Source organism: Agelaius tricolor, unplaced genomic scaffold (genome assembly GCF_023055355.1).
Source record: "Agelaius tricolor isolate 1412-34295 unplaced genomic scaffold, bAgeTri1.0.p SCAF_8, whole genome shotgun sequence".
Classification (NCBI taxonomy): domain Eukaryota; kingdom Metazoa; phylum Chordata; class Aves; order Passeriformes; family Icteridae; genus Agelaius; species Agelaius tricolor.
This window is the reverse complement of record NW_027269268.1, coordinates 36,966,625-37,038,331: the sequence shown is the minus strand read 5'-3', so window position 1 is coordinate 37,038,331 and position 71,707 is coordinate 36,966,625. Positions and strand designations below refer to the sequence as shown.

The following is a 71,707-nucleotide window of genomic DNA, read 5'->3' as shown; positions in this document are numbered from 1 at the left end:
TCAGCCTTGTTTATGCTGGAATCTCATGACAGAGAACAGTGTTGTTGCCAAAAAAAATGGCCTTTGCCTCTGGTCATTCACAATTCTCTGGACTGTCCCATGTTTTGCTCTTTTTTCTTTTCTGTGGAAACTTCTGCCCTTGCCTTCATTCCATTTCTTGAGAAATATACAAAATCAGAGGATGTGATCAGGTCATCCTGTTCACAGCCCTGCACCTACATGGAAGGAGAGGGCATCAGTACATCTGTATGACTTCTACACTTTTCTAATTGACATTGGCTAATAGATCCCAAAATTACAGGGGGCTGAGTGGGTGGGATGAGCTTGAGAGACAGACAGATGAAGGTTCAGACAGATCACTGTTATAAATTTAGACTCTTTAGAATATGAGATTTACAGTGTCATCTGCTGCCAGAACCTGCTCCTGTAGCTGCTAGGTCAAAGTTGAGATGGTTTAAGTGAAACCTTCAGTGTAAATGCAGGCTTTGAAAGAGTTTTTTCCAGAGGAAGACCTCTGCTGTGTTTGAGATACAGGAATATCAGCAGGAACCATGGTCTGCCTGAAGCCATAAAGATGACATACTTTGGTGGTCCTTTGCCTATAAGAACTAGGGGGGTTTGACTTAAAAAGAAAAGACTTGCATAAAATTACAGGAAGAGGAGAGAGTAAACATAGTGCATATTTAGAGCAAAGGACAGCACTGATCTGTTGTTGTTTTCATAACTGTTTTTTTCCTCTTGTTAGTCTTGTGTTTAATTCTTCCCATACTCTAAAGAGAAATGGAAGAGATTCACTAGTTTTCCCTTCACATTAGTGTTCTCTCCAATGTCCTTCCCACCAAGGCAAACCCTGGGGCATTTGAAGAAATTTGATATTTGAAATTAAAGACTATACTTTGTGTAAAAGGTAAACAGGAGATAGAGATGTTTGAAAACTATTTCTGTCTTACCCTAATTTAGAAGGGCCAGCTTCAACTTCCCCAGCCTCTGAAGCAAGCTGCAGTCTCCAGCCAGAATGTCTCTCCCTGTATCTTCACCTTGGTTTTCCCATTTGATCTTATTCAGGTTTCAACTTATCTTGAGGGAACATGTGAATCTTCTAGGTCCAATTTTGCAGTAATAATGTTTTAAAAATTTTCATAGGAGAGCAAGGTGTATTGTACCCCAGCCTAGTCTAGTATATAATGCTGTCTTTCACAGAATTAACAACACAGAAACAATTGGTTTTGCTGGATTTGTTTATATTCCCTCTTTTTTTGAGGTTATTTAGAAATGAGATAAGGAAATGTTTCTCTTTCACCTTTTAAGATCTTTACTCTTTGGAAACCAGGGGAATAATGTTGGGCAATGGTTTATTGTTCTTTTGTTGGTTTTATACACGTATGTTCTATTACACATATGCATGCACAGTTCTTTCTACTTGCTGAAAAAACTATAGAAACTAACAGGAAATTTTGTATTTGAAAAGATTATTTATTAATCAAAATTATATACATTTGCAAAGACATTTTTTGGCAGGGGATGCCGGCAAACCTACAGAATTAACAGCTCTACGGATGGGCAACATCCAGCTCTGAAACGAGGAGTGAAAGAAGACATGGTCCAGTCAACTCGGAGAAAGTCTTTAATGGGAAACTGTCATGGGACCAATTTGCTCCAAGATAGAACTTGAACTAATGCCACCTAATGGAGAGTGGGAATCACTGCGGCAGAGGAAAAGTGGAAGTTTAGGGTCGGTTCAGGGGAGCTGGGTAGTTCCCCCCTGGGCTCTCTTTGGAAGGTATGGTGAAAGCAAAAGGTGAAAGTTGAAAAAAAAGTGGAGAACAAAAGTTTTCCCTAAGAAAAGGAGTATTTTGATTCATTGGTGATTTTACTGTTCAGGCTGCCAGACTGTATAAAAGAGGGAGCAGGAATGACCATCAAATCAAAGAGGGGATGGGGATTTGAAAACTTCATTGTTATTGTAGCTAGAAGAGAAAATGGCACAACATGAATCCATTCTAGGGGCAATGATTGTAAATGAGAAAGGGAATGGCACAAAGGTAACCCTTTCCAGTCCTAACAAGGTACACTTGTGTGGTCCTAACACCCTTTGGCTCCCTATTTTGTGCAATTCGCTGGTTTCTTTGCTGGAATGACTGCATGCTCGTAGCCCTGGAGCAGTGAATTAGCAAATACATTTTCATCTTTGGAAAACAGAAGTTTCCATTGTAATTACATTAATGCTAATCAAGAAATATATTTTAACTGTTCTACAGCATCATGAAAGTGGTTACAGTGACTAAAGCAACACTTTTGGTATCAGCCTACTCCATCCACTTAGAGCACTTCAGAAATGGGATGTTTTTGCTAAGATGAATGTATTCTCAGCAAAAAAGGTCAAGGGACAAGCATTTCAAACCCTGAGCCTGGCTCAGATATGTGCAAACACAACAGGAGTTACAAACAAACCTTGAAGTGTCCATGCAAACATAAGTTTGCACAAGCAAAGCAGGCTGTGCACGTGAATGGGAGTTTGCTCACATACACTAACTAGCTGGAGCAGAAAGCAGCAGGAAAGTTTTGCTTTCATCATTTTAGAAAGTGAAGCAGGATGGTGATATTTGCCTGGGCCACTTCATGCTGTTGGCCATTTCCCACCCTCTTGGGAAAGTGCTGAGAAGGCTTTGCTGGTTTGTAGGCACAGCTTGGTGGATTCTTATACAGCTAGAAGAAAAGTGGGGCAGGGATTCAGGAGTAAATTACAGTGAGGGTCAAACATATCCTTATGGAAATTCTCCTGGGGACTGTTAGAGAGCTGTTGACTGTTAGAGAGGTGCTAAATCTTAAAGCCAGATTTGGAGCAGGACAGAGTTAAGTGTGGGCCAAGGTGAAAACCAAGTCTCTCCAGTTAGGTGGTTCTCTAAATTTCATGGTATATTTTTTGTAGACCATTTGAATTTGTTAACAGAATTTGTTAAAAACTGATTGAAAGATTTTGTGGCTACTACAGATATTTATGTATCTCTCTCTGTATCTCTCTATATACACTTTAGCATATTACCAGAACACTCAGAAATCTCAGCATTATACATCTTTTAGCAAATAAATGACAATTTTAAGGGCTACTTATGGGGGAAATATACCTGGGTTAAGTCTATAATGTAAATTGCATTTTTTAAAGAAAGATATGTACTACAGATAAGGAGATGGGATGGGTCATGACTTCACTTTTCGGCCTCAGGTCTTCCATCTAACACAGAAAGTATTTGTGTACTTCTGTTTTAATTATTCATGCCAGAGGAATTACTTATTTTTCCTAATTTGCATTTTCCAATACTTTGTGGTACTTAATAATCTAAAAATGCTCCTTTTTTAGGACCCTATTGCCCTTCTACTTTTGTGGAATTTGAAAGTTTCCCACCATGTGTATATAGCCACTGCTCTCATGTTAAATTTATTATCAGTATTCTGAGTCAAAGGAATAGGTTTTGAAGCACAAGAGAAGACTGGAAGTGGTATGCAACGAAATAAGTGCAAGTGTTTATTTGAATGGATCACAAAGCATTTGTGCATATCAGCAACATGAGGGCAAAATAATTTTCCAGATATGCAGGTTATGAAATAGCAGGAGTGGCCAATGTGTTGTCTAAGTGAAATGTATTCTCTCTGAAGGTTTATATTCAAATGCAAACCTGAAGAGACTTGTATTGATGCTTGTATTGTAGATATCCACAGGAAAAGGAGCTAATGCTTTGATGCAGCAGTGGCATTGTCAGCAGTGCTGTTGGCAGCCCAGAAATAACAGCAGTACAGGATAATTTCTATCAGCTTTCTTTTTCTATTCTTCTAAGGTTTCATTAGTCCAATATTAAGCCTCAAGGAACCAAACTACTTTGCTGCATTTGCTATGCAGAGCAAACTTTCCCTTGATTCAAAACAGTTCTCTGCTAAAATTGTATGGAAATCTGTCACTGCTTTTACACTGCTGTAGTTGATTTTATTCATTCATTTATTTAAGTTTCTCAGTTTCTTGCAGAAAGTATTGTTTGTTGGCGCTTCCCCCACTCTGTGTCTTAGAGAACACTTGCTGACATTTCTTGTTCTTATGGTGAGTGAGGAGGATGAAAATAAAGCATCACCAAGTACAGATGATGAGAGACAAGACCAGAGACCAAGTTCTGCAAATGCTGTTGTCTGTGTTGTTCACTGCTCAAGATCAGCCCAGTATGAGGGAGTGCTGGTGGCTGCTGATGCATCTGTTTATACCCTTGAGCCACCTGCCTTTTTGCATTCAACAGATTGTCATTCCAGTATTCTATGTCTTCCTATAGGTTACCTTAAAGTTTTGGAATAAGGAAGTGTTTCACTTTGAGGACTGCCTGCTCCCTTAGAGCATGTTCCTCTGAAATCAGTGACAAAGTACTCTTTGATTTCATTGACTGCAGGGTCAGTTTCTAAGATAATACTGACTCTGTAAGAACTTTGAGAACTTTGAGCATAAAAACCCCAGATTGTAATGTCACACAGGAGCTGTTCTTATGATATTCTTCAATGCACTGTCATACACTACTCCTCCAACACCTACATTTTCAAACAACAACAACAAAAAAGAATGTGCTTTACTAAATGCTCATGGAGAGAATTTTTACATTGAATTACTGTGTAGACTAGATTTTACTACCATTTTGTGGGCAACAGACTGTTGACTTTGAGATCCAGGTATCCTACTAAGCTTTACTGCAAATTTTTGGAAGATATCTGTATTTCTGGCATGCAGTGTGAAAACTTGCAGCCTTTGCTCTGAAGATGGTGAGGCACTATAACAAGTACCCATTCATCCAAAAAAAACCAGAAAATGCAAATAAAAAATAATTTTACATACAGTAAGACACCTTTGGTGGAAATACAATTTTTTTTCAGGTTTTGTTTTTTTCTTTCAAGTGGAAATGTGTACACAGGTTATTTTCTGTTAATATTGAATGGTTACAATTTAAGCACACACCTGAAACCAATTTTCTCTTAAGCACAGCAACCCAAGAAAAAATAAAATAACATGTAAAAAGCATAGGTTTGGCCCATTTCAGCATGCTTATTTTCCTTCCTGGACTGTATTCAAGCCTGCTTGAATAAACTCTTAGACTGGATGCTTGAAGTGAGACAAAATGAACCCTCACTGGCAGGAAGAAAAAAACAAAATGCAAGAATTGGTGATTCTATATATTTTACAGGGTGTCAGAGCTGCCTGTTATTCCACATTTCCCCAGACTGCAAAAATGTGAGAACTGTCAAAACTAAGACAACCACCCACCCTCTGCTCTAAGTAATGATTATAAAATGTTGTAACTATGCCTCAGCATTTCCACACATCATTCTTTTTGTTGTTGTTGTTGGTGAAATAGAGTATACAACATTGTCAAGGGGAATATTTTTACTTTTAACATGCCTTAAATATTCAGCAGTGTATTCAAATTCTTTGGAAAACAGTCCTTATACTGCGTAGAGGATTTCAGCTTGAAATACTGAAAGAGTGTCAGAGAGAGACACACTTCACTGTAAGCAAACATTTCTGTCACTGTGAACACAAAAGCTGGCTTGTTAATAGTGTTTCAAGTGAACCATTTTAGAGATGCTGTAGTGGATTTACAAGATGAGTTGACAGTGCTATTGTTAATCCCACTCATCAGTGTAAGTGCACAGGGATTTCCCCTTGGGAGCCAAGTCCAACAGGCCTTTGAATCAGAATACTTTCTCATTTGGTGATTTCTTTACTGACCTGGTCCTGGTTTAGCAGTAGGTCAGCTAAAGGCATGGGCTCTAAAGAGAAATCCTGAGAGCAGTTTCTAACTAGAGGGAGCAGGGGATTGATGCTCTTATCATTTAATGTCCTTTGCACTACTTATCACTACGGCTATACACTGGAAACCTTCCCTTTTAATTAGAGAATTCAATATTGTGTGAGCACACTTCAGAGGTTAAGTATGTGATTAAGTGCTTTCCTGAATCACTCTCTGGAGACACCTCTCTCTTTCCATGAATGCAGAGACAACCAGCTCAGCTTGTGTACCTGCATATAGAAGGCCAGAGCTGGCTACTCTTAAGTTCCTTCTTGGTGGATATGACTGTCAAAGGAGGCTAGACCTCCTTTTCATTTCCAGATCACATATATCAAGTTCCATCAGGCAGTGTCTTCAGATCTATCTGGTGTCATAAAAACCTTATTCAATTTGGCTTTACCCTCCCTTGGGCAAATTCTGCTGCTCATTATGCAATAGCTCTGAAGGCTGCAGAAGTGGGTGTCTTCTGCTCACAAGCTTGTCTGACCCTCCCACTTGCTTTCTTACCACTAAATGTTAACCCTTAATATTTGGGAGAAAAGTAATTGTGGATGTATTCCTTGCCAGCTCAGAAATTATGATGAGATTTTCCTACATTTTTCCCATTTTTTGGGCACAGGGTAGTGATGTTGAAAGAGCTGGATTTTTCCAGTGTGGGGGGTTTTTATGTGAGTGGGAGGTCTATTTTCCAGTCCTGCCCTGTCTGCATTCCATATATTCATCTCTGTGACTTTTTAATGGATCTTCCTGGGGAAGGTTTAGAGTGAGTAGTAGCATCTCAAAGGGGCTTTGTTTTGATCAGGTGATCTAACAGTAGAAATCTGAAATTGACCTAGGAGTAGCAGTTATAGGCAGATGCATAGTCAGTCAGGTGTACTGATTAAACATTAGTCATTTGGTAGGCAAGAAATTAAACCCACTGGCCAGAAAACATGGAATAAGTGAGGTCAAGCCCCTCACTCCTCCCAGTTCCTCCATTCCCATCCAACCTGTACCATGACTGTCAGAGTGTGGGGTGTGCTTCAGAGTGAGCTCATCAGAGCGGTTCACTCTGGTTGCTGTATGGCATGTATGTCAAAAAAGAACAGGGATTGGGATTTTCTGGTCTCACCATCATGAAGTTAAGAGCTCTTGAGCCAACACTGCTCATACAGACTTGGTAAAGAGGCAAAGACTGGGCAAAAGCCTGAGAAGCCAGATTGGTATCTATTGTGCTTTTTGACAACTTTGTAAGAAAACAAAAAGAGAGGGTAGTACCATATTTATCTAATACATTAACTTCTGTGAAGTTTTAGCTAGAAGCACCTTTGCACATGATATAGAGTAGTTACAGATGGAAAAAGCACATACAGGATACAATATTACATTTGCTTTTATTAATGACATTACTTCTTCATTTTGATGTTGACCTCAGTTTCAGGTCATCTTTGTAAGTTTTTGTACTGGGGCCTAGATTTACGCTGCATGTATATTGTCCAGACTGGGAGGATTTCTTGGTATTCTCTGCTTCCTTTTCTTAGACACTGCTAATTCATGAAGCACTTCTGCAGTACCACAAATCTGGGAAACCCATGTTGTACACCAGTAATTGGACCTGGCATGTTGAAAGAAACTTTCTTGTGATGGGCAAGAAAGAATGACACCTTTTTAATGGAAAAAAATCTATATTTCAAAATACAAACAGTTGTGTATAAAGATTTCTTTTTCAACTACACATAATGCAAATAAATAATGGTTTTAACAGGTGCTTAGTTTGGGAAGTCTCTCAGGTGATTTCCTGGAGTAGTTTATATAAAATGACAGGTAATGTACACCCGCTTTATTCTCTTACCTGATTCTCCTTTCATATATCAGTGGTGCAGCTGTAGTGTTATTTCAATGGAATTCCTCCTGATTTGGACCACATAGGCAAGAGTGGGATCTTTTTATGCTGAGCTGATGAACATTTTTTTGAACTGTTCAGGAAAATATTTTGACTGATGAGAGAAAATGCCTGTAATACAGCACTCAATATGTTCAGTTGGTGTTGCTGTCGTTTAAAATAGTCAGCTGAACTTTGACAACATGAATGTTTGTTATCTTTTCCCAGGAAAGTAAAAATCTTTCTTCATTTCAGTGGTGCAAAAACTGGCCTGTCAAGAAAGTATTGTCATTTCCAGGAGACCATTTTCAGATTTATGGAGTTAACTCCCTTACAGTTTGATTTAAAATATGTTATAATGAACTGTGTGAAGGTTTCAAATGATGCATTAGAGCAATATTGCTTTTTGCAGTAAAATGACCAACTGTTATTTCCATTCCTCTAGAGTTCTTAAGAGTTATAGCGTCTTCCTGGAATTTGGAAAACAGTGCTGATTCACTCCACTTTAAAAGCAACTTTAAAGCAAGGTGGGAAAAGGTTTCATACCACAACTCTGAGCAAAATTGCCACTGCTGCCTTTTTAATACTTAGAACATGCAACACCAGTGAGAAACCTGCAATCATAGAAGGAAGGAATATGACTTGACAAAACCAAAGTTGGGGAAGAAATATATACCCTATAAATATATATACAATACAAATATATGCACCCTAACATATTGGTGTTGGTGTGTTTAAGATGGCAGGAATTTTTTCTGCTTAGAAACCCATAGCAGATGGAGCACTTTTACACTTGCCTTCTCTCCTGTAAGAACTGAAACGCGACAAAAGAAGTCAGTAAAGGACTTTTCCAAGTTTTATTTTTAATTGCTCTACTTGCATTTGATGCCTTTTTATCAGTATGAAGTTGAATCCCAAATTCCTAACCACAAGCTGAGCTACTGTTTCAGAACAAAGCAGTTATACCAGTGTAGAAGGCTGCAAATATTGCCTGGAATAAGATGTTTAGGACTTGCTGCACTGTTTTTAAGGGAGAAAGAGACACAGAGACTTTTAGATGACAGACCAAGGCAACATTTCTGGGGTAAACTCCTTGGCGGCAGCTGGGTGACAGGTGTTCTGACACAGCCATTCTACACTCCAAGCAGCTTCACCCCACTTGCATCTGCCCATGGAGCACCTCCCATAAAGCCATTCCTTTCTTTCATAGTCAACAGAGATGGACCAGGTAAACTTAATTTGCCTAACAAGGTGATTTTGGCTAACCTGAGCCATTTTAGGAGAAACCTATCAGGGAGCAATCCTCTGAGCAGCTGTGGATGGGACAGAGCCTGGTGGAGTTTCCCTGTGGGGATGGGTACAAGGAGCAGAGGAGCTGGGAAGCTCCAAGGGCCAAGCTGCTGTGATGTTAACAAACAATGTCCCTCTCCAGGTTTCATTAGCCTGGGCATGGTGCCACGCAGCTGAGGGGACAATGTGCAGCCAGCAGTGGCTCTGGAGTCTCTGTAGAATGCCCTGCTGTGTAGTGTAGACATCTACTTTGTGTTTTCTTCAGACCATTCATGCCACAGCTGTTTCTAAGAGGCTAAAAATGCCTCAGACTTGACAAGATGCATGGAGTCGAAGCCCAAAATGAGATTATTAGTTTGTCTGAAGTGGGCTCACGTATATCTCAGGTTATTAAATTTCACCTACTTTTTTTTGGAGTCTGGAACTGATCCAAAGCCTACTGCAGCCTCTGGAATTACTCCAGAAAGTTCAATGGGTTGTGATTCAGGCTTTGAGTCAAGTCTCAACTTTATACATTTTTAATTATTGAAAGGATTCTAATCCCCTTCTGCCTTCATGTGTGCTGATACAGAGACCTCATTTTCCACTGGTTAATGCTGGAATTTGTCACTTTTTGTAGGAAACATGCAGCATTTTCATTCAATGCAATCAAACTGTGTATTTTTCTAATAGATTTTGTGGGTATGTTAATGGAGTTGTGGCACAGACTCAGGATGACTCAGGGGCTGACACAAATTATTCCTAAAACTCAATGAGTTGTGAGCATAGAAACAGAAGTATTGCCCTTCAGCTTCAAATTACAGATCTCTGCTCCCTGAGCTGCAGGTGATGTCCCCAGAGGAGAAGGGTGAGTCACACCCACAGAGGTGAATCAGCATCCCTGTTCAGCTAAGTATTCCCAAAGCTTTGAGAAAAGAAAAAAAATCTGGCTGGTTGCTAGAGTAATGAAAAGCAGGTATTTGCCTTACATCATTCACAAAAATAGCAAGTGGCATGCAGAAAACTTATTTCAAGACAAACTATTTCTGCCTCTGGAAGCAGAAGAGAAGAAAGGGAGATAGAGAAATGACAAGAAAACTCACGAAGTAAAGGTGGCATTTACCATGTGAACCTGAGCAAGCAGAACATGGGAAAATCTCCGTTTTCTGTCTGTCAGCAGCAAAGAGGCAACAAGTGTAAGCAAATGAGAAGAGGTTGGCACAGTACCAGCCCATATATAAAATTATTTGAAGAAACTTAGATGGTGAGTGCTGAAAAGGAGAGAGAAATCCTTGAGACCACACTGATAGCACTGTCTTCAGAGTTACTTAAGAATACCCACAAACTTAATTCCCTTTATCGTTTCAAAAAGAAGATAGAATTGAGTGTTGAAAGAAGAGTGCAAGGGCTAATTGTTTTACAGATATAAATAACATGAGGTCCAGATCATTCTGCAAATACAGCTTCTAGTTTTGCCTGATTTAATAGCATTCCTTTACTCATGGTGGTGTAACAAGATGATTCAGCACATGGCTGAGGTATATTTAGTGAAATGCTGGCCCATCCACACCACTTTTGAAGGGCTGTGTGCTGAGAAGGAGCCTTCACAAGCTGATGCACTAACAATGTGCTGAGCTGCCCTCAGAGGAGAGTACCAGCTACCAGTGAAGTTAGCAGGTTGCAGCTTTTGTTCCATTCCTGGTCTTTTTCTTGCCTGCAGCCCCAGCAGTTTGATTCAATACTGAGGACTAATCCTAGCTAGCAGCTAATTACTGCAAGCTTCAGAAAGGTGTAATCTTCCTGATGACCTGGCCAGTAATCTAGGAAATCATGAGCAAACAGTGAACTTCCAACAAGCCAGTCAATGAACCATCAGTGCAATTAATGGTTTCCTTTTATTTAGGACCTTTAAAAATCCTGATAAAGAGATATGTACCTCTTTGCATTGCAGGGGTTTGTGAAGTGTCATAATTCAGCACTAACTCTTAGCATGAGCAAATCTCTGCCTCTTCTTAAAGCTCTGGAAAATCAGACTGCAGCTACTGCAGCCACCAGCAAGGGATGAATTGGTGCATAAATAGCAGAGGGTATGGGTGAGGGAGATGCCTCCTCCCCATAAGAGAAGCCATTGCTTCATAGCTTGGTTCTCCAAGCTGGGAATGGGATACAACAGTTTTGATGCCCACTTACCTTTGCTGTCCCTTCCTTCTGGCAAAACAGATGTTCATCAGGATTACATGGAGTCTGAGACTAGGGCCATGAGAGACCTCTCAGACTGCTGCAGTGCTCCTGGTGACCAGCTCACCATTTTAGAGGACAAAATGGAAGCACTTTATTTATCATCCTAAAGATGTGCATCATCAATATTTACTTCATTACTGATGTTTTATTTACCAGTATATTTAAGCACACATTTCTTTCACCCTTTTTTTTGAAGAGTATTTTCCCTTCTGGTATTTACTCTGTTGTGATTTTCAAGACATATATACTTCTTCATTTTTCAGTTTGACAGCCTGAGGTAGCCAAGCTCTCCAGGTGTCCTCCCACTTTCAAGGTAGTTCTTCTCCTGTACCTAGGATTTCGCTTTCATGGGTGTTCTTGAATAAAGCTGAACAAAGTCAACCGAGTGCCTTGTAGAATAGCATTTGTTCTTCCATCTCTCTGATGATAATTTCTATCCTGATATGTCCTGTTATCCGTTTTTATTTATTTATTTATTTATTTTGACCATTATGTCTGTAGGAGATCAAATGATCCCATCAGTCCACAAGCCTTTCTTATATCCACAGCAAAAGCTGTTCATATCCCATTGGTGGATGATCTTGCACTTTCTTATGCCAGATTTCAGCTTTCTTCTCTCACTTCAGTCCATAACTTCTTTTTTGCCCACTGTCCTGGTCTTTTTGCCTACCAGTTATTCTTCCCAGCTTGATGCCAATAGACTATGCTGGCAGACTCTCCCTTGCTGTACTGCTCTAGAATGGTTTTTGAAGAGCAGCTGTGGCCTTTGCAGTCCTTGGCCTCCTGGAAGAGCCACTATGGATACAGTATGTTGTTACTGGCTGCTCACCAAATCCAGCCTTGAGCTTCATCACAACCTTTACATATATACAACATCTGGGACTGGAAACTTACTGCACTGTAAATTCTGTTTCTGACTTTTCCATCTACAGGATGGCCTAATGGTTCTTAAAGGAAGTGACGAACTTCAGTGCAGACACCTTTCCATATTTCTGATGATTAATATAAATGAAAGGAAATCACCTAGCTTCTTGACAATTGTGTCTATTTTAAGTTTTGCCTCTTATCCTTAGTGACCCAGAAAACCCCATGTTCTTTCTTCAAGATCTTCCTTCCAACACAGGTAAAGAATACCTTACTGTTTGTTTGAAACATTTTCATGCTTTTCTTTATGAAATTTATGATGAAACTTCCTATTAATTTTCTGCCTAATATTTGCTGGCTTTATGTTTTCTTTATTAGGCTCTCAAAAAACTGATTTCACATTTTGACTTTGAGTCTTTCCAACCCTGCCAATTTCTGTATCGTTGTGTGGTACTCACCTCTCCTGAGCCTCTAATGATGCTTCTTTCCAAGGAACCCCTTGATGCTGGATGTGCAGGGGCTAAGACTCTGGGTGGGTAAAAAGTGCAACTGAAAAAAATTGATGGGCATTGGGAATTATTAAACATAAAATATTAAATGCCTCCTTCTGCATTTGCCTCTCTTTCTGTGTTACTATTGACCATGGGCCTGTGGTCTGGCTCAGTACAACTGTTCTTGTGGACAGTCTTGTCCATAAATCCTGGACTTTTCCTTTTCTGATTTCCTTTAAACTTTACCAATGTGAGAAGCTTTGTGTTTAACTGAAATGTCCCCTGGTGAACCCCAGGGTGTCTGGAGGGTGCAGCACCAGCATCACCTCCTGCACAGAGCCCTGATGCCCGCAGTGCAGCAGCCCCACTGCTCCACAGCACCTCCCTCTCACCTGGGGCCAGGCCAGAGCAGCTGCAGTGCTGCATGGCTCCTCAGCTCTGCAGACTGCCACTGGCACAGCTGGGACACAGGAGCTCAGGGCTGTCACACTTGGCCTCTCAGCCATGGGACTGCAGACTCCGGGGCAGGCTCACCTATATTTACCTGTATCCATTTATAGATATTCATGTGTATAAAAAGCATCTTTTATGGCAGGTTACTAATCTTGACTGATTACATTCTGCGGAAAAACTCCCAAACAAGCCACTGCTGGAAACAAACCCAGGTGTGAAGGGAAAATGTAGATAAATAGGAAAGTTGATGGATAAAAGTATGCTTGCATATATGAGCACATGGAAGGCTGCAATAATAAATTGCTTCTGTATACAGTTTATTCATATGGTTCCCTATGTTTTATTTTTTCAGTTCTTCCCTCTAGACAGTAGTGAAGCTGGTTTTGGCAGTTTCTGTGTTTATTAGAATATCAAATAATAGATTTTTTCTAATCTTTCACTGGAAGAGATGACTTATGAAATTATCTACATTGATCCAGAAATGGTGCAATATCCTTTTCTTCTGAAACTTACATATCTGTGCTAAGAGATGAAAACACAGGAGAAGACTTGCACAACTTTGCTAGTTTATGGGAATATGTCAGGTCATGTAAATAAAACTGCATTCTTGAATTCAAAATATAAGGTAACACTACCAACTTGAAATTATGCCCATGTCTGCATATTAGGTAACTATCAAAGTGGCAAGTAATATACAATATACTTAGCAACCTTGGCATATCTTTTTCTTTTATGAGGGAGTGATTAATTTTTTTTTTTTTAGATAAAAGGTTCCTTGTGAAAATATAAAACTCAAAGATTAGAAAAACAAACTAGTATGAGCAAATAACGTGACAAAAATATTTCAAAGGAATTTCAAAAGAGATGCTTGAGATAGCATTTCAAAACTGTGCTAGTGGGACTTGATTTTTTCAAAGGTTTCTCCAATAAGAATCATAACAACCCAATAGTGATCAAAGTTTGTAATGAAGAAAATGTAATGCCATGATATCACTTTTTGATCTGTCACCACGCCCTTCAGAAAAAATGAGTGACCTTTGCACCTCAAAATCCTTTTTACATGAGTATAGGAATTGAAAAATCTTTCTCAAATGCTATTTTCCCTTCAAAGTAGTTGTCAAATAAAGTAAATAATAGCCTAAATGTTATATGCAGTCATACTTCCTAATTTTTTCCTGTACTAATATTATCTGCGTTGCTGAAAGTGTTGCATATCTCATACCAAACACTTATCAGTATTTTCATAAAACTATGTATTTTTTCAACATTTCCTGTCTTTTTGTGTACCATAGGAGGATTTAGGATTGCAATCACCCTGCCTGTTCAAGCCATAGCGAACCACATCAACTCACACCAGATAATACTGGAGGCAGAAGAAGCTGGAAAGGAAATGTGTGCATTTTTTTTTGATCTTGTTCCTGTTTTTCGCCACTCTCAGTTCTCAAAATTATTTAGAGAAGCCTTGCATCCCCAGGTAGAATCCCCTTCCCTCTCTGGTATCTCTCTGCTGCCTCAGTCCAGAACTGCAGCAATAATCTCCTCTGCCTGTGCCACAGGCACAGCTCAAAGCCTCGGCGCTGGCTTTGCCACAGGAGCAAGCACTGACCTGTCTTTCTCCTGACCCAGTTTTTCTCTGTCCCTGGTGCAATAAGTGGGAATGTGCTACAGTCTGAAGACAGACAGATGGAGGAAGAGTCTCAGGATGTGACTGTTGCAAGAGCTTGAAAGTGAGCCAGCAAAACTTCATCATTGCACAAAGGAGTAAACAAGCTCAACTGGAGTATGGAGCTGAGATAACCCCAATGTTCAGTGTCAGCTCTCAAGCTGGGGAGAGTCACCATGCCACAGGGATGTTTCCCATTCTTGTCTCTCTTTCTCTCTCTGTTTTTTTCTATATTCTTTGAGAGGGAAAAAAAGGAAACTCAAAGAAATATGGAAGATGGGAACCTGGTGGTGTTTTAAATAGGTTTGTTTTTTTTTTCCCTAGGCTATGATTTGGATCTTTTTAATTTTGTCTAAAATGAAGAGATTTCTCAGAGAAAAAGAAAAAACTTCCACGAGAGTCTATTAAAAATTTCCAGCAAAAAGCAGTGATCTGTTTTGGCTTATTGAAGCTTTTTCATTTGTGTTAACAACTGCCAGAAGCCCATTTGGAGGAGTGATTTTGCACTGTTTGCCAGAGAGGGATTTGGGATGGAAGATATCCTACTTGATGGTAGAATATCTATCCTGTCCTGACAAGCTACATTCAACGTTCTGAGTTTCTGCCATACTGATACTGAAAAAGAGTCCCTGATATGAGGAGATGTACATATTGGTACAGCTTGTTGAGGTTTTTTAACCACCTTATAGTAAGTTTTAGGAACCCTGACCTTAACTCAGGCTTCATGTAGTATGGCCAAGCAGAAAGACTTTTTACATATGATATGCAGAGGTATGGGTTATTGAGTCCCTGATTGGTTCTTATGTAGTTATTATAACAATATATTTTTTATGTTAGGGAAAGAGCAATGCTTGCAAAAATAGTCTGTTGTATCTAATAAATTACATTTCAAGATGAAAAGCTACTATACTACCTCTGAGTAATGTTGTTCATTACTTAAATCCCTCAGCAACTTCAGAAAGTATTTAGTAAAATATTCAGTATGCTACAGCACATGTTTTACATTTTTTTAAACTACTTTATACCAGAGTGGGCACTACTTTGTGAGAGGAGAGGGAAGCAGGAGGGTGGTGGTTTACCTGTCTGTAGCAGGCATAGGCATCCCAACAAATTTAAGACTTTTCTTGACTGTGTTGTCCTCAGGATCAGGACCTCTAAATTTTAATAGCTGTCTGGTGGCTACAGAAGCCTCTTTATCTGCATCCTTCCTCTACATGATAGCAGCAGATCCAGTGACTCCACCAGATGCAGTGCACAGCCTCTTTGAAGAGTGTCAGATGTTGCTAGCACAGTGCACTTCAAACCCAGAGAGCACCAGCCCAGCTGATGTGCAGGGAGTGAAGGACTGGCTGGGAAATATCTGCCAGGTCAGAAGCCAGAGCCAGAGAATTTGTGCACATTTTTGGGAGTATGTGTGCAAAGCAAGTAGGATGTCTGCTGCCTGTGAACAGAAAGTAGAATAATGAAAGATGCTATGAAAAGGAGGGAAAGAAGCAAAATCTGAAAGCAGCCCTTACAGGGCTATGGAACGATTAAAAAAACCCAAAACACTCTGAATCTACTTTATGAAATCTACTCCCCTGCAGGGTCATGAGCTGTTGTGTTGGTCTGGCTGCAGATGGGAAAGGAGATCCTGATGGAAGCCCCATCACTCTGTGCACTGCCACCACAGGGCCTTGGGGCCCTTCTGTCCCACCAGCTCTGCACACACTGGAATCCTGTTGTGCTTCTTCCAGAGGCACCTCTAAATCCCCAGGGGCAGGAGTCAATGTTGGATGGCATGCAAGAGCGCCTGCAATGCCTGTGCAGAGCCTGCTCCTCTGCTGTGAGAGCCTGAGGAATCTAAGTGAACGGTCAGCTTATTGAGGTTTAGGAAACAGTCTGGTATTTAGGCTAGAGTAAAAACAAATGTTGCCTGCAAGAGCACATGAGGATGCTGTGTCTCACTTCCTGGAATTTAGGGCTGGCAAAGGCAGAATCCTTTTAATTCACATCATATCAAGGTCTTCTGCACATTCCTTCTGAATGGGAGATGCTGGAAGTGGAAAGTTGGCTCTGGTTTTTATTGTTTCCAAAACAAAGTCCTTTTAGTGATATTCCTGACAGAAACACTAAAAACTTTTCCTAGAACCCCACCACCAATATGCTGATTTTTCTGAGAGACATCTAACAGATCCCTGTAGGTACAGCCTGTTACATAAGATGTCCTTAGAGATTTTCTCATTTACCATTTCAGTTTTCTAAAAGTGAAAAACATCGTGGAGGATGAATTCAAAGAAAAAAGACATCCTCTTGGTCCCATTCTTTTCTCACTGTAACTTTGTGGATTTCAACCATTATCCCTCTTTTACATTAGTGAAGTTACTGTAATCAGTGTGAAGTGACTGGTTTTTCTCCCTGTACAACTAGCACTAACATGAGTTGATCCATTTCATTTACTTGGTTGAACCCAGTCTTCCAGACTATAACTCCAAAGGGTATTCCATGTGTTGGTACACATGGGCCCAAAGTTTTCTGAGCTAATATGAACAGAAATAGTGGGTGGTCTGAACTTTCACCTTTGTAGCCTTGTAGCAGCTTTAGTGAATGCTAAGTGGATAATTAACATAAATGCCAGCATGAGGGCACAGGCCTCTGCCTATGCTTTCTCCACAGGCTCAGCTGCTCTGTCTGCCCTGGATTTTCCCTGCTGGAGACATACTCGTGCCACTAGTGTGGACCTAATCATCCAATCATCAGCAAAACCACTCTCCATCCGAATGGAGGGTTTGAGGAGTGGCACCAATGCATTTCAATATGCCTGGAGACCAGCAGCTTAAATACCAGCAGGTACCCTGCCTGTACCCTCTGCATGTGGCTGTACCCTCTTGCACTGTGGCCCTTGTTCTGATTCCAGGTCTCAGCATAACCCCTGACCTCAGGAGACCACAGACTGCATCCAGGTCTTTTCCAACAGAAAGCCTGCCCTCCAGTTTGTTACTCTCCTGTCCCTCTGGCCACATCTATGGGCTCAGATGTGGAGTTACTCATTACGTTGCCATACCAATGAGACACATCCAAACTGACATCAGGATGACATCCTCTTCCTCAGCACTGACTCCTTACCAAAACCACAGTGCTGCCATATTTTGGATTCATTACCTGCTCTCATAATGAAAGGGTTATTTTTTAATCCAAACAGGTTCAAAACCATCAACCCTGGCAAATTTTAACCTCTGTAGAGATCTGAAAGGTTTTCTCCCTGAAAGGACACCTCACCACAAGACTACTTTTGGGTTTGACTTTTGTGGTGTGTTCTTTCTGTTGTGGTTTCTGGAGATGCTGCAGGAGTTGCAGAGCTGGCGAAGCCATGGAGCTGGGTGGAGGGAGCCCATGGTGCCTGTGCTTACAGACTATGCTAATTTTATTTTTGCTTCTGGGTGGGAAGCCAGCAGTTGGTTTCAATCCCAATTTGAATGTGTCTTTCTCAGAGTCTGGCTCTCTTCTTGTGTAACACTGTGACGCTGAGATATTCTGGGACACTTTTACTAACCATGGCAGAGATGCATTCCTGGAGACTGGAGCGAGGGTGTTTTTCAGTGCAGGGCCACATGTTTGAGTGATTCCAGCTGGGAAACCCACTCTCTCTGGTGGTCTGATGGAGCAGAGGTTTACTGACCTTCATAAAACTGTGCCACCCACTGCAGCATGACTGCCTCCCCCCTGTCACACACATTCCCCTTCACGCTGCACACCCCTGTGACCTGGGGCTTCACCCTTGCTTCTCCTGGGGTTGGGCAGGCAGAGCAGTTTAGAAACAATGATGGCAGAGAGAAGGGAGGAAACAAAGCTACCCAAGAATGACAGCAGGTTTTACTCAGGCTCCAGTGGATGCTTTGAGGGATCCAACATGGTTTTTTGAAAGACGGTTTGTTACACCCTTAATTCCAAATAATCCTCACTGCTGAAATGGGAAGCAAACATCCTCCACTGTGATCCTGCTTCTCTCCTGCTCTTCAAAATAATTGAGGAGTGATACTTACACAAGGTGACTGCCTACCCTAGCTCCTCTTGTCCCTTTATCTTCATTCAGATGCTAATGATGGTTTAAACCAATGTTTGTGATTTGCAGGCCTAAAGCAAAGCTAGGCAGAAGGTCTGTAGACAGTAGGGGAGCCAGCTATTTTAACTCTCCTCCTTCCCTAAGTCAATATTAGGATAAGCAGCAATGAAAAAGGCCAACACACGGAGAAAGAATTTGAAGCCAGGAGAGCTGCAGAAGCCGTCAGAACAAGCAGCCTCACAGGGCAAAGGGCAGCAGAGGGACACTGGCAGGTGCTAAGTGGGCTGGGGACCATTTGTCTCCCACAAATAAAGCACTAGACTGCTCAGATATTTACAATGGCTTCTGTCCACTCCAACTGTCTGACTACCTATATATTTTAACCTCCCCTAAACAGAGCTGCATGTCTCCAGCATCCCTGTTAATGCAGAGGCTATGGTTATACTTCTGCGTGCTGCTCTGATCAGCCCCCAGCTGTACAGCTGCCAATGTTTCTGGAGTAAAGCATTTCCTCAACCCTTCATCTTGTCAAGTTGACTAGATCCTACAGTGTTTTGGAAAGGGATAATCTGAACAGGCTTCATAGATTCTTTCAGCCTACCAGAGATTCTGCTTGAAGCTTGCTCAGCAAGAGATTCCCAACCAAGTTTCATGGAGGTGTGGACTTCAATAATACCTTTTTCCTACAGTAGTGTATAATGCATTGGGAGAAAAATAACTAAGAAAAGAAAAATATAAGTTTAGTGATGGAAATGATGGAAAGGAATAGCAAGAATTTATTTGGATTTATGTTGGCTTTACAAATGTTTTCTCCTATTGCAAAGAGAGGGAGAGAATATTCTGTGCTCTCTTGACAATAAGAGGAACATGCTTGTATTTCCTTTGACTATGAAATAAAAAACAGAGATGAAGTGACCTTTGCCTATTCCTTCTTCTTGGTGTCCATGACTGATGGACAAAGAGAACTGTTCTGAACCTGGCATTTCTTTGTATCCTTACTGCTATTCCTTCAGCACTTAGCCTGTTAACAAGGGACAAAGGAAGCAAAACATGGATGGGAATAGGAGCCAGGTTGGTGAGGGATTACCCCACACTTCCCTTTCTCTGAAAGAAATCTCAAATGTGTAATATCAGAATGGGCTCCATCTTCCTGGCTCTTTCAGTGCATGTTCTTTCAAAGCTGCAGTCTGGGTTCTCCTCCCGTGTTTGCTTCCTGCAGCCTCCCAAGGCACCCATGCAGGGCAGAGAAAGGATGGTGGATAAGCTCACTGCTACAGGAGGTTGTGAGATGTGTTAGGGTGCTTTCTAATTCTACAAACCTGCTCAACAGGGAGATTAAAAGATTGCTCTGTGAAAGAGTCAGCTTCACCATGGTGTCTTTGTTCACTGATTCAGCAAGGAGTCAAAATAAGGCTGGCAAAGCTTGACACTCATGTACTTCTGAAATAACAAAATAGATTTGACTCCTCCCACACGCCAACCCCACTTAAAAAGAGCAAAATACATTTTCTAAATACATATTCTTCATACCCCACAAGAAGGAATCAAAGATAAATTACTCTTTCTCCTTCACCCCTTCTTTTCCTACATAGCCCAAAGAGAGATCTGATTAATCCATGATTAAAATCTGGGGCCAGTCAAGAGAATGACAAATATCCTTGTGATTTCATTGGGGCTGAAAGCCAGACCTAACAAAAATTGATCAGCACCTTCTCACCAATTGAAATCAAATTATGGTGACATATTTTCTATGATGGGCATGGACCTAACAAATACAGTGACAGTGAACATAGAAACTGTTAAATGTCATCTCATTTTCTTACAGAAAATTGTGTAGCAATTTATAGTATTTCAGCACTTCTCTAGGAACTCGTTGCAGAGGTAGCTTTCCAAGGATACTAAGGAACTAGACAATTGCTCCTTCTCAATGTGTTGAGTTTAGCAGTCAGATAACAAGGTTTGCACCATAAAAAACCCATGTTGATATAAGTATAAATTCAGAGTTATTTCAGTGCTTGTGCTGTGGCTAGAGCAGTGAAATTCATTACTTCAACAGCAAGCAGAAGCTTGCAACTGCCACAGCAGCATTTGTATCCTTTTAATGGAATTTGTTTTTTGTTTGGACAATGTCCTGCAAAATTAAAAGTTTCTGTACATAACATTTTACGCACAGTTGCTTGTCAAGGGTTAACTTGGTCAGTGGAACCTAAGTGAAAGTTTTAAAATACTGCTGTCATAGAGAACAAATGCCTTCAAAGTGTCTATAGCATATGTTATTTAAAAGAGCACTGAAATAAAGTCCTGGTTTTAATTATTTTTCTTTGCAGAACTTCTCTAACTTTATTGCCAAAGAAAAGACTTCCAGAGCCAATTTCTAATCTTAATTATACCAGATTCAATCTGGAATATTTCCCTTGAAGTTACAGTTACACCAGGTTTACACAAAGCAGAATCTGGCCCAGTTTCCACATTAGACTCTTTCTCAAAAGAGAATGTAGATTAAAAAGCAAAATATCTGACTAAAAAAAAAGCCAGCAGTCTAAGGATCATAATGTAACTAAAATACTGCTGTATCCTCTGTTCTTGAGCCACATCAGAGCTTTCCTGTCAAAGCCTGAGCTGTAGCTTCACATGCATGGCTACAGGAACCTTTATCTGCACTTTCCTCTCATCTCACTCTCTCATTTCTCTCTCCACAACCACCTTGCTCAAGAGAAGTGCATATAACTGAGTTCTCTGAAGGATTGTCAACAACAAACAGGCAAGTGATCATGTAACTGAGGCAGAAAGTGCTCTCTGCAGAATTACATGAGGTACAGACTAAAACAAGGTGATCTCGGAGAAAAAGGCCAAATAGTCTTTTGGAGAAGTAAAAAAAGAGAGGAACTGTTTCCCTTGACATGTCAATGTTTCAGTCTCTCCTGTGCCTGAACTAAAAAAAGGAAAATGAGGACATGGGCATTGGCCACTTCTTGGAATGGCATGAGGTGTGATTGGTGCCTGCTTGATTTCTTCCATCACTGATTAGGGCCGTAGAACCTTGAGTACAGGAGGCATGCAGTGCTGCAAGGAGAATGAACAGGTGATTTGTGCCTCCTGCTGACATACCTCCAGCATAATCTTGGGAAATATGAGTAAAATGAGTGAACTAATTCAATGACTAAGAGGAATGGCTGCTTTCATTTCCAGGAACATTTTGCTGACTGTGACAACTCCTTGCAGCTCTTGCAACTCCTAGTGGTGGCTCCACACAAACTCCAATTCTGCAAGCTCTTAGGAAGCATTAATGCATTTCCATCTTCTCAATCCTTGGGATGGGGCAGATCCAAGTTCAGAAACAGTCCATGCCACAGAAATAGAGGGACAGTGTTTTGTTTGCAGGGGTATTTTGGAGCATGAACGATTGGGTGAGGAGAGGGATCCTTTTAGAAACCTAATTATAATTAATAAACCTTGGCTGTTGCTCCAGTATTTCCACAGGAAATCACCCTAAAGGTGTGCGTTAATCACTAAGTGTCAGAAGAAAATCTGTTGTGGGGTGAAGCAGAAAAATGTCATCCCTTGCCTGGAGCATGGGCAATTCTGGGTAAATACTCGGTAAACAGATATGTTTCTCTCCCGAGTCTGACATTTTATGATGCTCAGCCTATCTTGGGTAGGAATGTATGATGGACATGATCAGCCCAGGAGTACCTGGGGACCGACACTGACACAGATGCTGGCACATGCCCACCGTGTCACAGCGAGCACGGCCGCGACATCCAGGGTGGCCTCCACACCATCCAGCCCCCCGTGCAGAACTCAGGGCTGGGCTCCCAAGCACAGTAGCCCGAGGGGAGCAAAGCTGGTACTAATAGTGAATAGCTGCAGAACGAAAGCAGCTTGGTCTGGCTGTGGTTTTGTCCTGCTGTAATCCATTAATTGCTGCAGCTCCAAAGAACAAAGGCGGCGATAATGGTCTCGGGAGTTACGAACCGAAGTCAAACCTGGGCTGAATCAGCAGACGATCCTTTGATTTCAGAGGGAAAACTTATCATTTGTGGCACGGGAGGAATTTATCTCTCTGCTTTGCTCGCAACACGCCACATTCCCGGAGCTGCTGAGCCGGGCGCGGGCTGGACCTGCGGGGCAGGAGCCATTGGGTTCCCGGACGGCCCCTCTGGGCCATATTCTCCGGAGCCGGCCGGTCTCTGATGGAGCCCAGAGGCAGCCGCGGTGCCCCTGCCGGGCTCGGAGCCGCTCCCGCGGGCTCCGGTGCCCTCTAGTGTCGCGGGGGCGGTGGCACTGCCCGGCGCCCCCGGCCGGCGCCCCGGAGGTGCCCGCGGTGCGGCGGCGCTGCCCCCCGCCCGTCGGTGCCGCGGCGGGGCCGGGGCTCCCCGCCCGGGGCCCGGGTGCGGAGCGCGGAGCCAGGCGGCAGCGAGGGGCCAGGCGGGGAACAGCCCCTTTCCCCCTTGCTTTGCCTCGCCCCTAAATTTCCTTCAGCCTGCTTCTGGACGAGAGCGGGCTGTTTATTCTGTCGCAGTCAAAAAAGTCAGGGCGGGAGCAAAAGGAAAAACAAAGTCTGTTTTTTCAAAGAGTAAGGCTTCCACGGCTGTTTTGGCATCTTCTAATGTCGAGAGCCAAACGCAACAATGAAAGCAAAACAGCTCGACGTCGTGGCAGCAGCGGCCTCGGTGGGAAAACGACGGGCATGGGGAAGGAAAACGACGGGCGCGGGGAACTACCTCAAACAGCCATGTGGCGAATAAAAATAAGGGCTAGGGAGGGCAGGCTGGGCAAAGTTAATTTCTTTTGTCTGGCTGCATGTCCTCCCAGTGACACGGGATCCCTGCTATTCCGAGCCAAATTCTGTTGAACAAACAAAATGAGGGAATCTGTACTCGTGGAAAGATGGAAAGAAAGAAAAATCTAAAAATCTGGTAGGACTGTAAGTGTACACAAGACCCTCCCGCCGCCACAACGCTTTTCCCGGAGGGGGTCGGGCCCTTGGAGTTCCTGTGCTTAGCGCTCCTTCCAGGTGAGGCAGCCCTCACCGCTGGATTCCCTCCCTAGGCGATGGATGTGAGCACAGATGTGAGGCCGCTGTGCTTTCTCCTTCTCTCGGGGGTTTGAGGGGTCTCTGCTCCGGGCTGTAGCTGCTCCTCACGCAGGGGTTCCTGCTCTAAAAGGTAAAAAGGGATGACTACTGCTCCGTGCATCGCAGAACGTGGGTAACGATAATCAAAGCCAGACAAGCCTTCCCATCCAGTAAAAAGGCTGCGGCCCCTCAGCGGGGGCTCCCGCGGAGCCCGGGCCGGGGCACCCCCTCTCCCGAGCCTGCCCGGTCCCGCCGGTGGCCACACAAGCCACCTATTAGCTCCTTCAATAGGCTTATCCAGTTAAGCGCTCCCCGGCTCACCCTTGGGAGAGAGCCGCAGGAAAGGATTTATTACTTGAAACAAATTGTGATTTCCCCAGGGAGGGGGATGCTGAGCGGGGCAGGGGGGTGAAGGGGCCTCGAAGGCTCCCAGCCCCCCTGGAAGCGTCTGAGAGCGGAGAGACCCGCCCCGCAATAACGCGAGCCGTCGGTGCTCCCGCTGCCCGCGCTCTGCCGGCGCCGCGGGCCCGGGCAGGGGGACACACACCCCATCCCCGCCCAGCCCGGGGGGCAGGCTGGCAGCACAAACAGGCCAGAGCGGCTCTAGCCTGGGCGCCGCACTTTGTTTGAGACGCGCAGCTCGCATCTGTTACCACATAAACACAGCTAACGGGATGCTTTATGCTGCAGCCCTTCAGGGGAGGGGAAGGCGGGAGGACAGACGAGAGGTAAAAAATACCCCCACCCCCAGCCTGTCCTCTCGCTAACCCCACGTCCCCCTCGCCTCCCTGGACGGGACCCCCCTGCACCACACGGGGCGGGAGGCAGAGCTCAGCAGCCGGCCTGGAGGGTTTATTTTAACTACCACCTCCTCTGCGCGGGAGCAATCCATAGGCGCAGCGCAGAGGGATCGGCCCAGAGCGGGCAGACCCCAGCTCCCGCCGGCTCGGTGCTCGGGCCCTTAGTGTGGGCAAGGGAAAGCTACGTCGGGGAAAGCGTCACCGTTCCCACAAGGGTCCCTGAGCGACGGAACACCTCCGACCCTGTCTCCACAGAGCCGTCGGGCCCCCGCCAGACGGGCCAGACCGGCCTAGCAGGCAGCCTCACCAGTCGTCCAGTTCACAATTTTTATTTTTGGCTGGATCTTGTGAGATCCCAAGTGGAAGCCGTTAACGACCTCTCGATAATGATCGTGACAAAGGCATTATTCAAATGAGGCAGGTAATTGCAACCAGAAGGCACCTCCTCCCCTTTCCTTTTGCTCCTTTCTTTTCAAAAGAGTAATTCTCGCATTACATCCCATCCTGATGATATTTCGCCAGGAATCACCCCGCACGTCGAACCACACACGCTCACACCGGTACATCGCGGTCCGAGCCCTGCAGGATCGCCCCGGCCCTTGGGCAGCTGATGCTCATCTTCGAGGGGTTTAAATTTGCGAGAGCCCGCAGCTCTGATCCAAGTCATGATAAAGCATTTCCCTCCGCAGATTAAGGGGTTCAGGATGCTGGGTGCGCTCGCCCTCTCAGATGGAGAGTTCCAGGGTGCGGTGTGGGGTTTTTTCTCCTGTGTTGTTGGTTTGGTTTAGCTTTTTTTCTTTCTTTTTTTTTTTTTTTTTTTTTTTTTTTTTTTTTTTTTTTCTGTTTTTTTGACTCGCTGGGAGCCTGTTGTTTATTCACAAGCATTACGGTATCCTGTTAGCATTCCGACCAGGGGCTGCTCATAGATCTGACTCCGATGATTTCCTGGAGGAACATGTGGAAGCAATAGCGGGGTTGTGCACTCACCCGAGCCGAGGACGCGCTAGTGGCGGGCGTGCAAAGGGCCGGGAGCGCCCTGAGAGCCCAGGCAGGGCTACCTCAGCCCTGAGCGCGCATCCTTGGGAGGTGGTTCTCCTTTCTGCCTCTGTTCTCTTCGGGGCATCTTCGTTTCAGAGGATGAACTCTCCCTCTCTTAGGAAAGAAAAAAACCACTGGGTCCTGGCTCTTAACTTCGAGAACGAGCTTTTGTTTAATACTAAATGGGAGAAAGAGGTGCGGGTGGTGGTGGTGCTGGGCTGGGGAAGGGAAGGAAAAAAAGGGAGAAGCCCCGGCCCAGGGGCAGCTGGGGGCCCGTGCCCTGCCCAGAAGGCAGGCGGCGGGCAGGACCCGCTCGGCTCGCTCGGCTCCGTTCCTGGGGCTGCAGTGCCCCCTCTCCCGCGGCCGCCGCATCGCCGCGCCCCGCCGGCCGCGCTCGCCGCGCTCCGCACGAAGCCTGCAGCCAAAGGGCGGCGAGGGCAGCTCCCCGGCAGCCCCTCGGCCACCCCTTATCGCCCGCGATAGCGACGGCCAACAAAGCAGAGATAGCCAGCGCTGGTTCCCCGGCGGGGATCAAAGCTCCGTCTGGAGCTGTTCAAACAGGACGGGCTCGGACGTGCGCTGCCCGCGCCTCCGCCGGCACCTCCGGCCCTGGCCGTGTCCCTGCCTTGGTTATTACTGGGCTCTGTTTGAGCAGGGCAAAGCGAAGGCAGAGACGAAGAGAAGAGTGTTCTCGGTCCCGTCGGAGCTGCGGGTTTTGGGGAGGCTGACTCCTGGCGAAGGTTACCTTTCGTTGTGTCTTTCATTCATAAATGCTAGTGATTCGTCTCTCCCCCCGTCTCTCTGTGCCTCCTGGTCCTGGCTGGCTCACGGCCGTCCGTCCAGCTTTCTAGCCCGAACCCCAGCGCAGCGGTGTACAAAGGACACGAGGAAGCCGCGAATTCGTTTCCAAATCAAACTCCCCATCCATAAACTCACGCTGTAAGCGTGGACATCGAGCCCGGCGCCCGAGCCACCGTCCTGGAGGGTCTAAGGAGGGAAGACTCATTCATGAAATTTGGGAGCACTCTGAGTTTTCATGAAAGTTTTTTGGGTCTTTTTTTTTTTTTTTCTTTCTTTCTTTCTTTTTTTTTTTTTTATTTTCTCCCCCTGCCGTGCAAAACTCCCCGCTTCCCCCTTTCCTCCCCCTCGCCCCTGCCATATGGCCAGCCTCCCCCTCCCCTGCGAGGCTCCTGAAATCTGGAGGCAGAGACTGGCCCCCCTGCCTGCGTAAGAGCCTCCCGCCGGCGCGCCCGCCTCCGGCCGCGGGGCTGGGGGCGCCGGGCGAGCCAGCAGCTCTTATTCTGAAGGGAGCGGAGGGGGGCTTCATTTCCTGACAGCTATTTACTTAAAGCAAATGATTAGTTTTGGAAGGATGGTCTATAACATTGAATCAATTACGGGACGCGGTTTGTGAGACCATTACAGTCGGATCGGGAGAGAGGGCGAGCGAGAGGGAAAGAGCGCGGCTGAGCAGGGAAAGTCACAAAAGACGTGGACATATTTTGGATGTTTTACAATCTGCAGGATTGGGGCTGCGGGTTGTAAAGGAGAAGGTAAGAGGTGCGGGGCATTTTCCCCACCTTTTTCTCTTTTTTTTTTGCACCTTTTCTCCCGCGGTTTTTTCCTCGTTTATTTCATCAGGTTTTCTTTATTTATTTGTTGGGGGTTTTCTTATGTTTTTTTTTTCTTGGTTTTTTTTTTTTTCATTTTCTTTCTTTTTTTTCTTTTTCCCCGATGCTCTGAGCCGAGCGGAGGGGTTCCTGTCGCGGGGCGCAGGCGGCGGGCGCTGGTGACCCCGCGGAGGGGAGCGGGGGAGCAGCGCTGCGCCGCGCCGGCCGTCGGGGTGCGGCGGCGAGCAGCGCGGGCAGCGCTAATGACAAACACATTGGGACGGCGGCGGCCACCGCGCCGCATTCCTGCCGCGGGGGCGGGAGCGACCCGCCGGGGCTCCGCGGGCAGCGGCAGTGCCCGCCCCAGGGGGGAAAGCGGGGACGCGCACCGACCGAGTAAGCGGCTCCGTCTCTTCTCGCATCCCTCGCTTCCTTCACCCCGCTGCTCTCCCGTCCCTTCCCCCACCCTTTGTTTTTCACCACCTTCTCTCCTTTAGATCCCCTTTCTCACCTCGCTCCCCCTGACCCGGTAGCCTAAAATGCCCCGAGATCCCGAGCGGAGGCACACACACAACCCCCGAAAGGCGACCCGACCTCCATCCTTGCGCGCCGCGTCTTTTTTTTTTTTTTTTTTTTATTTAAGTGTCTCGGGAAGGGAAGATGCTGAATTTAGACAGGGCTGGTACCTGGAGCCTTTCCAGCCTGCAGCCCCTCTCTCGACGGGAATGCCAGCCCTGCCGTATGCCCTGCCGGACTGCTGGACCCCACTGCCTCCTACCCCGGGAAGGGCAAAGTCTTCGCGGCCACCTTTTGGATTTTGTCAAGCGCAGAGTTGCAAACTTGCCAGCCTCTGCCAGGCTGGAGTCCCCTGGAAAAGTCCTAGGAGCAAGTAGGAAATGGCTTTTTGGCTGTCCGCGGCATTGCTCAACATTTTTGGACGCGGATCCCATAGCTCAGGAACCGTTCCAGAGAACAGGACTTGGACAGCTTTTTCTGGAGCCAGCAGCGACAGATCTAGCAAGGCAGCAGCAGCAGTCCCAGGGCACAGCCGCCAGCCCCCAGGGCTCGTCCGCACCCCGTCGGGGAGGCGGCTGCGGACCAGAGGCGGGAGCGATGCCCTGGCCCCCACCAGTGCCGGGGGCACGTTCCCAGCGCCCCTCGACGGTGTTCTCGGCGCGTCTCTTGCCAGTGTTTGAGCTCCCTAGCGCTCCTGCGGGGCCCAAGTCTGCACGCCCGGAGAAGGCAGCGCATCGCCTCGGCCCTGATGGGAACCTACGAACCCATTCCCGGGGCTGCGGGCGCATGGCTCCCTCTTGGTCCAGCAGCTCCCGGGGGGCACAGCCTCTGTCCCCCGCCGGGACTCCCGCCCCGGGGCTTCGTGCTTCGCCTGACGGAGGGGGCTGGAGAAGAAGCGTCGGGTCGTAGTACCAGCTCCCTAGGGAAACATGTCTGTGCGCTGCTCCTGTCCGTCTCCCCTGTCCCGCTTTTTCTTTTCCCCGGCCACCCCGCATTAAGAAAAAAAAAGTAGTCTCTCCAGCTTGGCAAAAGCTTCCCTATTGTTTCCCAGACAAACAGTGAGGTGGCTGGGAGCTGCCACCTCCGCTAGGTTTGGTCGGTGTCCCGGGCAGCCTTTGATGTGCAGCGGCTCCGGCCGTCGGGCTGCGCCGGGGGAGGGCGGACCGAGGGGAGCCGCGGCAGCGCCGCTGTCCCGCTCCCCGGGGGCTGCGCCCGGGCTCCCCACGGGCCCGCAGGGTCTGTCGGGCGCCTGCAGCCCGATGGGGGCTGGAGGGTGTGAAGGGAACTTCCCCGCATCATCCACACGCCAGTCCCGACCGGCTGCAGGCGGCCGCTGTCTCCCCGACGGGACGCACCGGGGGAAGCGGGATGGCTTGCTGAGCTCTCGACGTCTCCCAGGGCCGATGTAGAGCCCAGCTGGAGTCCCAGCTCGGCTGACTAAGCTCTGTGTCCTTAGATGGGACAAGACACGGGATCAAAGCAAGGAGACAGGCATCAAAGATTTCTCTCTCATCGTCTTATCAAAATCTGAGCTGTGGAGATCCGACTTTTAACTCTGTGTGTAGAAACGCTAGGAAAAGATCTCCCAGCAAGGGACTCCGGTTTTAGCTTCTAGTTAACAATGAGTGTTTTAGAACGGCCCTCAGCGAAACAGTGGTTTAGCCAACCTCAAAGCTTGGGGAAAAAAAGTTTGCAGAAAAATGAGACCTCACAAAACACTGGGATTTAGGAGTCCAGGAGCAAACCAGCTCTCTCAGCCTGCAGGCAGTCTGCTGCTGCTTTTAAATGAGATCCCTTGTTCTGGTAGTCCTCTTCAGGCACCGAGGGGCAGGAGGTGTGCCAGCCCAGCTGCCGTCGGGTACTGGGGCCATCTTTGCTGTTACCAGTTTGTTGATGTATGGGAAATCTTCATGTGGCTCTGAGGGTAATACATAGGTATTAGGTTTCAAGAAAGCAGGAAGTAATAAATATTTTAATAAAATACCACTCTACTACAGCATTGGGCTAGGATTGAAGTAAAGTATATATAGACAGAAAGCCTTGCTTAGCCCAGACCTCACAGATTATTTCCAGCTATACCTATTGGTCTAAAAAGGAGGCTGAAATCTGTAACTTTACAAAATCCTTGCCTTGCTTGCTTCTTTATTTCATCATGACTACAATCGTACCTACTTTTGTACATGAACTCTAAAATTTTTAATAGAAGATGTTTCCTTTTTTACCTTTGAAGACTTAAAGACAAAGGAATGACTTCTGAGAGGTGATTTTTCCTGGTGGCAGTGAGAATTGCCGATAATTAAAAAAAAAAACAAAACAAAAACAAGAAAGCAAATGATCCTTTCTCTCCCTTATGCCTTGCTCTCCTGCTTGACTCATCTCTTTCAAGCCTATGAAGCTTTGTGTGGGTGCCCAAGGGAAAAGTTTGCAATAGCTAGGCTTCCTAGCTCTTGTGGTCAACTGAGATGGATATTTTTTCCACACAGTGCTTCTCAGCACTTGAGTTGGGATCTGAGGTGTTTTTTGATTTGATTCTGAGAACCTAAGGGAGATAGGAAGATATATTACTTGGAAGTGCCAGCTGGTTTGTTTGTTTTTTTCTTTATCCGCCTGTTTTCAGGGACAGTCTGGAAAACCCTCCTTGGATCAAGTGGGAAAATTTAGGCTTTGCAATTCCCCCACCACCCTTAACTCCTAAACCGAGGGACTCTGTCCTGGAGGGTTAGGCTGAAGAATTGGGACTGACTAGAAGGCTCCTTGGGAGGCAGCCTCACTGTGTCCTGCAGAGCACAAAGTACACAGCAGGAGACCAGCACTGGGCTACCCTTGATGCATGGCTATTCCTTGGGTTTTTCTTGATGCATAGTTTTCCGATGTACAGGCTATGCTGGATTCCAAGTATTTGTAAAGGGCCACGGAACAAGCCTCATTTTGGGAGAATATTTATGCCAGTCTTTTTCATTGAAGAGCTTTGAGCCTTTCCCCAGCAAAACCCATCAGACCCACATGTTAGCGCTGCAGGGCAGCGCCGCTCTTGTGGAGAGTTGAGTTTGCAGTTTGGCAACTGAGGACCAAGAAATGTTTCAGAAGGTCCTGTCTGAACATTTACATTCAGCTGGTGACATATACCACAAGAAAGAAACGTCTTTTCTTGGGCTGGCCTTAGCTCTTCCTGGAAAAGATCAGCTTTACCAGAAGGACAGACTGCCACTCTGACAAAATCACGACTGAAATTACCCAGCCCTCTCACAACAAGGATAATCATATCATTACGTGCCAAGATTTACAATCCAAATACTCTCCTATCACTTAAGTAAATACAGAGAAAATGGGACCAGGGTTGCTGTGTTGTTGGGGTTTGGATTTTTTTGTTGGTTTTTTGTTTGTTTTTTTTGGGGTTTAGGTTGCGTTTTTTGTTTTTGGATGTTGTTGCTGGATTTTTTGTTCTGTTGGTTTTGTTTCGTTTCGTTTCGTTTCTTTAATCACATGAAATTCAAAATGTAGGAATTTTGAATTTTAAGTTGATCCGGGAGAGCCAGTTTAGGCGGCTCCGTTGGAGACCAGCGCTGCCTTTTGCAGGACGAGATGCGTCTGGTTAGTGCGGATCAACATTGCCATCCTGCGGCCGCCACCGCGAACTTCAGTGGCGCGGCGGGAATCAGCCCAGCAGTCCCCGGCGCTCGGGAGATGGGCTGTTCTCTGCCTTGAAAGAGGTCTTCGCTTGATTCACAGCAGTATGAAAACAGCATTTACCCGTGGCTCTTCTCGGTCCCCCTCCGCTCTTTCTCTTTAGGTCACGCAGAGCACTCACCTAGGAATATCGTAATTTTCTAAGCATGCAATTTCCATTGAGTTTCTGAACACTGTTTTCACCTTGTCTTTTGTGGCACAGTCAATGAAACCTTTCTTTATAGGAAGCCAGTGCTTGGCAGTTAGTGTTTGGAAAATTGACTCCTGACTGATAACAGCTCTTTAGAATTAGCTTTCTAACTTTTTTTCTTTTTTTTTTTTTTTTTTTTTTTTTTTTTTTTTTCAGAACCTTTCAAAATCTGTGTAAATTCAATGACTGTCCAACCCGGGGCAAACACCTGCAAAGAGTTTGGCAAATCTGCCAGTGCATTACCTTGCTTTTACTATACACACCCACACTCCTGTTTTAGCTAGCAATGTCCTAAGTATGCAAGAAAACAAGGTTTGCTCAAACTCACATTGTATATGTCGTGCTAATTCTGGGTTTCAGCTTGCATAAACCTACTGGCTTCAGCAAGGCTACACCAAGTTATGGATTGATAGGCCAGTGTTAGGAACTGAACCTGAGGTATTTGTCCAGGGCTGAGATTTGGATAGCTGGGGACAAAGACAACTGGCCTGCCATTAGGAAGGTAAAGGAGCTAAAAATGTAATTATAGAAACCCAGGATAGGTGTACCTGCTTGGTGTTGTGGGAATGAGTAAAATCTCGTGCCCGTAAGTGTGAAATGGTGCCTGTGTTAAACCTCGAGCCCGGCATGGATGTGTGAGGGTATGCTGGTGATGGTCCCGGCATTCTTAAGTCGAATGCGTGATGTAACTGAATTCAAACAGGTTTTGAACACGAGTGATGTGAATCCTTAGTACATTATCCTGTCTTTCACAGCGAAGAAGTGTTGCTCTGGTCTTGATGAGATTAACGGGTCATTGGGGAAAGATCAAAGCTCTGGGTTGCGAAAGAAGAGCCAGATGGAGAAAGCAAATTTAGTTAAGTCCTTGTGTTTTTAAACTGCAATGCTACAATGAGACACTCATTGATTTCAGTGTCAGCCCAGCTAAGACAGCAAGTTCAAAGCAGCACTTTGGAAATGCCATCACCTGTATTTCCATCGTTGGGCTTCAGTCCTCACTTACACACACAGCTCTGCAACAAGTCCACTTCAGCACAGCTTCTGGTGTGCAAGAGATGAACTAGCTTTGTTTTTTCTCCTCCTTTGCTGCATCACTTGCACTGAATAGTCTGGCAAAACAACACAGGAGGGGGAGAGAGTTGCCTTTTCAGTCAGAAAAGGGAGGGAACTTGGCAGAAGTGGGGTAACATTGTCTTGTGGATCTTGGGGGATCAGGAGTCAGATCAATAAAGTAGACCATGGTAAGTCTTTAAAGAGTTACAGAGGGTTACTTTATTAGAAAAAAATGCAGGGTATAAATGTGATAAAAATGAGTAAAGAGGCTGAAAGTGGGGGAACTATTTGATATGCAAGAGTCTGTTATTGATGGGAGAGAGATACATAAACACGTGGCAATTATTGCTAATTGAAGAAGCAGGCAAGATGCCTTGTCTCTGCTGGAACATTGTTAGCTGGATTTCTGATGGTGTCTGTACAAGTTTTTGAGGCAGGTAGTCTTCTAATCCTTCTTCTGAGACCTTTATGTTTGACTATAAAGTTCTTTTGCTCTGCAAAGGGGTGCTGTCTGCTCCATCCATTGCAGGAGAAAAGCAGGAATAGATCAGAAACACTTTTTGGCATGTTGTAAGCATTTAGTTCCCATATGGCACTGCCACAGTTGTAATAACTAGATGCACCTACGTGCTTTCATATCTCAGCATCAGGAACTGAATACCAGAGGATGAATAGAAACTCTCCAGAACCTTTGAAAAAAAGTCCCTGTCTTGGCACATCATCCTTTATTTTACTCCTTGGTCAGTGTTTCAAATTAGGGGCTCTTCTGTGCAGTGTTTATTTAATCTGTATTGGATTTGGGCCAAATCCAATTGCTGTTAAAAGTCACCAACAAAGCATCTGTTGGTTTCAATGGGAGCAGGGATTGAGGGTCTTCTCCTTTAGAAATTACCTAGCATGCTGCTAGAGGGTTTTATGTAGAAATGTCATTACAAGGCACAAAAATTACATAGATGCTGATTGCTATTGTTGCCTCTATAAGACAAATGCTTTAGGATTATATGTTTGAAAGCTGAAATAATTGCATGTGATCTATGACTCTCTGCACTGTTAGGGAGAATAATGTTCTATGAATGGCACTGCTGGTGTACAGTCTGTAATGGATTTATTTCATTAGAAAATTTCAGCATGTGTTTTAAATAGCGTGTCTCTCGATCAAGGGAATTCCTGCTAAATAAGCAATAAGCACTATTGTATTACATTGTATTCTGTAAGCTATATATACACATATGTACAATGGCAAAACAAAAATATCACTCAGGGTTGTACTATTTGTAATAAGAGTGGCTTTAAAAATGTACTTTTTTTCCCATAAAAGCTGCTTGCAGCTGAAAGGTCAGAACTTACTGCATGAAGATGTTACATCTTTGATGCTTGTGAGGCTGCTGCCTCTGTGCAGGGGCATTTCTGTGGGCTCAGTCCCAGAGGCTACAGTAGGAGCAGAGCTGCCTGCAGGCTGTTGGAGAGGGGATGCACCAGGCCTTGGCACCTTACACCAGGACTTGGTTCCTTACACCAGGACTTGGTTCCTTTCACCAGGAATAGGTTCCTTACACCAGGACTTGGTTCCTTACACCAGGCCTTGGCACCTTACACCAGGACTTGGTTCCTTACACCAGGACTTGGTTCTTTACACCAGGACTTGGTTCCTTACACTGCCAGGGGACAGAAGGGGTCGTGGTGTCTCATCTGGCTGTGATCAGTCTGTGGCCACACGCACCTTGTGGCAGTAGGTGGCATGAGTCTCACTGGGCTGTGGCTGTGAACTGGGGTCCCTGGGCCCCTCCTCTTCGTGGCACTGTGTGGAATGATGGAAAGCTGCACTTGGGCGCTGCAGAAGACTTGGGTCCTGCTAAGCCTTATACACTTGTCAGTCCATTAATTGTCTCACTCTTGCCTTCTCCTTTCTGTTTCAGCTGTTGGCAGCTATGGGTACTTACCCACAGGCATTCCTGATCCTGGGATGTTTTCTCACAGGTAATGTTCCTCAATCCTCTAAGCTTCTCTATCCCAATTCTTCATAAACCCATGTTTACACTCGCTTTCATTCTGCCCACAATAACGAATGCCACATGCTTGCCAGCTGTTTTTTCTGCTTTTTCCCCCCGGTAGGCTATGTCAAGACCTTCTGAGAAGGCAGTACTTTCAGTGGCCCCTGTGGCCGCTCTGTCTCTCCTGAGCTGCCGCAGCCTCCCCCCGAGCGGTGCGGGTGTGCGAGCGCACTGCACTGCGCCTGGGTGGGCTCCCTGCATCCTCCCCCGCCCAGCATCTCGGCTTTGCTGCACCAGCGGGGATGGCAGGGCAGGGCTGGCTGGGCCACAGCCTGCCAAATATAGAAAGGGCCCCTAGAGCAAGGTAACTCTGGGCAGGAGTGGAAAATGATTTCAAAGACGGTCTGGATTCCTGGTGCCGGTTTATTGCAGAGAGTGCCAACTTCACTCAGTGGGCCTAGGTGCTTGTTTATTGTACAGGTCATTTGGTAGACTGAAACCACAAACATATTTCCTTGGTGAGTTCCTCTTTTTGTAGGGTTTGGATCCTCTAATTTTCCTTCTGAGAGTTGGACCTGCACCAACCCACCTGCAAATTAGCTAGACTTGCAAATCTGAGCCTGTAACTGGAGATTGCATCTGGAAACCAGTTCCATCTACAACATCTAGTTCAGTGAATTGCAGTTTTATTTGGCTACAAGCCTTCTGCACATTTTGGCTAGAGGTAGACCTGATGTACAAGCTCCTGCTCTGGCCCTTTGCAGAAACCGAAGTCAGATGTAAAATGCAGGTTTTAGTCTTGGGAAGTGGTTTCCAAATTTCAGCTATGAGCTTGTTTGAAAGCTGACAGGACTGCTGGTTTCGTGAGCACGGCTGTAAGAAGGTGTGAAATGCCTGTGACTCAGCAGCCAGGGTGTGGAATTCGCTGGTCTGCAGCAGAGCTGTGTACAGCTTAGGGCTGGAAAGCTGTGGCGTGGATTGGGAGCTATCTCTGACTTCACCTCTGTCTTTCACCTCTTGATTTGACAAACAGAAGTCAGCAAGCAAACACTTAACATTTCAAAGGAAAGCCATTTGCTATTCCTCGGGCAAAGCTTTGGCTTTTAACAAGGGCAAATTTCCTGGGACATCAGCAGGTCTGAAGCAGTCAGAAAAGAAAGCTATTCTGACCCTCTCTGCTTCCTTTCACCTCCCTGTGCTGAGGCTGTTTTGTGTATTGACGTGCTGTTTATTTGTGTCTTTTTGCAGGACCATTCCTAACATTTTGCCAGCTTCCTCTGCCAACTATTGTTCCCAATAGGAATGAAATGGTGGTACAGCTGTATTCCAATTTCACACTCAAGTGCTCTGGAGACAGCGAAGTGAGCTGGCAGTACCCAGTGACCGAGGGAAACCACAGGATAGACATCAGACACGAAGAGAACAACAGCGGCCTCTTCGTGACAGTGCTGGAAGTAGGGAATGCCTCGGCCGCCCACACGGGCCTGTATGTCTGCTACTATAACCACACACAGGTGGAGGATGGCGAGGTGGAAGGCAAGGACATCTACATCTATGTGCCTGGTAAGCGGGGGATGCCACAGCTCTGCCTGGGGCTTGGGGTGGGAGAGGTGAACTAGGGATGTTCAGAAGAGGTGTGGTGCTGGTGGCAATTTACTGTCCGAGGAAGAGAAATAACCCCAGGGTTAAATCATGTATAAATCAAGGCCAGCCCCTGTAAATCTATGGATATGTTCTTCTTTCTTTCTATTGGTTTTCACTCTTTGATAAGAGTTTGAGTTCTCGAGAAGAGTGATGAACTTTAGAGCTGAGGTCTTCTGACCACCAGGGGGCTGGAAAGCAGACCTTGGTGGCCAGGTCAGCTCATCTGTGGGAGTATGTCCAGCCTTCAGGCTTGCCTGGCTCCCATATGGGGATTAACAGAAATTCCAGGCTTTTCAGGGGGCACTTGGGTGGCTATCTTGGGATGTGTACTGACAAAACCAATGTATGTACTGACCAAACCGAAGTATGATACTAAAGCTGCTGCCAGATGAGGAAGGCCATATCCTGTTCTTGACCTGAATTAGGCTTTAACTAAGAGCTGGAAAAAGCTCATGTGTGGACAGGGCCTGGGAAGTGTAAAGCATTGGAGATGTCCTAGAGGTGACTGTCAGAGGGAGGGGAAAGAAGTGTTCTTGCTGGCCAGTCTGACACAAGATTAAACACATAGTGCTACTGTGCAGTGCCCTGTAATTTTCAAAGCAAACACAGCCTTCCCAGGCCCTGCGTTGCATTTCTCTTTAGTGGTGAAAAAACTGTTGGACTCAGAAGAAATGGCACCCCTTCTTTTTGGAAGTGCCTATTTCCAGCTTTGCCCTCCCACCCCCTTGTTCTGACTGGAAATCAGCTTAAGGGCTTTCCACAATCTCTCTGGGATGAGAATCTTTATTGTCATAGCTGAGATAGGCACCAAAGGCTGAGCCACGACTGACTGCTCCTGTAAAGCCCTGTCTGGATGTTTCCTCAGCACTGGCAGGGCTTCAGGGGGTGAGGGTCACAACTGCAGGGCCAGAAGAGATCAAGCCACTGGATTTGCAGCAAATATATTGAACAGGGAACAAAAGAGTGGAGAAGAGATTGCAGATCATCCTGTGAAACTGCAGCACGTTCTGAAGGAGTGATGTCTGCAATGGCAAGGAAGATTCTGGAAGAGCAAAAAGCCAAGAGGCAATAAAAGGACTTGTTTTAAGGGCTATTTTGCAGTGGCATTAAGTTTCTGCTGTTGACAGTGTGTGATTCAAGGACAGTGATCCTTCCAAGGCTTTCTCTCCATTTGCCACACCAAACGTAAAGTGTCTGCCTTCATTCTTGAAGCAAGATATTTCAGCAGAGCAGGATACTGCCAGCTTTGGCACATATATCTCAATATCCAAGCAGCTCTAACCAAATTGCCAGAAGATGTTGTTTATGTTAAGCAGTCATGCAATTCACCCAGTGGAGGAATATAAAGGCAAGAGCTGGAAGATTTCTTCAAGAGGACTTTTTGGTTTGGTTTTTGAAAGCCTCGAGACATCAGCCTACCAGATTTGCAGGGCAGAGACACCCTGTAATTTTTTCCACTTGCTAACCATCAAGATGTCATAAAGGCAGAAACATATCCTTTTCTCCAAATTACAGAGAATGTCTCTGTTTCCACTATAAACTTTGTCTTTACAATTGCTTTTCCTGCAATGAATTAGGAGGGCAATGGGTGGCAGCAACCCACTTTAGCCAGGGAGGATTATGTTGGGACTTCACACAATATCCTATTTTCACTAACAGCACATAGAAACCAAACTAGGTGAATCTTGTTTCTGTTTTAAATTACAGTGGGAAAATGAATACATGGAGTTGGCAGCATTTTTGGGATGGAGCGCTGTGTTTGGAATATTGCTACAAAGAGCCTGCCAGTGCAGCAGAAAGTCTATTGTTGGAGGGATTTGGATTGCTATTTATTAAATTTTATTATAAAGCTTTGCACAGAAGCTTCAGGCTAGCAGGGATTATTTGTTTATTCTGAATGGCCAAATGGAGACCATTTGAGGCCTATGCTTTTTATGCATAATGTTATGCAATTATGTTTTAAACTCAGACTTTGGATTGGCTGGGTAGCAAAGTTGGCATGTGTTTTGTTGACTTTAAAAGAAATAAAACTACCAGGTTCTTGTTTGCTTTTTTTCCTACTTGAATACTGTATTTTGAAAACCACATGCTGTGACCATAATTAACTATGTCTCATAACTGTAATGTTGGACATGTTAGAAATACATGAAGATAAGTACCTTGAACTATTTTTGATGAAATGTGGCTTTAGTGGTGTTCAACATAAACAACATGAGACTGACTTCAACTTGTTTTTTTTTTACTTGGAAAGTGTTTGGAATTTTTATTTTATTTTATTTTCATTTTACCCCCTGCTTATATATTGGTTAGAAAAAAAGGTGAAAAAAATCTAACTTAAAATCATGTGAGTTGTGGATAATAACACAACATTTTGGGGAGGGGACCTTTTTCATTTTGCATCCTGAATTGTCACAAAGGAACCTAAGACCTTTCCTGTTTTGTCCTTAGGAGAAATGTTTCATCACACATCACATCAAGTAGCTAAAATGAGATACCACATGAAATTAGCAAACCTTACCTGCAATATCTGAAAAAGAGGGAGAATGAACTGTGCAAGTTTCACTTATAAGTGGTCACTGATATGCAATTCTTGTACATGCCCTTGCTGCAAACCAGACAGTGTAAGATTGCCTCTTGTTTTTTTACAGACCCAGACATGCCTTTTGTTCCTTCTATACCAGAAGACCAGTTCATCCTGGTAGAAGAAGGTGATCCTGCAGTTATCCCTTGTCGGACAAGTGACCCAGAGGCTCAAGTGACTTTAGTTAACAGTTTAGACAAGTCTGTGCATGCTTTATATGACACCAAACAAGGCTTCATAGGGAATTTTCTTGCGGGCTCGTACACGTGCAAAACAATGGTTAAAGGCGTGGAGTTCAAGTCTGATGAGTTCCTCATCTATATTATAAGAGGTATTTATTTCTATTCATTTTTTAAAAAATAAAAAGTGCTTGTATTCTTTCTTCACACTGTAAGAGCACCAGCATCATGGGGTTATATAGGATTTTCTCCAATTATGAGCTCCTTGCTCCTCTGGCAGTATTGCCAGTTTCTTAGTTGCAAGTTTACTTACAATTTTGATGAGAATAAGGTGTCCTTAACTTTATCAAAAAATGTTTTGTAGTCCACATATTTTGAATGTATTTGCTGAAACACAACTTAAAAGGCTGGCGTTTCCCAGTGGCTTTGAACTGTAGAACTCTGGGTAGCCTGAAAAACATATTGATTTAATTATTTTGAAAATATTTTTCCTGGCCATCAAGGAATTCTCAAAGACAGACTGATTAGCAAAATGGGAAATTGCTTTTATACCAAATGCTGTTTTACAGGGGATTTGAGATAGGAACCTCTAATTGAAATTTTATTTGTGGAACGTTTCTTTGGGGGATTGAACTGCCTGTGCAGTTCATGCTTTAAATACAAATTGTTTATATCAGTATAGATCAGCAGTACTTTTAATGAATTTTCAAGGTGATTCCTCAGTAGAGGAATTGAAATGGGAATCTTCCTTTCAAACTGCACCATGTGAAAATTACAATCTTTTAAAAATTAAATGAGATCTCTCTCTCTTCTCTTAGCTACTTCACAGCTGCCTGTTGAAATTGAAGCTCTTAAAACTGTCTACAAAACAGGCGAGACCATCGTAGTAACTTGTGTGGTCTTTGACAATGAGGTGGTTAATTTACAGTGGAATTACCCTGGGAAAGTGGTAAATATCTCCTTTTCTTTTCTTTTTTTGTAGTTATTTATTAGGCAAGCAAGTGAGGTAGTAAAATATTCTTCTCTTATCTGAATGAGGGCTGCTGAGGAGAGAAAACCAAGTAACTTCTTTTAATTTTAGGTTACCATAAAAGAAAGTCAGACCCAAAAGGTAAATTTGCTGTTAGTAACTAAGCAAAGCATGAGAAGAAGGTGAGGTATGGCTGAGGAAATAATGCTGTCTCTCAGGTCTTGTGCTGCTGCTGCAAAAAATAAATGTTGTGAAAATTGGAAGATCTAGGTATGTTGGGCATCTGAGTAGAGCTCTGCTGCAGAAGGTCTGAACCTCTAAAACAGCTCTCTTAAATCCTGGTTCTTGGGGATAACAAAGAACAATGAAGAATCAAGTCTATAATCTTAAGTTGTTCCTCATTGTGCAGATGTAAACTGAAATGATTCTTACAGTCACTGAATTTACTAATGAGAAACATCTAGTAAGAAAATCTTGTAGAACCCTGAATTTTTTTTAAACTGGTTTAACATCCTTTTGCAGTGAAAATTTTTATTCAGTGGAACTTGGCTAGGGCCAGTCCCAGGCAATTTCAGAGTATCCAATGTAAAAAGTCTGGTTGCTGAAGGAATGATGTAATTGAAGTGTACCTAGTTGTTACTCAAAATCCCACTTTTTATTTAAGTAAGTTAAGAACCCAAGAGGAAAAATTATATGAGCAAGTTTTTTCTTGTTTTCCATCTTTCACATGAGTATAGTCTCTGCTATATGCCACCTTTGAAAACTAGCCCCAGCATATTTTTGTACCAGCCCCTCATGATAACATGGTGTGTCATTTTCACCATCCCTTTACTCCCAGGAGTTTTCTCCTTGTCAATAAATTATTCTTGTTTTGAGAGTAGTCAGTACATAGCATCTATTAACTGGTTACTTTTATTCTGGTGAAGGAGATAAAAATTCATCTTAATTCATGGACATTGAGCAAAGGGGACTCAAGTGGCTTTTACATCTGAGGAAAAGGTAGTGCATAAAGAGTAAATTTCTCTGTCAAGTTGCTTACCTAAATTTTCAAAGGTGTTTTGTTTTTTGTGTTTTTTTCAAAACACAGAAGGGTGTATTTTTATAGGCACAGCTTTTCTGTTGTGGCTGAAAAAGGCATCCTTATCTGAGTAAACAAGTTTCTGCCATACAGGATTTAGATGTTTGCTCTCACTTCAGGGGAATCAAAGATCCTCGGTAATGTGCTTTCAACTCAGTTACTTAAGCAAGGCTTTTTTTCCTTCTCCAAACTACAGAAAGAAAAAGGTCAGATAAAACTTGATGATATCAAAGTGCCATCACAGAAGCTGGTTTACACCTTGACCATTCCTGAGGCATCGGTGAAAGACACAGGGGATTATGAATGTACTGCTCGGCATGCAACCAAGGAGGTTAAGGAAAATAAGAAAGTAGCCATTACAGTTCATGGTAGGGTCTGATTTCAGTGTCTAAAATTATCAACACATTGGAAAACATCATTCTTGAAAAATCTTGCATAGTGCTGTTTACACAAGGCTTTTTCATTTGCAGACAAAGGCTTTGTTCACCTGGAGCCTCAGTTCAGCCCTCTGGAAGCTGTCAATCTGCATGAAGTCAAAAACTTTGTTGTTGATGTGCAGGCTTACCCAGCACCAAAAATGTACTGGTTGAAGGATAATGTGACTCTGATTGAAAATCTTACAGAGATTGTTACTACTTCAGGAAGAGTGCAGGAAACAAGGTAAAAAACCTTCTGACCCTTACTTTGCCATGCTGACTTGAGTTCCTCCCCCAGGAAACTGGGCACTACTCCTGCTCACTCTTTACACCTCAGTTTGTTGCTTCTTCCTCAGTGGCATTTAAAAATAGTTTATTTGTTTTCTGTTCTAAAGGGCAATGCCTAATTTGCTTCTTTTTACTATCTTCATAAAATCACCTTCTTTGAGGTTCTTGAGCAAGAAACTTCTTCACTCCCTTTAACACGTCCCACACCAATAATTTCTGGCTATTTCCAGTAAAATCAGGGCTTTGTCAGGTCCCTGCAGAAAGTAACTATGGCCACTTCTTTTTCAGTTGTATATTAATAGTTATTTACCACTTGAGTAATGACTTAGTTAAAGGCATGCTAGAAATGCTAAATGTCACTATGTTATAATTGCAATATACCCAGATTATGTATTGCCCCAAAATGATTTTTTTATGCCTGCTTTAAAAATACAAACAAAACTTGCATTTCTGCAGGTTTCAGAGTATTTTAAAATTGATACGGGCCAAGGAGGAAGACAGTGGATACTATACTTTGGTTGCTGAAAATGAAGATGAGATTAGAAGATACACCTTCTCATTGCTAATACAAGGTAAGCAGCCCCAAAGCCTTGCCCACCAGAACTCCTGGCACACAGCAAAGACTTGATCCACTGACACACTGCATTGCCTGGAGCATGGATACATGAAAGGCATGAACCAGGCTGAGCAGAGGAGTGTGTGTTGGTCTCTGGAGCTTCTCTAGCCTGATCCTGGCTTTCACTTCTGCACTGGCCTTGAGCCAGAAAGAAACTTTATCCACCCAGCTAAGTGATTCCAGCTGACAGTAGGATGATAGCTCATTTAACATGACATGAAGACGTGGCACAACTGCAGCACTTCCTTCTCATTGCTCTAGCCTAGAATCCCCTCCGTGCTGCAGGAGATAAGCACCTCCTGCTTGAGTCTGTGTCTGTAGCTGTTGCTAAGGTGTTGGCCAAACGACACCTCTCCTGCTTTGAAATTTGAAGCTGGTTTTTTTTGTAATCACTGACAAATATTTTAACAAACTCCTGACTCCTTCCCAGTTCCAGCTCTGATCTCAGCCCTCGTGGATGATCACCATGGCTCTGCAGGTGGGCAGACTGTGAGATGCTTGGCAGAGGGGACCCCACTTCCCGATGTGGAATGGCTGGTTTGCAAGGACATTAAAAAGTAAGAGGAGTGGGTGTTTTCTTACCTGAAATATGACCTATATCCTCAATTATCTTAACATAATTAGTTACTGTACCATGTTTTGCTCATCAAGAGCCAGTAAGTTTCAGATAATTCTTATTTATTTTTAGAGGCACGTTGTTTGTATTTCAAGAGAGGTTGTCAGTGCCCTTCTTTTTACATCGTGTAGGACACAAAACAATGCATCAATTCAGCTTTCTCTCATAAAAGCTTTCTGTTCAGTAAGCTGACTCCAAGGGTTTCACAGTCCAGATTTGAGTAAGGATTTTGAGAAGTAGCTGTCCCTCCGTTCAGGGAGTATTTTAATTTTGAAGGAAGAAAGGTACAGGTTTTTCAGAGATGCAATCTAAAGACCCTTCTGGCCCTTAAATATGTTGTTGCCAGAAGAAATTTGCAGGGAAAGGTAATTCTTGTTCTGTTCACTCTTATTTATCCATATGTACACCCAGTGCTCATTTCCTCCATTATTCTTCCCTGCAGGTGCAACAATGACTCCTCATGGACCCTTTTGACTAACAATATCTCTGATATACACATGGAAGCCCACCTGGATGAGAAAAATATGGTGGAAAGCCAGGTGACCTTCCAGAAGGTAGAGGAAACCCTGGCTGTGCGATGTGTGGCAAGGAATGACCTTGGTGCCGTTACTCGAGAACTGAAGCTTGTGGCTCCCAGTGAGTTTGCTTTGTCCTTCTGTGCAATTACAACAGCCAGCCTGGCCCTGCTCTAACTCCCCCCAGTTCAGTCCTAATGGATAAAAATATGAATTGTTGTAGATAATAAATTAAACTGGATTTTTTTTTTCACCCCAGTATTTCTGAATATGATGATGCCTTTTACAGGTCTTTATGGTGCATCTGCTTTTTGCTTATTATGTGGTTCCATAATTCATTTTATCATTTTAATAGTACTGGCTTTGGGACATTCTTCTAGACAATCTGCATTTGGTTTTGGAACATGATGGCAGAGCAGCTCTGGGCTTGGAAAGACTTTATAGTCACCAGCCTCAGGAACTGCTCCTGCCGCTTCTGCAGCACACAGGAACTGCAATGAGAGGGGAGGTGGGTGTCTTATGTGTGTGATGTTCCTCATGGCTCAGGAAGAAAATATGGTCTATCTTTTTACTCCACAGCCTTGAGATCAGAGCTAACTGTGGCTGCTGCTGTCTTAGTGCTGTTAGTGATTGTGATAATTTCACTGATTGTCCTGGTCATCATATGGAAACAGGTATGTAGAGAAGTATTTCAATTTGGGTGCTGAGCCCTGCTGGGTTTTGATCTGCTCTAAAGTCAGGTCCAGGACTAATGCTTGGTTTTGCATTCAATGTGCTCTGCAGAAGCCCAGGTATGAGATTAGATGGAGAGTCATTGAGTCTATCAGCCCTGATGGCCACGAGTACATTTATGTGGACCCAATGCAACTGCCTTATGACTCCAGATGGGAGTTTCCTCGAGATGGGTTAGTGCTTGGTAAGTTTTCTGTGAGGGACTAGCCCCACCCTTCTTTGGGGAGAAAGACATTCAGTGACCATTCTGAGGTGTCTGCAGGATTTGCAATGGAAGTTATGGCCACAAAGTCCAGAGTCTCTGTCTGACTGTTTCTCATCAGTTCTCCTACCTGATCCTCTTCTACAGTGGCATCAGCCCTGAGGTCCCTGTGTTAATGTCTCCTGTGCCTGCACTCCTTTTCTCCTCCTGTGTGCAGTGTCCACCCTTACGTGGCTTAGGGGAGTCTCTCAGTGTTAAACACCCTTTTCAACCCTCATTTCTGCTAAGGCATCCACAAGAAGGACATAATTATTTTTTGTTTGCAAGACATTTATATAGTTACGTGCAGAGACCAAGAAAATCTGCAACTAGTTACGTAGTTTTATTAAAAATATTTTAAAAATTATTAATCTATGCCATGCACATATCAGCGCTGAGTAACTGCATATTTTTGTGGCTACTGTCCTTCTTTCTTCTTCCTTCCCCTTCTGCTTTCTTGCTTTGCTATTCCTCATTGGAATTCATGCACAATTCAGTCGTAATTATTTCCTCAAGGCTGGCCCAACCTCTCATTTATATCAATTGAAAGTGTAATGACTGTAGAAAATTTTAATACTCAATCAAGATAGTGCTTTAAACACACAAGGCTTCCCTTTCTTGGAGATATCTGTGAACCAAATTTGTATTGCAAAACACAGGAGAAGAAGATGAAATGTGTCTTTTGTTTGATGTATTTCAACAAACATACTCCCCATGTGTACTTCTTCACCATCACTGAGAAAGAGTTAATTCTTGAAAGAAGCAAGAGAAAAATTTCCAGTTCAGGAACAATATCCTTTAATTAAATTCATGTTGCTAATTGAAGACTAGAGGAGGGTGAATGTTTTATGGAATTATTTTATTACAACCCAGACTTTAATTATATGCCTAAATAGGATTTGTCAGATCTGAGTTGTTAAAGACCACCACTGTGACTTTGTCTCCCTCTGACTCATGAGCACAGCCTGCTTCAATGCCTTCTTGTTTACAAGTGTGTTCAGAAGTGTCAGTAACTTTCAAACCCAGTGCTCCATATCCTTTTGTCAATCTGGGTTGCACAACTGCTCTACTTGACACATTCACCTGCCAGCGCTTTTGAGGTATTAAATGCTTGCTGGTGAGGGGGGAGCCTCTTTTGTTTCTAGGGATGACAATTCTGATTTGTATGGATTTTCTTTTATCCAACTGGGAGATGACAGTAAAGCAATTATACCTTTAGTTCAGAGAGGCTCTGAAGCAGGTCACAAACCCATTTTGGCCCTGCCAGATGAGCATTTTCCATCCTAGCTGTGTAAGCCAGCTGGCATTTATTTGTTTTTTCTAGCCAGTAGTGCCTGGAGTGCAGTGCTGTGTTAAAGGCCAACTCTGAGCATTGGCTGGATGGAGCTTCAATTGATAAATTTGGGTTACACTGCAAATTTCCCTTTGCAATCACTGATCCACAGTATATGCAGTGCACTGCTCTTTAAAGGGCTCCTGAACCAGTGCAAGTCCAGGTGATGTGTACCAGAAGGAACAATGCAGTAATGCCATGAGCTGTTTGAGCACCACTGCCTTCTCCTGGCTCTGCTGAGAACTGGTGAGGTCCCAGCAGGACCTGGACCTCCTCATCTGGCTGACAGTGCTGAGAGCAGCACCTCTTGAGGCATGGGGTCAGAGTGCTGCTGCTCAGGATACCAGGGTGGCTGTACAGAGACAGCAGAATTGCTCTCATCACTTCCCAGCAAGCCACTTATTTGTCCTGGTGACCTTAATTAAATGAAATGCTGGTCTGACACAGAATCTGACCCTTGCCTATTTGAAAAAGGCAAGTTAAGATTCAGGTCACACAACAGTCAGAGATGTGGTATCTAATTTAATGAGTCTAGAAACTGGATGTAGATTATAAGGCTTGACACTTGTTTGGCTTTTAATATAGCCCAAGAGACTTATGGTTTCATTTGGGGTGGGTTGATTATCCCAGGCCAATTTTAGAAAAAGAAGCATCCAGCTGAGATGGCTGCATCTGGAACAAATTCACACACCCCACCCTTGTATCCTCTGAGCAGAAAAGCAGCACCTCTCTGGCAGGCACAGCAGATAAGCTCTGTGGATGGGTACAGAGGCTGAATTAGCTGCTGTTCCTCCACTAGTTTGAGGAATCTTGTGTCTGCACAGTCCCTCTGTGGTGGTGAAGCAGCACTGCTCCTCCAGTGAGCAGATCACAGCAGTGCCTTTATAGTGAAAAGTAAACTCACTCTGTAATTTTGAGCCTCAATGAAGCACTCACCAAGAATATGATGGCATTACAGATGCTCCCAGTTCTTGGGCAGTTAGCTCCCACCTGGCTCCAAATTTCAAATGCAAAAGACATGGGGCTTGGGCTACATCTGCAGAGAGGGTTGAGAAGGGGAAATAGCAGTGGTGGCTCCCTGCCATTCTGGAAGTGCTCTCACTGCCTCCACATGCACCCCAGCCCAGCAGAGGTGATGGAGAGGGAGATGTGTGCCTCGTGCTCAGCTGACAATATGGTTTTGGGGAGGAATTGGCTTGTGAAGACAAGAAGATCAAGGAGCATCAGCAGATGCCATCACATTCTGAAGGGCTGCATCCTGCCATATGGCTCCCAGACCTTCAGCTTGAAAAGTTTCAGGGGCCAAATTTCAAACTCAGGTTGTTTGAATTAGTCTAAAATTTAGTGTGAAGCTTTCTCACATCCTGATTGGGAAGGATAACCTTTGGAGCACGGGAATCTTGAAAAGAAATCACATAGCTTCTGTGTGCATGACAAACTATGCTGTCATAATCTTGGAGAGGTTCACCAGTGTTAACTCAGCTAAGCATTCTTTAACCATTTCTTGTGCTTGTTAATGATGTAGATATTGTTTGGTTGGAAATTTTCTTTTGAAAGCATGTGCACAATAAAAGTGGGGGCAGTAGCTGGAGGATAACAGAAACATATGGCATTGCATGCCAGATAACACCTTCAGAAGTGTAAAAGGTGACAAGTTCAAACTGCAAACGAACGTCAAAGACAAAATGCTGTGTATCTCCATAGTAAAAGTTACTACTCATTCTTTCTGTGCTTCAAGTTAAAAAGTAACAAAAAACCAAAGCAACAGCTTGTCAGGCATGTGATTATATTCGGGCATCTGGACCTCATACACAGGTTTGTTCACTAAGTGTTCCCTTGATGAACTTGGCTTTCAATGCAGGAGCTATGAAATACAGCATTTTGGAGAATGTTTGTGCAGTTCATATTTCTCTAAAATCTCTATCTGTACAAAATTCTTCTGGAGACTGTATCCATATTAGAAAACAGGATATATTAATCCCAAATTTTTGTCTAAATTGATTTGTAGCAAAAGGGTATATAAACATTAGCTGTTTTATTACAGCACTTGGAAATTTGTGATACAATTTATTCCAGCAGATGAAACGCACTTGTACATTAGACTTCAGAGAAATTTCCCCTCATATGTGATCAACATGTACTTCATCATCTTGCAGATCTGAAATGGTGCTGCCTGTCTGTTTCTGAATGGGCTGTTGATGTGCTTTAGTCCATTTTAATGTTGGATGCATCCAGCATTATATAAAAGACCAAAACTACAGCTGAGGGACCCAATTAAGATTTGTAAGTCAGGAACACACCTGTGTTTTAAACAGGTGTTGACTGAGGCAAAGAGGTCAGCTTAAGCCTAGGACTATCCATGATGTGAGAGGATAAAGTGAAGATGGCAGAGCACAGGAAGGGGTGAATTTGAATGAGCTGAGCTTCCAGGTGCAGGTGTGCTCTTGATGTTTGCTGGCATCTTTTTAAGAATTGTACTTAATATAGCACTTCATATCTGCTTTTTCTGCTTAAAACAACAATAATAGCAATAATACCGGTGCTCTGGTGAAGGGAATGTGCCCTTTCCACACAAGAATCAACTTGTAGAGGAATGGAGATAGGAAAGGAGCTGAATTGCTGTTACTTTCTGAAATTAATAATGCTCTCCCTTGTGTTCAGGTCGGATCCTTGGTTCAGGTGCATTTGGAAAAGTAGTTGAAGGGACTGCATATGGATTGAGTCGCTCTCAACCCGTGATGAAAGTAGCTGTGAAAATGCTGAAACGTAAGTTGTCATGGTTCCATTTCCCAAGCCAGATAACAGGTTCCCACAGGGTTATTCAAACATTGCTTGTTATAATTCTTTGTATCTGAAGTTGAAAATGAATGGTGAAATGATGGGATTTTCAAATTATATGTTAGATTGCTTGATGGCATTTCAAGCCTGAAGGTACCCAGGCTTTTGAAAACATCCAAAGTTTAGGTTTAGCTGAACAGCTACAATAACTCAACAAATACTGAGAAAGATAAAGTAACCATGAATACCTGTGAACAAATGAGGGCTATACTACAAGGGGAAATAGGCAGGTCTTGTATAAATTCACTGAAGATTTCCTGCTTCAGAGAACTGAGAATCTGATGCAGTGATTCTGTAGGAGCCATGGGGAGCTTGCTTGTGTTGAATGCGCAGCTTGTAGAGTGCTTCTTGCCATGTGGCAATCCACTGCCCTCTGGAGAGGGACAGACTCAGTCAGCTACTGAGCTGCATCAAGGGAGTCCCTTACTAATCATTTGTGGCCCTCTCCAAGTCTTAAGAAAAACATGTATCAAGTAAGGGACATGGGGGCAGCAATGCTTCAATGAGGCAAGCAAGGAGAATTTTTTTGTAAATATGAAAAAGGTGACTGCTCCCACCAGGTGACTAATATGTTTTTCCTCTACAGCTACAGCTAGATCCAGTGAAAAACAGGCACTCATGTCTGAATTGAAGATAATGACACATCTTGGCCCCCACCTGAATATTGTGAATCTGCTTGGAGCTTGTACAAAATCAGGTGAGTTTGGCTGACAAAATAAAGGTTTGCTGTGGGATCATCATCCAGTATTTAACAAGCACATTGGTGCTTAAAGATTTTTAGATTTTTATGTAATCTTCGTATATTTATGGCTTTCTAGACTGTTAAATGCCTAGGTATAACTTCTAGTACTTTTCCAGCTTTCTTCCTGCAATGAACAAATGTTTATTGATGTATTCCTTAAATTTTATCCAGTCTTGCCTGTTAATTTACTGAGGACCTTTTATTTTGCACCGTGTAATCATAGACACAAGAAAGATAGGGTAGGAGACTGGGGGGAGAGCTCCAATGAGGCAGAACCCAGGGTGGAGGTTACCTAATCAACTGCTCCTCAAATTGGACAATTGGCTAGATATTCTAATTGCCCTATTTTATAAAACTGTACAAATTTAATTCTGAGCACTTTTTTTTTTTTTTTTTTTTTTGCCATACTGCGTATCTGAAGGTTTTTATATTATCATTCTTATGTTATTTGGAAAAGTTTGTGTTCTATTTTCAGGCATCGACACAGGTTTCAAGTAGACGACTTACCAATAAATATAACCAAATATGGGTTTTCAGAAAACCTCTTGATATTTGGTAATAATTGCAGTCATAACTTAGTAGATAAAAATGCATTAACTCACAACTCTATTTTCTAATACTTTTAGAGGCTTTTTGTATTTGTTTCTGTTTTTCAAAACCCCAACTCATCAATGCATAATTTTGCTTTATTTTAACAGGTCCTATTTACATCATTACTGAATACTGTTTTTATGGTGATCTGGTGAACTACCTGCATAAGAATAGGGACAATTTCCTGAACCGACACCCCGAAAAGCCTAAAAAAGACTTGGATATCTTTGGGATGAACCCTGCTGATGAAAGCACAAGAAGGTGGGAAAAAAATGAAAAAAAGAAATCAGTGACCTGCAGCTTAAGCACTTAAGCCATTATAAACCCTTATTGCATTACTCTCATCCATTGGTTTAAACTCCTCCCTAATTTTTCTCATTAGACTTTTATTTGTCACATTTCATAGGTCTGGGAAGGTTTCAACAGTTTCTATTCAATCTCCCTGATGTGTCCTAGATCTGTGTTTCCTGCATGTAGACATGCCTGCAGTCTGAGGACCCCTGTGGTTTCTCCATAGATATCCAAGTGCATCTACCTGTCTCCTTGTTTCTATGCTTGGGGAATTTCCAGTGTCTAAAACTCCTTCCCTTCAAACAACCTGGCAGGGCTTGTTCTCCAAACTCAAGTTCTCTCCTTAATCTTCCAATGGCTTAGCCAGTCTCAATAGTGTCCTAATTGTTCATGTTCATCCCATCCCAGAACTTTTTCCAGATGATGGTTGAGGAAGCTTGTCATTCAGCAATAATGTAATGCCATAAAATGAGCTAGGATTTAAAAAGTGAACAGAGATTCATTCAAAAAATTGCTCAGAGGAGTAGATCAACTGCCTTGGTAGCTGAGTAAAGCCAGTACCATTCATCAGGGCATGGGTTTGTTAAGCAGGACTGGATTTGATGCAAACTGCCTGTGTGAATAAATTACACTTATCATTTGGAATACCTTGAGCTAAAAGCCCTAGATAATGATACTTGAGTTCAGTGGGATTTTGGGAAATAAGGCATGGTTACATACCTGACTGCTGGCAAAAGCCTAAGTTTGGGGCGCTTGTGTTTGACTACAGTAATACACAGTAACATATACTAATAAGTGATGGTTGTGTAATACATATGATATCTGGTAATGATCTTTATATATGTATATTTCCTAACAAGAAGCCAGCTGTTGAATTTCACCTCAATACAATAGTACACCTTAAGTGAATGATTAGACATGCACATGCTCTGACAGGGAAGTCACTACCTGATACACTTGTGTTTTTTCCCAATTTCAGCTATGTGATACTGTCATTTGAAAACACTGGAGAATACATGGACATGAAACAAGCTGATACCACTCAGTACGTGCCAATGCTGGAAAGGAAGGAGGGCTCTAAATACTCTGATATCCAGAGATCTGTGTATGATCGCCCTGCTTCGTACAAGAAGAAATCCATGTCAGGTAATGTAACTGTCCCTTCTGCACGTATCATTGATACAAATCACTCTTGTGTAAACAGGTAGCTGATTTTTGTCCTCTAAATGCACAAAAACTGTTTAGCTCTGTTCAGCAAGAGTGTGAGCATAAGCTGTAAGCTAAAAGCTTGTGGTTGTGTTCTTCCATTCTGCTCTGGGGATAGGAGAGCATGTTGCTGGGGCAGAAGGGGTCTCATTGTGTGTTTGTTTCTGTGCTGAAGCACTGGGCAGTTGTGCTCTGCAATGGGGCTGTAGGCACTCTTTGGAGGCAGTGATTTTATCAGTCTTGTAGTTTGAAGGATTTTGAGCAATAGCAATGACCAATACTAATAGTAGTTTATATTGTACTGTTTCCACTTACATTTCACATTAACTGACACTTACCAAATGCAGAACACTCCCAAATATTTTCCTGGATTATGTAATGAAGATAATGAATGCATCCTATTCCCTGTCCCTGTTCTCAGAACCCAAATATGCTTTTGTTTAAAATCAGACACTGCCACTTCTGCCTCCAGGCCTCAGAAATGGAACCATATCCAGTCCCAGATTTACATGGCAGACTTATGTACTCATGCTCTAGGACAGTCAGGGAAAATGAATCACTGAATTTTGACTGGGTTTTTTCCGGCATTTTTCATAAAATAAATAAGAACTGTTGCCATGAATTCCTGACCCTTTTTGCTGGTATTGGATTAGTCCCAGTGAATACTGCCTGGGAAACAACAGTGCTCAGCAAAAGTAAATGGATAAGAATGTACATGAATGCGCAAAACCCTAATGAAGGCATCACCTCTAAATAAATATTTCTGTACCACACAATGAGTAAACAACCTGTGTGACAGTCCAGTAATGCCCATCAACAATTCTTTCTCACTTTTCCTGCTGTTCCCAGGGGAAAAAATTACAGACAGGAGAAAACCCTAACCTGCTTTTTAATACTGGCTGTTTTTAAAAATGCAGTATGTGTCAGTGACTGATGCAGACATTAGAATTGGCAATAGTTACTATGAAAAGCCTGTTTTGGTCATGGTACTCTGCTAAAATTATCAGCTCGGAATCATGATAGGTAGGGGAAGATGGATTCTACTTTCACACTCCACAGCAAAATCACATCTTTCTTCTTTTTTTGATAGAATCAGAAGTCAAAAACCTTCTTTCAGATGACAGTTCAGAAGGTCTCAGCCTATTGGATTTGCTGAGCTTCACCTACCAGGTTGCACGGGGAATGGAATTCTTGGCTTCTAAAAATGTAAGTAAATAAAAAAGTAAGCGAAATGGAATAAGGTGTAAAAATGTCTTCTGCAGCTATGGTTTTAAATTTAGATTTTGAGCATATGACACAATATAGTATTATTTTTGGAGATGTAGATAGCTTTCTCACTTACCTGGAAATGGAGATCACCATGGTGGGGAAAAATCAAAGCAGCAGTCACTTGTCTTCCCCTGCTTCATCCTGTGACATTGATGGAGTCAGGGTACCAGAGATGGTGGAGGATCAAAGCAGGGTCTGGGTGAAGGGTCCATGCAGTCACAAATCAGCATGGTGAGAAGCACAGGTGTATCATTAGTGCATGAGGGGTAGAATGGGAAAGGGTGACCTCACTTTTGCCTCCTCCCCCCTAAAATGCATCCATGTGAGACCTCGCTGGCCCTGAGGCCTGGTGCCTCCCTGCCCCTGCTAGCAGGTGCTTGTTCAGTAGAGGATCTTGTTACTACTGCACCTAGAAAGCCAAGCCTTTTGTAAGGGCAGTGGCCCTCATGGAAAAAGCATGTCCTTGAACAACTTCATTTTTCTCCACACAGTGTGTGCACCGTGACTTGGCCGCTCGTAATGTCCTCCTGGCTCAAGGAAAAATTGTGAAGATCTGTGACTTTGGGCTGGCTAGAGACATCATGCATGATTCCAACTATGTCTCCAAGGGCAGTGTATGTACTTAATCTCTGGAGCTCTGCTTTAACTGAAATGAAAATTGTCAGTTTTAAATGCTATTTCATGTTCTTGCCATTCAGTGTTGGTTGTAGTAATTGACCATTGGGATGAATGTGCCTCAGAACAATTTATCTTCAGATCATTAATTTCTGTAACTTTTCTAACTCTGTTTTAAAGTGAAAAAGTACACATTCAGTACTTCACAGTCTGACATTTTTAACTGGCAGGTTTTGTGACTGGATAAATTACTAAGGAACTGTCAAACAATGACATATCAGACCTAGTTCAGCAGTGCCAGATTTTGCATCCTACTTTCAATCATTTACTACCTGTTCATTTGCCAGTAGTGAAATGAATACAGCTATGGTTTAACTAGTTTTTGTGGGGAGCTAACAAGCAGCATTGCTTATAATCCTGGTACCTCTGTATTAAATTGAATTAAAAATAAACACTAGCAAGGTTAACATAAATTTTCTTATAGAGAGATGTTATTCCTGGCTATCAAACAACAATTGCAATAGTAATAATTTATTTAATGACTAATCTGTGTGTTTGGGCTTTCTTTCTTTTTATTTCAGACTTTCCTCCCAGTAAAATGGATGGCACCTGAAAGTATTTTTGACAACCTGTACACAACATTAAGTGATGTCTGGTCTTATGGCATTCTGCTGTGGGAAATATTTTCTCTTGGTATGTACTGTGAATATTTTCCTATATGTAGTGATTAAGTTTTTTCAATTCAAACTGTTCTACATGAAGTATTTAAAATTCTGCATAGAAAATATATATGCATGAAATCCAGTGTTAGTTGTTCTTCTGTATGGCATTTCAGATTCCAGTGTTAAGTGTGAAGTGAAATGTCCATACTCTCCCAAAGTTCTCTTTAGTTTTGGTATGGATTTCTTTTGTTCCTTTGTTTGAGGGTTTTGCTTTTTTGGTTTTGTTTGTTTTTGAGATATACATTTTTTTGCTGTAAAACTAAAAGAACTGTGTGAAAATCTTTTGTGGAAAAGTATTGGTGTGCCACAATAGGATTGATTTTCTGTCTAATATGAGAAGGAACATGTTTCTCCTTTGCAATGGGGTGCCTGGTGCTGCAGCCCAGCTCAGCAGCTGCTTTGGAACAGTCTCTTCATACACGTTTCAAAAGAGGCTGTCTTAGTCCCATTAGAGAATGAAAATAAATGTCAATCTTCTGGGACACTGATTTCTCATTTCCAGGTCAACACTGTTCACACAGTTGGTTTATGGCAGTGTAAAGTGGTTATGACAATACATAGCAGTTCCAGACAATGCACAGCTCCCAGCTGGGAGCAGCCTGGCTCTCTCCTCAGCCTCATTAATTAATTAGCCTCCTGGACGGGTGGATGGCCCGCTCCAGCGAGCCTGCATTGCCCAGATTTACTGCCAGCAGAATTACTCATGCCTGTGTGGTGCCTACTGCTGCCCCACGGCAACCCCAAGCCTAATGTTATTTGCTAGAACAAGTTGTCACATAACTGCTTCTCAGAAAACAACAGTTGCACCACTATTTATGGTATTGATTCCTGTAATCTCTGGGCAGCACAGGCTCCTGTAAATAGCCATTCCCTGATATCCCTGGGAGGCATTGGACAGCTCAGGAACTGAAGCACTAAACTTCACTGCTCTACCTGTAAAGAAGGTTCTGAAGCTCATTTTTAGGTGAAAATCCTACTTTTGAAAGGGCAGAGATTTCTGAAGTAATATTATAGTATGCCTCCTCCATTTGAGAAAATTGTTCTTCTTTGGAAAGCAAAATATATCCTCAGCAGTGTTTGTTAAAAAGGTCAATTATATCTTGCTACCATGTTGAGTTCAGCTTGAATTGCTCTTTTACACATCAGCAACATCTGAGCATGAGGGCAATGATGTCTCTGCGCTGCAGCCCCAAATTATCAGTTAGCTGTGTTAGCTTGGGCCAAGCCCAAACTTTTTGACAACCCATGCCAAAGCAGGCTGATGACCTGATCCAGGTATCATCCAATCTCTGTCCCCAATACATTCTATAAACACTGAAAAGGTATTTTTTCCTAACTAGCATCTACTTCAAACTTTCCCAGCCAGTGTTTCACATCAGGGCTTAACGTCACCAAGACAATAGCTCTGACGTGAAACACTGGCTAGGAAAGAATCATTCTGATGTCATGTTAAATTGTAGTGTTAACATCAACAAGAAGATAGTATTTGGGAACTCTGCATGGATATTTAAGTACAGAGTAGTACTTTTGTTTCTCCTCTTTCTGCAGGTGGCACACCTTATCCTGGCATGATGGTTGATTCTACTTTCTACAATAAGATCAAGAGTGGATACCGAATGGCCAAACCCGATCATGCCACCAATGAAGTGTATGTGTGCATTTGGCTTTTCCACACCTGCCCAGTCTCCAGAGAATTCTGGCTGTAGTTTCTGTTTGATCTGTTATGTTCCTCTACCAGCTGGTTAAACTGGTTTCCTTCTTATCTGCAGGTATGAGATTATGGTGAAGTGCTGGAACAGTGAACCGGAGAAAAGACCTTCTTTCTACCATTTGAGTGAAATTGTGGAGAGCTTGTTGCCTGGAGAGTACAAAAAGGTTTGTAATTTTCTCTGTGTTTTCTGTATACTGCTTCAGAGGGAATTACAAGCATTGTTCCAGCCATGAGAGCCATGAGCACTGAACTGGCACATTCTAAGCTATGTGAATTATGTGATTAGCACAGGGACATTGCATGGTTTCTTCAGTCAAACTTGCTGACAGAAGCAGTTCTGCAGTATAAACTGGGAAGCAGAACCCTTTATGTCTAATTAAATCCTAACAACTCAATTTTTCTACTGGGGAATTAGTTCTATATATTTTCATGGGATTTTGTAGGCTGTGTAATAATTATATAAAAGGGACTTCTTGGCCCATGTGTATAATCACCCTGTCTCCTTCTTCCGATCCTGACACCAGCAAGTTTTCCCCTCACACTTCTGATAGGTCTTGACTATTTGTGTCTTTCCCATCATTCAGTCTTTCATTTTTCTGACCTACCTTAACTCCCTTTTCCTTACCCTTCTTTCACACCTACGTGTCTGCTTTGTGCTGCCACAAATCTTTGCTCCTGCATCATCTAAAACTTACATGTCACTTCTCCCTTCAAAGCAATTGAACCTTCTGGACTTCTCTATCCAGTATTGCTGTCTCATAGGGCAGAATATTTGCTAGGCTGATGAATCACAGCTGCCCATCTGAAGAAAGGCAGCCTTAGTGAGTAGCATCTAATGAAGGGTTGAAATGAATTTTTTCAGAGCTATGAGAAGATTCATCTGGACTTCCTGAAAAGTGATCACCCAGCTGTCACACGCATGAGAGGGGACTGTGACAATGCTTACATTGGCGTAACTTACAAGAATGAAGACAAGCTAAAGGACAGGGAGAGTGGATTTGACGAGCAGAGGCTGAGTGCTGACAGTGGATACATCATTCCCCTGCCCGACATTGACCCTGTTTCTGAAGATGAGCTTGGCAAAAGAAACAGACACAGGTAGGTGCAGTTTACAGATCCCTTAGCCCATAGTCACCACTTGGGGTCATGTTTGGCAATGTCCATTTCCACTTTCCAGCACAGTACTCTGCAAATGGTTTCCTTAGCTCTGTTCAAACTACTTACTGGGGGAGTCACATATAAATATGGTAGTATGACTGCCCACGGTGTTTTCAATGGGAAAAAGTTAATTTTGCCTGTTTTGTGGTTGCCAGGGTAAGGTGACTGCTGGTAGGGGGCTTCCGTGTGTTTTTGGGACTCCTTTAATAGCTTGGTCAAGTCACAGTGGTTGTCTTGTGGATCTGTGGGCAGAATTTCCATCACATCTTGCCTCCTTTGAGCTTCATATGAGATCTCAAAGGATTGATTTGTTTGTATGAGACAAATTCTAAAACCTGGGAGAAGTTGTTGATAATATCTTCTATGTTCTATGTCTATATATCTCCTAGTTTTCTATGAAAGCAGGGTGTCCAGAACTTTTTACTTCTTTCTTGTCAATTTGCATGACCAATGCCACTACAACACAGCACTGCCTGACCCTAGTTGTGAATTGTGGAGGTTTAATTCAGCCCTTAATTCACAGTGTATAGATTCAGCAACCTAGAAATGCCTTTTTTTTTTTTTTTTTTTTTTTTTTTTTTTTTTTGTATTTTTGTGCTTTATTCAAGTGAGGGAAGAAAGAAGTCCCTGAAAGTACTACCAAAAATTAAGACATATTATCTCTGTCTGTTATTCTTATCTTACTGCCTGTTATTGCCATCTTATTTTCACCTGACCTCCCCAGATTTACCTAAGTGACCTGTAGTCACAGTAGTGTCATAAAACTACTTCTCCAACAAGTATCTGGCTGAGAGTGCCAGCACGCTCCTTTGAATTCCAAGGTGGTTCACTACTTTTAATATACAAGATATGTCATGTCCTAAGAAACTGGTGGTCATAGTCACCTAAGATTGCCCTGTGGGTCAGAAAGCATCTGGGGAGGTAGCGTTCAGTTCTGCTAGAGACTGGAGTGTTTACCCAGCCACAGTCACCACATACCTTATTTCTGAAATATCTGTCTCTTCCAGTTCACAGACATCTGAAGAAAGTGCCATTGAAACTGGTTCCAGTAGCTCTACCTTCATCAAGAGAGAGGACGAGACCATTGAGGACATTGACATGATGGACGACATTGGGATCGACTCCTCAGACCTGGTGGAGGACAGCTTCCTGTAAGCCACGGACACCTGCCAGCTCTGCACACAGGGAAGCTTCCCCAGCTGCCTACAGACTTCTGCTCCACAGAGAAAACCACTTTATTGCAACGTCAAGGATGTGAAGAGGAGGTGGATTTGTAGAAAGGAACGCCCAGAAATGGGCAGAGGACTCAGCCTGAGTACAAATGAAAGAGACATGTTGAAGATGGATATTTTAGTGTTGCTTCTTGCAGTACTTCAGTAGCATCTCAGTGTTGTTTGCCATTCCAACTGGTAGGAGGATGAAGGGAAAGGCCACAAACAGACCGGTTTTGTGTTTCAAGGGCATTCATATGACTTTGATGGATCATATTTCCACTGCAGCAATACGTCACCATTGTAATTATGTAAATAACTGACTACTCAAGGATCTTTTGAGGTGCACATTGAACAAATGCCATGGATTTTAGAAGAGGTCATTCATGAATTCTGTGTACTTCCTCCCTCAATCTCAATGTCAGCTGCTGTTGAACTATCATGTGAATTGAAGAACATGCAAAAACCACTTTTGGACCAAAAAGGTCTAAAACCACAAGGGACTGACCGGTACTATAAAACATGTTACTTTCCACCATTAATGCAAGTAAAGGGGAATAATAATGATAATAATAATGATAATTAAAATTCAGTCTATAATAGGTGTTAGAAACCTAGTAAGTCTTTATTAACTATAGAAGGTAGCTGTTTTCAAAATAATACTACTACTGTTTTCAGTAACACTAAATGTATATTTTACAATCCATTGTCCTTCAGTAAAAGCACAATTTCAAAACACTTTTTTAAGTGCAGGGGAGAAATTTCCAGCCCAAAAATTTTATGAATTTTTTTTTGATCTACACAGAATGGTAATTGTTCTGGTTAGCTAAAACTACTTTAACATGGAGAAAAAAATTAAGATTTTTTTCTTTCATGAGCTGAGTAGCTTTTCTAATCAGATGTACTAGAAGCAATTAGTTTTCCTCTGATTAAGTGAGGTCCTAAAAATTTCAATTAAAAAAATTATACCAGATTTCCAAGATGCTGGAGAATGGAAGATTATGATAAACCACCAGCAATACCCCATTATTAGTGTTTCATGGTACTCAAAAGAAATCTTATCCTGAGGTTAGCTGTGAAGAATTTACTTGATATTTAAACTGTTCAAGAAACAAAGACATTTCTCCTAGCCTGAAATGCAACTTCAAATAAGCAGAAATAAATATGCAGAAAATATTCTTGTCATAGTTTTCAAGTTTAAACAGGAGCAGAAATATCTACTATCTTTGCAGACTGTAACTACAAAAGGTAAATACTTCTAGGAGCGTTTTTTGGAAAAAAGTGCATGAAAATGAATCTGCTTTCAGCCTGCAATTGTTGATTTTTGACACCCCTTATATGAACACAGTATTATGATTACTGCTATCACTGTACAATGTGTTATTGAGATATGATACTTTGGAAGACTTACATGTAAAAAAATTATGTCGCTGCCAAGGGCCCCATCCTTTCTGGTACTCAGCTTTCACACTTTGCCTTAATTCAGTGCAATGAGCACCTCGTAGGATATGCCCAGCCTCTGTTACGATACAATCAATGCAAATGTGGTGCAAACTCATTCCTGTGTTGAAGTAGTTTCCTAGGAAGTGTGAAAGAGTGACTGACAGAACATGCTCCCATGTTAAACTACAGTTTACCTTCAAATAGCCCTACAAAAAGCTTCGTAAGTCCCCTTGACTTCACTTGTGGACAGCTACAGATCAAACAAAAGAAAATGCAATTTTGGCAGTGTTCCAGCATGGGACACTGCACAGGCAAATCATTCTGGGTCTGGGTTTCAAGCTGTCACCTGGCAGAGGCCATGCACAAGATCACAGCAAATGTGAAAACAGGACCTGAAGCGAGCCCCCACATTTTCAATCCCGATGGAAGCTGACAATCAGAAGGAATGGTGATTGATGGTGCATCCTCTACTTCTTGCATTCGACAGATCAAGAACAAGTGTCTTCCTGGGACCATGCTTTTGCCAAACATGTCACTGAGCTCTGTACGGGGACAACTGTGAAACATAGACTCTTGATACAGCCAGGACAGATGGGATGGTGTGAAATCTCCCTCCAGTTACAAACTATGAATTGAGGAAACGCAAATTGTCTATGGATATCCCAGATATCTGAATGGCCACTTGAGATGACACGTGCCTTAATTTGCATGTGTAGTCTTTACAACTACACATTCAAATTAGGCAAGCAATTTCACCTGCATTTTTGCACATGGCCTAGTGTTCTTCAGGGTTTGAAAATCAGCCCCAGCATGTTTTATTATATCAGTTACTGGAATCTAAGGACATTTTAATGCAGCTTTGCCTTCCCCTCACCAGCCTCATTCTGTATCTCACAGTGCATCTCAGGCTAGACTCAGCCAATGAACCAGAGCTGGCTCACTTTCTGGTACATGGTAATGTTAATTCTCCATCTTGTCATGAGTATTGTACAGATCAATTGCATCCCTGGCAGGGGTCTAGCCAAACCCAGCTCACGGCAGGCTTGGAATCAGACAAGCTGTCCTGGAAACTGGAATGAGAAGAAGAGGAAGAGAAAGGATTTACTAGAGAGGGAGAATTGTGAAAGGATGAGAATGAATTGTTTAGTTTCACAATATTATCAGTATTACAGACTTTTTTTTTTATGGCTTACTTTTTGAGAAGCCACTGGAAGAGATACTCCCAAACCTTTTGCTACAGTAATTGTATAACGACAATCAGTGTTATCCTACAAAATGCAGCTTTTGATTTGGAATGGCCAACCAATTCCTTACAGCGTGGTCTGCAACTTGTACAAAATGGTCCTATTACATGATGAAGGACGTGAGATATGATGATGTTATACATCAATATGTATATAAGTATTTTTATATAGACTTCTAGAATACTGCCAAAACATTTATGACAGCTATATCACTGCCTTTGTTTATATTTTTTTTACTGTGATATATTCCACAGGCACGTTAACTGTTGCACTTTGAATGTCCAAAAGTTATATTTTAGAATAATAAAAAAGGAAGTGTTTCCAAAATGATGGCTGTTGTGAAATGTTTGAAGAAGGGCAAACTGGCCTGAGTGATGATAGGCACAAAATGTATTTCAAAAATGCCCCTGTTGATATTTTGTCTTTGAAAAAATCTTGTAAATGAAGATCTTTATATTTCAATAAATGATATATAATTTAAGGATATGTGAGGGGTCTATACTCACTTATTGAAAGATGGTTATAAAGAATCAGTCTTACTCAGGGATTTTTTCCCTCAAGAGGTCCTTGAGCTGTCTGTGAAGCCATCAATCAGTAATGACAACCCTGTCTCTGAGCTCTTCCACAGTGAGGGAGTGCTGGCAGCAAATGACCAGGATACCAAGTGACATCTGTGGGCAGTTGTATTATTGCCCAAAACACAGCAGGTATGGTGCTCCAGCACTGGGTGGGTGAGTGGGTGGGCACTGGGCTCCCCGCCCAACATGAAACCCTTGGCCTTGGCACCATGTGTGCTGGGGGGTTGATGCCTGCTGCTCTGCCCACACTCAGGAGAGGCCCCTGGCTACAGGGTTTTTTGAACCCTGTTCTTGTGCTGAACTCACCACCATTGTGAATCACACTAAAGTTTGAGTATGGTTCTGTGCTCCCACAGAATCAATTTTACACAGCATATGTAACTGAATGTGAATTTGAGAAGATCTGCAAGATTTTAACCTGAAATCAGAGTTAAACTTGGCAGCTGCACTTCCTGCACGAAAGGCTGTCTTGGTTTACCAGTGGGAGCCAGGCAAGGCTGGCTGTGGGAATGCCCTGTGAATGGGTAGGTTAGGAACCTTCTGTCCTTGGGGTGGTCACTGTTCTTGCTGGGAACTTGCTGGGAGATGAACTCTCCATCTAACATATCCCCCTCCTCATTCAAATGGGGCGCAGCATCCTGGGCCCTTGCCTTGGATACAAGTTACAGTAGGTTGTGTCTCCTTTGTGTGTCCTTGCTGAAAGGAGTCTTTATCCTGTAGCCCTGCACAGACAGACACCACTTCCTGCCACCAGAGGGGCGCAGGAAAGAGCCCTGGAAGTGCTTGTGCCCTTACATCCTGCTGGGCTGTGCACCTGCTCTTCTGGCAGCTCAGCAGCTGTGTGAGACACAAGGACCAATGGACTCGTCATTTCTGCTGTGTGGGGTACCAAAATCTCTCTCTATGCAAGAGCCTGGCTACAGAGCATCCTCCCAAGCACAGGGCATGGCTGTGTGTGCCTGTGAGCATATCTGTCCATGCTGGGGAGAGCATGGATAGAGAGTTTCTCACCTTTTTGCTAAAGCAGACCCATTTTGGGCAAAATTCTAGCTCCTTGCTCCACCAGGCTGGGGGTCCAACATGAGTTCCACACATCAGCTTGCTCCATGTCTCAAGCCTCAGCAAGTATTTGGCTGGAAATGTGCTGAGGACATGCAATGGCACCAGGCAGAGGCAGTCTGCCCAGGAAACAGGAGCTGTGAGAGAGAAGCACTGTGCCAGGAGCTGAGAAGGGCAGGCTTCTGGCCAGAAGGATAGGAAGAGAATTACTTTAGGTTATGCAGGTAAAAAGATTTTTGGCTAAGCTCTGTTGCTATGAGTGGAAAAAGCAGCAGGTTCACAAGCCAGGAAGAAATTATCCAGCCCTCTTGAGATGCCCCCCATGGCTCTGGAAACCTGGGGCATGGTGCCTCTCCAACTGTCTCAGCAAGATCACTGTGTCCCATCAAGTTATCCCCACTGTTAGAGGCTGTGTGGTATGGGAGCTGTGTGCTGGCATAATCCCCAGGAAAAATGAAAGGGAAACAAAGAAAAGACTTTGTAGGCTCAAAAACAAAGAAGAGAGAATCCACCTCATAGATCTGGGCTAGCTCTTGAAGCCAGCAGGTGAAGCAGAGTCCATACCCTGCTGGAGTCCCATCACTGCTGCCTTCAGCATGGTGAGGGTGGGGCTCAGCACTCATGGACTTGTCCTCCTGACCCCATCTCTGTCCTGCACCCTTGGCACAGCAGCTGGTATGAGACCAAACAGAGTGTGTGGCAGAGGGGGCACCAACCCCTTCCTCTGCTGGCATTAGTGTTCAATGCTTTTCAAAGGGAAAACCTAGCTTCCAACCCCAATTCATTCCCATGCAAACAGCTGGAGGTAAGGATTAGAACCACCTCTAAAAATTCCAGTGTTTCCTTTCATTTGTTAATAATAACTTTACCGAAATAAAACCCCATTTTTTTCTTTTCCAAGTTGGCCACAAGATGGAAGCAACAGACAAAAATATGGGAAATTGTTCTTTTCCTCATCCTTTCTCTGCTTTTGCTTGCACAGCAACATGGATGTATTGCCACTGCAGAGGCAGAGCAGCTGGAGCTCTTAAAGCAATAGGAGGAACACACAGTGTCCATCAGCTCCAGCTGTTTTGTTTGGAAGACCTTTGAACCTATTGTGATAATGGTAGTTTTTTACAGGATGAGACTGGCAACTGCCTTGCTATCCCTGATAGTGCTGAAGGGCACTCTGCCTTTTGCCTCAAAAAACTTACCTCCTGTGGAGAGAGAGGGAGGGATTTAAAATAAAATATGATTTAAAATGAGGCAAGAAGTGATACCTTAGATATCCTAATATCACCTGAGATGATGTCTTTTTCTCTGCATTCATTCTTTTGTTGCTTTAGTGTTGTGCTGGTGCTAGATGGGGAGCTAAAAGCAGTGCTGAGCTGAGGGCCAGGTTCATGTGCCTTTGTGAGACTCAAAGAAATAGTTGGGACCAGCCTAATGTATGTACCAAGACCCCCAAAATGTAACCCCTAGAGAGCATGGGGGGGTGGAGGTTAGGCTGAGTTTGCAAGCTATTCCCTGCAGCAATCTGATGGATCCACTGTGCTGTATCCACCCTGCCATTAGCTCTGCTGGTTTCTGCCAGCAGGAGCATTGTCTGCTTCAGCATCTCTCCATAAAAGTGATCCAAGCTTTGTAAGAAGGGCGATGTAATTTATTAGACAACCTGATAAATCTGAAAAAAATGAGAAGAAACTCACATCAGGTACTCGAGCCCTTGAGATGGGGCTTGGGTTGGGTTTTCCAGCTCTACTAATTGGCCTCATAAAAGCCTTCTTTTGCATATTACTGCTGGGTGGCTGAGACAACAGCCCTTGTGCTGCCAGCAGAAGCATGTGCCAGCTGATACCCAAGTCTAAGAAAGCCATTTAAAGGCAGCTCTAAGCTTTGAAATTGCATCCACCTTGTCTAAGGTAAGCCAAGCATGTGTGGGTTCCCAGAGACAGCTCTGCAAAAAAGCGTATAGAAATGTAATTGTATTTATACCAAGTGCATTTGTGATCTCGTTTATTGAGTGCTTTTAAAGGTAGAGTTCTGCTTTTTTCACAATCTATTTGACATGCAAATGATGGGTGCTTTGGTAGGCAAAAATATGCTACTATATTGATGTGGGAACAATGTCAATGCTCTAAAGCTAATCTTCAATTATACAAAAAATAGAGTCTACTCTAGTCATTTAACCTGGCATGCTGTATGATACAAACCAAAGGGTTTTCCCAAATTAATTCCCATTTGAATCAGAGCCTGCAATCTAGAAAAAAAATACGCAGGCTTTTCTCATCTCTGTGAATCCTTGTGTAAATATCAGGTTTTGCAGCTGCTTACATATGAGACAAGTGTTCTTAGTTCAACACTCTGGGCATGCACCAAACCAAGACTTATATTTTCACACTGTTTGCTCAGAGGAGCTCAGAAACCCTATCATTTCTAGTCTGATGGGCTGGATGAGCAGGGAAGTGGGATTTCATCAGCATATTTTAGTTGTTTTTAGTGTAGTTCCTGGTGTCTGCCTGCAGCAGTCCTGGTTACGTCTGTGCAACACTGATGCTCTGTGTATGAAGTAGGAACTCCTTTGGCTAGAAGTTAGTGGAGGTGGACTGGCCTGAAGGAGAAAAGATGTCTGTAGGAAAAAAAAAATAGCGTAATACTTCTATTCAGTAAAAACATGCAGGTGAATTTAGTTAAATGTGTTTTCCCACTACATCACAAGACCTTTCCATGTTTCTTTGAGTTGTGTCTCCCTGTTGTTGGCTCAGAGAGATTGCTCAGTGAAGAGCAGGAGGGGTGCCACTGCCAACCCTTCCTGGGCTGGGTCAGAGCTGCTTGCACTTGGTTTTTATGGATGCAAAAGCAGGAATGTATAGAAGACCCTCCATAGCATTTCCAGCTACAGTGTAATGCAGCAACATGGAGGCTTTCACACTTCCTTTGGTTGCAAGTACAGGGGACAGCTGTGGGCTGGTCAGGAGATGCTCCATCTTGACTGCAAGGCTTGGCACAAGTAGTGAGACAATGCTGGGGCATGACACAGTCTGCTTTTTCTGCTGTCTTGCTAAGACTGCACCGTTTGATCAAGGGTGCATTTGACTGGGCCCTTTTCTCCTGCGCCTACACTTTTCAGCTTCCCACTGGATGAGGGCTGGGAGCTCTGCTGCATCTCTGCTCCACTTCCAACATGGACAACACCAGCTGCTGCCAAAGGCCAGAATTGAAGGGGTCCAGTGCCACTTTGAGCTGCTCTTGAGAGCTGGCGTTGCTAATGCATTTCCACGGCTCCTCCCTGGATCCTCGGCTGTTCCCCTGGCAGTGAGAAACCCTGAGAATTAAATACCGTGAAAAAGCGTTGTTGAGAATGTTCAAGAGAAACTGCATTTCAAGAGAAAATGCATTTGAAAATGTCAGCATACTGTAAAAGACGACGAAAAAAATGGTGCGAATATATGTTGCTTTACTGTCAAAAACTGAGCAGCCCAAACCTGTCCTGAGCTGCCAAAAATTAAAAACTTTATTTTTTGGCTTGAATATTTTGATATTCAAATTTTTTTTCCTGAAAATTCCAGTTTTGCTATGGACTAAAAAGTAAGCTATTGGGGTTTTTTGAAATCCACTTTTACCTCCTTATACTTGAGGTTCCAAATAAATGCTGGGGGAGGATAGAGGATAGAAGATAGAGAACTGTGTCTGCTGGGTTGCTGCTTAAACTGTGGATAAGGGATACCCAGGCATGAAAGATGCATTTTGTTCCCCTGCTCCGCCCTATGGCAGTCGGCTCTGGGAGCCAGTGGGAGCCTCCTTTTCCAAGGGGGTCCCCAACACAAGGGCTCAAACGTGTGAGCAGAACACAGTGGCATGTGTATTTGGGCACATATCTGCCTGCTGGCTGCTCCCTGCCCACAGGAACCTCCCCTTTATGGCTCAGGAGTAATGGGAAAAGGGCTCTGAGCCCCACCACAGCCTTACAACTTCACACTGGTCAGAGACGCCGCCAGTGCTGCCTGGGTTTTGCCAGCTTTGTGAATGGGGCTCATAAAAGACGTTGCCAACCTGCCAGCATATTAATCCTGAGACCATCTCAGCCAGGGAGCTCTGCTGTGCCAGCACTGAATTTTGTCACAATACTGCTCAGGTTATCTTCTTCTCCCTCACCATGGAGAGAGCAGGAGGCTTGTGAGAGTACTGAGTCAGTAGAAAAGAAGAATTTTCTTACACGTCTGCTGAGCAGTGGTGATGGAGCTCATGGCAAACCTGCCTCCCTGTCTTCTCCTCTCTCCAATACTATATATCTGATTCCAGCAGCCTTCTATCATGCTGTCCCCAGGCTCCTGATGAGGTCCCTCAGCCACACACATACTGCTGGCCCTACTGCTGAGACCTGTCTGACTCATGGTGTGGGAGGAACAGCAGCTCTGTTCCAGGAGACCTCTCCAATAACAGGATCTGCTGCTGGTGAGGGAGGTAGAAGGACCCCTGTACAGTTGTAGATGGTAGGAGGAGGAGCCATACCATGTAATCACTAGGCAGGATAAACACCATATTATGGCACATCCTACAGTGCTAGCAGGGATTAAACCCTGTCACCTTGCCCAGGACAAAGCACCTCTGTTCTCACTCCCACAGGAGCATTGGGCAAGACTCTGGTCAAGACCAGTAAGTCAAACTGCGACACTCCTGGATCACCAAGAGGGACTATTAAGGATTTAGCCTTGAGGTTATCACCAGGACACCTTCCAAAACTTTAAAAGAAACTACTGCATTGAAGGAGGCTCCTTTAGGGCTCAGAGAATGTTGTGATTCTGGCATGAAGCTCCTAACTTCTAGATGTGCTTCCCATCACTCGAGACATCCTTGCTGAGTTTTGTGGATTGACACCTCTCTTCTTGGGAGTAGTCTGAGAGCTTTTTTGGCACTGTCAGGAGAACAGAGGCATGGGTAACCTAAAACAAAGGGAGTAGGCCACGGTCTCATTTTACTGCAGCCAAACAGCTGCCTGAAGGTAAGGGCAGTGATAGTTCCATTACTGCTCTACTGCTGAGGGCAGCCTGGGCTGGATTTGAACAGCTGACAACTGACCCTCCTGTCAACTCCCCAAATCACCCATTCTTCATTTTACCTTGAGTTTTATATCCAGTAGCCATGCAGCAGCTAAAATACTGTCAGATTATTATTTCTATGTCATTATATTGTTGAACTGATCTGATGTAATGATATTGGATTGTTTATATTTATATATACTTAACTGTACCTTCTCTCTCTGAATAGACAAGCACTCCAAATATTGGGAATGTTTGCAAATTCCTAATTTTTTAATGAGTCTGGAAAAAAGAAGATATTAAAAATAGTTTTAAAATTTAAACAATTTTTAAAATAGCAATAAATAAAGTAAATTAAAAAATCAATTATTTATCTATCTCACATGACCCACAGCCGAGGCGGAGATCAAATCTTTTTAGTGCAGCAGGCACATCTTGAAGACATACCATTTTTGCTAGCCATCTGAATTTTTCTGGCTTTAGTAGCTCTGTGATTGGAAGCACTCAAAGTCTAGACACAAGTACTAATACTTCAGAACAAAAGTGAATATTCATTTATTACAGAAACTGTACATCTTTCAAACTTTTCATTACATTGTCATGACTACATCAAAAACGGCTTGTTGAAATGCAGTTTTAGCTTATCAACCTTTGCATGTGATCTTACTTGTCAGGAATTCTGTATAATAAATTCTGCTAATTATGTGAATGTACAGCTATATATCTGCAGAAAAGGGCCACAGTTTCTCAGCAGAGAACATTTTTCATGAAAATGCAGTTATTGTTTTGGACAGAGCAATGAAAGTAAAGGATGTTAGGTACTGAGAAGGCTCTGGGAGAGCTGGAGGAGCAGGGGCTACCTGGGCAGTGGCTGTGCTTGCTTATGTCCCATCCCAATATTATCCCCCCACTTCAGGTTTCAGCAAGCTCAGCTCTTTTAGCAAACAAATTGTCAGAAATATTCCTTTGCATGCAACAAGCAGAAAGTGGCAACTGATAAATACTTGTCTTTCCTGCTTCCCTCCCTCCCTTCTAATTCTGCAAACATACAATTATGGAAGTCACAAACTAACAGCACTGTTGTCCTTTCCTGTCCTTCCTCTCCCTTAAGGCCACATCACCCCCATGATATGTCTGTGGTCAGTACTTTGGAAAATCAGTTTGACTCCTTCTTCCCTCCCTGCAGGTGCTGTGAGTCATTTGCCTGAGCCTTGCTCTGGAGGACACAAATGCTTTGCTCAGTGCTCACTGAGGTACTTTGCTCCACGCTCACTTTGAGCAATACTTTGAATCACATATTGGCCTTGGGTTTAAAACCTACAGGTTTTGAAGGGTCATACATGTGAGTAACTGTGCAGAAACTCACTGGGATTGCATCTTTAAAAATATGTATTTTGATGCAAAATGTGCCAAATGGAGAAGCAGAGAAAAGGAGAGAAACCAAATTATCAAAATGATAAATGGACAATATGCACCAATGTCCCAATATCCTCTCCAGTTCCTCAATTCATGACTCTTCAATCCTTTGTAAATTAAGGCATATTTTCACCTCTGCTTCCAAAATATTATCAAAGGGTTATTAAAAGAGTCCTCATATGCTGTTTTATCCCTATTCATCTTCTAATACAAGTCTGGAAATATTCCTACTGGCATAGAAAGATTTTGACTCAAAGTCTGTCTTGATTGCATAGTGGGCAATCTGCTCCTTTCTGGCTGACCTTATTAACCCTGATTGGTGCCTAGGAGGCAAAATGATTATGGGTGCTCAAGAAAAAACCTGAAGCACTGCTGTACCAAATAACAAGAGCCATAAGCTGATCCTCCAAGGCAGGATTTAAAATCAAGACAAAACACGCTGGGTTCTTTCAGTTCCATTTGATGGACTTTCAGGTTTGTGCTTGTTTCATATGATGTTGTTTTATCTTTAACGATGAGAGTTAGCAATGCACAAATGAAATTGAAAAATCTGTGATTCTAGCAGGTGGGACTTCACCATCCATCACAAAGACATGGCAAAGGAATCTGGTACAGCCCATCACCAGTCCCACTCTCCTCCCAGAAGTCCACAGGAGCTCACAGATTACAGGGCTTCTCCAGAAATTCTCTCTATGGGAAAACCACCAGCATTCAGCTGATTAAGTAGAGTTGTGTACTTGGTTACATGGTTTGTCAGGGAAAAAAAATTCTTTGTCTTGTCGTTTTTAATGTGCGAGTAACTTTTAAAAAATGAGAATCCCTAATCTGCTCAATAGTTCTAGAATTTGTCTGTTGAGCTTTAATAACTAGCAGCAGTCTGAATAAAACTGAAAGAAAGTTCAGGAGCTATACTGAATAGGATATTCAGGCACTGCCTTCAGTCTCAGATATTCACACCCATAAAGCAGAACTGTAAGAAAGCCATGATTAATTTCTATTTATCTCTCCCATTTCCAAAAAGTCAGGTTTATACTCTGTCCTGTGCAGTCATTAGCATGTAATAACATAGATAGCTATATTCCCTTATCAAAGGGAGTTGTTTGTCTGCTTTTCATCTTCTGCAGGTTGAGGTGGCTGTGTGTACACAGCCACAGGTGTACGTGCACGCTCTGGTTTGGATCTGACACTTCTTCTTTCATCCCATCCATTCCAAACCAGGCAGTGATGAGTGTTTTGTATCTCTGAAGTCCATTTCCCTTAACTGCTCCTTGTCATTTCCTAGCAGGATTTGTCTGTGTATGTGAAGGCACAGCTGGAGAGGGGTGATGTTTGTCCTTTTTTTTCCTACAGCTGCTCTGTGTGTGTCGAAGCTGTCAAGGAGGCTTCTTGGTCACAATGAAGAACAGTAGAGGACTGTGACCTTGGAGTCTTCTCAGGACACAAATCAGCTCCCTGGTTTTAATTTGGTACTTCCTGGGGTTTTCGATGTATAATTATTTTCCCGTTTTGGTTCTTGGAAAATAAATTAATGAGAAATGGAGAACTGAGGAAAAAGCTGAGTGTCTTGGGTTAATGAAAAGAGGCAGGAAAAGAGCAGAGACAAGTCCACAGCTAGGGAAGGTGTTAGAGATTAAATGAACCAAAGCTAAACCTGGCTCAAAGTTTGCAGCAAAGGAGCAGCTGTAGATGAGGAAAGGCCAGTATCAGAGGCAAAGGTGGTGCTTATACAGAGGCTGTGAAACCAAGGGCAGGTACTAATAGACTTCCTTCAATCTGTATTACACCAAAGCTCTCATTCAACAACAGCATTAAAAGGCACTGAAAGCTGAATTTAAAATATCCTTTTCTAGACTGATTTCACAAAAACTCACATTCCAGCTATGACTGGCAGTCAATTTACCAACAGAATGAGGGTTAGGTCCTCTAAGAAAAACACATCTTACCTTGTAAATCTCTATCTTTTTTTGTTAAAAGTGTGCTGTCAAAATGATACCTGTGTATTTCCTAAAATGAGCTAAATGTAGCTTGAGGATTACACCTGTCTTTGCCAATTTCTATCATTAAACAATTTCCTGTCTCCAGTTTTGTGCTTTATTTCCTGCTGATGTCTAAAGGATACGCACTGACAGCTGAAGAAAGCCACTGTTGTGAAACACTGGCACTGCCTGTGGGGCCGTGATCAGCAGCAAGGCTGACTGGTGAGCCTGGGTGAGATGTTTGCTTTTGTTTTGATCAATCGTTTAGTGTGAGAAAAACGTGGCTTTGGCAGATCTGGCACTATTCACTAATTGGGCTGAATGTACAGATTGACTAAAGCACATGCTTATGGTTTGGGTGATCCAAGTTCAACTCCACCATCTGCTTCAAGCCTCGTCTTCCTGCAGCCCTTGCTGAGCGGGCTCTGGGCTGAGCAGAGCTGGCAGGTGCAGAGTCTCTCTCAATGAAGCTGTTACACTTTGCATACAAAGATTAAATATTTATTAGTGCTGATGGTCCCAGCTCCCACCTGGGTGCCCCAATCCCTGCACTGTAAAGCTCCCTCTGGAGCAATTCGTGTTCAATGTAATGTGCAAAACGAGACCACACCAAGGGAAGAGGTGGCTAAAGCCTTCCAGTGCTGTGTAACAGTTTGCAAGGATAAGAGAGTCTCCTGGGGAAGGGATGCAGTTGTGAGTCTCCTTGTACAGAGGAAAGCAGGGCAGAATTGGGTTTTCCTTCACT

General features: G+C 43.4%; 1 protein-coding gene across 1 annotated transcript; it reads left to right on the top strand.

Annotated features, from left to right (window-relative positions):
* Positions 1 to 26,932: 26,932 nt before the first annotated feature.
* Positions 26,933 to 61,398, top strand: PDGFRA (platelet derived growth factor receptor alpha). The gene is made up of 23 exons (XM_071432378.1): positions 26,933 to 27,168; positions 34,588 to 34,648; positions 35,911 to 36,225; positions 38,955 to 39,218; positions 39,885 to 40,015; positions 41,311 to 41,482; positions 41,585 to 41,774; positions 42,275 to 42,390; positions 42,865 to 42,991; positions 43,493 to 43,686; positions 44,145 to 44,239; positions 44,349 to 44,481; positions 48,533 to 48,637; positions 49,296 to 49,406; positions 50,150 to 50,303; positions 51,313 to 51,479; positions 52,630 to 52,745; positions 53,300 to 53,422; positions 54,005 to 54,116; positions 55,694 to 55,793; positions 55,915 to 56,020; positions 56,719 to 56,954; positions 58,022 to 61,398. Exons 2-23 carry the CDS (start codon positions 34,600 to 34,602, stop codon positions 58,167 to 58,169), a joined length of 3,264 nt encoding a protein of 1,087 aa, XP_071288479.1. The 5' UTR covers positions 26,933 to 27,168; positions 34,588 to 34,599; the 3' UTR covers positions 58,170 to 61,398.
* Positions 61,399 to 71,707: the final 10,309 nt, after the last annotated feature.

Coding starts and splice junctions, on each gene's coding strand:
- PDGFRA (XM_071432378.1), top strand. CDS start 34,600: ATGGGTACTTACCCACAGGCATTCCTGATCCTGGGATGTTTTCTCACA. Junction 50,304..51,312: donor GCTGATGAAAGCACAAGAAG/GTGGGAAAAAAA, acceptor TCCCAATTTCAG/CTATGTGATACTGTCATTTG. Junction 56,021..56,718: donor TGCCTGGAGAGTACAAAAAG/GTTTGTAATTTT, acceptor GAATTTTTTCAG/AGCTATGAGAAGATTCATCT.